The 72,089-nt window shown below is 32.8% G+C and overlaps 1 protein-coding gene and 1 non-coding gene across 3 annotated transcripts; one reads left to right on the forward strand and one right to left on the reverse strand.

The window, feature by feature from the left end:
• Positions 1-30,973: 30,973 nt before the first annotated feature.
• On the forward strand, positions 30,974-34,057 carry LOC105794580 (protein terminal ear1 homolog). Of its 2 annotated transcripts, none has more exons than XM_052628469.1 (5): positions 30,974-32,067; positions 32,681-32,918; positions 33,031-33,150; positions 33,246-33,387; positions 33,471-34,057. In XM_052628469.1, exons 1-5 carry the CDS (start codon positions 31,332-31,334, stop codon positions 33,840-33,842), a joined length of 1,608 nt encoding a protein of 535 aa, XP_052484429.1. In that variant the 5' UTR covers positions 30,974-31,331; the 3' UTR covers positions 33,843-34,057. The 2 variants fall into 2 exon arrangements, with proteins under 2 accessions (XP_052484429.1, XP_012479283.1); XM_012623829.2 differs by having other exon boundaries at positions 30,975-32,067; positions 32,243-32,918.
• A 34,405-nt stretch (positions 34,058-68,462) lies between these two features.
• LOC128040196 (small nucleolar RNA R71) lies at positions 68,463-68,569 on the reverse strand. Its single transcript, XR_008194854.1, has one exon. It is a non-coding gene; the product is annotated as a small nucleolar RNA R71 (small nucleolar RNA).
• Positions 68,570-72,089: the final 3,520 nt, after the last annotated feature.

Below are 72,089 nucleotides of genomic sequence, written 5' to 3' on the forward strand. Positions count from 1 at the left end.
AATTATACCCTGAATTGCACATACATCCCCCTTTTTGTACTTCGGTACCTTTGAATTGCACATACGTGCCCCTGTTTGTACTTTGGTACCCCTGAATAGCACATACGTGCCCCTGTTTACACTCCGATAACTTCAAAGCGAGTAAAATATGAGTTGTATTAAATTTTTGTTAAGTTAAAATATATGTTATGCTCTTACTAAGCTCTATAAGCTGATATATTTTTGTGTATTGTTTTGTAGATCATTATTGCTAATTTTTGGACGGATTGAATCTTCGATTCACACTATCCATCGATGTTGGTAGTTCTTGTTCTCCTTAGGGTTGTGGCATATATATGTGGCTATATAGGTTGTTATGGTACATTAGGACAAAAATACGTACTTTATTAAGATTGTAAATAGGTATCTTCTTAGTACAATTAGAAATGTATGGAATTGATCACTTGTGATTTGTTTTGGCTTGTGAATGAATGAAGTGCTATGCTAGAAATGGATCAAAGTTTACATGTTTTAGTTGTTGATGTTGGTCATAATTATGGTGTCTATGAATGGAACATTGGTTGGTTGTTTTTAGGATATTAGTAAGGTATGCCATGTTGTGTTGCTTGAGGTCTCAATTGTGATATCCTTTAAGATTATATTGAATTAGTTGTGTATGTTTTAAGTATGATAATGCATATGTTTAAGTAAGGTAGTTTGATTGTGGTTGAGGTGCTTATATGGCATATTGGTTGAACGGATTTTGGTCTTTTGAATTTTAATTTTAATGCATGTTTTGGTATGTTTTGATTGCCTTGGTTAAGGTTGCAAATGGCTTGTAGATACATGCTTGAAATGGGTGAAGGAAATGGCTTGATTTTGGCCAATTTCTTGTCCACACGGCTTAAGACACGAGTGTGTGTCTCAACCGTGTGTGACAAATGACCATGCGACACAGCCGTGTGTCCCTTGTAGGTTTTTAAGGCATTCAAGTCAAGTAGTTACACCGCCTAGCACACGGCCTGGCACATGGGTGCGTGAGGAAATTTCTAGAGTTACACAACTTAGCACATGGGCGTGTAGCTTGACCTTGTGACCCAAGTAAGAGAGTTACATGGGCACGGACATGGGCTGGGACACGGTTGTGTGTCCCTATTTCGATTGTTACACGTCCTGAGACATGCGTGTGTGTCTCAACCGTGTAAGTCACACGGCCTAGCCACATGGCCGTGTAATCCCTGCAATTTGAATTTTTCTAAATTGTTCCTCAATATTTCAAATGTTTTCGATTTAGTCTCGATTCATTTATAAAGTGATTCTAAGGCCTCGAAGGCTTGAATAAGGGACGATATGTTTGTATATTAATAGATTTATGCTATGTTTATTGAAATATTTGGAAATGAATGACTTTAAGTTACTATTATTCAGTAATGCTCCATAACCCTAAATTTAACGACAGATACGGGTTAGGGGCGTTACAATAACACTCAAACAGATCTAACCAATCCTAACAAACTCTATCAATCAAGCAATTAATAAGATTAGTACAATTGAAGCATGCGAAATAGAGGTAAAGTATAAATTGACTCTAATCTTTATACAAACAGTCAATTAGTAATGTTAAAGAAAGAAATAAAAAGAATAAAATAAAGGAAAGAAATGCTCATGGATTTATTGATGAAAGCGTGGCTCTAGAACAATCTCTGCTCCCAAAATTCCCACTTTGAAATAGGATCTTCCGATTACAAGAACATAAAATAAACTAAGGAGAAACTAAGAATAAGATAAAAACCTATGAATAATTTCTATCTCCACAAAATTATGTGTTTAAACTGATTACAATAGCCTTTATATAGGCTAAACTCAGAATATTAAAGTGCCTAAATTATCCTTGAAGTACTTAGAGTTTGACTAGGAAAAATACTCCTAATTGCCTTAAAAAACATAGTTGTCACATGTAAGGGTTTTTAGGCTTCACAGAAATGACGTTGCAACATCGAATTCGATGTCGCGACAAAGTAAGGGCGATGTCGCGACACCGATGGTAGTTTCGCTCCAAGACTTTATTTTTGCTTCTGTCTTCGTTGTTGCGATTTTGGTGTCTTGGTGTTAAGACATAGGCATCAATTTCAGCCTAAATATGCATCTTCAGCTCCTGATTTGTCCTACAAGACAATGTAACCTTATTTAGATATATAAAATGTAATAAAAACTACCAAAAAGCATAAACTACTACTTTAAGCATGAAAACCTAAATATTTACTAGCATGCTTTGATTTAACTATTAAATATGTTAAATTTATGTGTAAAAAAGGTGTAAATAATAGTGTAATTCGTGGCAAATCAGTATTACAACTCTGCATGTCAAGTTCTAAATGAGTAAGTCTATATGTGGTATCTGAACAATAAGTTGTAAGTATAAGCTTTTCTATGGGAGTTAATAATGATTAAGATGATATTAATTTGTATGTAAATAAGTTTTAATGGTGGTCCTATGTTCTGTAAGCAGTTTTTGTTGCTGGTTCGAAAAGGATGTTTGAGTCTAGAGCTTAGAATTGCAATAAATGAGTATTAGGTGAGCCTCTATCTTCACTTTTTTATATAAATTGTTCAAGTAGAAGTGTATATATATATATAAGATGATAGTATCTGTAAAAATTGGTAAGTGTATGAGTATAGTAAAGAGGAGATATGAGTTATAATGATATGTATAAAGTCTTGTTGAAAAAGAATGTTGAAGGGTAAGAATACAAGTAAAGCTTAATAAACAAAAAGCATGAGTTCAGTCTGGAATGTGAATAAATCTAGGTAAGTAATTGTTGAGCAAACGTTACTTTGTGAAGCCTCTGGTATGACAGTAATATTTCTAACTAGATTGACAGATCATGATATAAAATTAAGTGTAAGACCAAGAGGTTAAGACCTATGGCATCATATGATATGAGAACATTTATAGTGGAGCCTCCAGCAAGTTGAAGACTAGATGGATAGATCACGATACATAAATGTGTATAAGTCCATGTGGTTGAGATCCAGGCCAAGATATGTCTGTATATATGCTCATGGTGTAGCCTTTGACAATGTGTAAATCAAATTAGGAAGTCACGATACATGAAATTATGTACAAGTCCATGAGGGAGACACCCATGGCACATTCTAAGAAAGTCCACCGAGACAGTAAACATGTAAAATTGTATAATGCCTTTATGGCGCATTCTGTTTGGCCTTTGTGGCATACTCTGCTAAATTTGTTTGGTAAGGTATGTTATTCACCCTTCAGGTAAGTTCTAGGTAAATTCTAATTGTTCTGTGTTAGATACTACTACAATAAGGTTATGAAACATCTAAGGTTAATTTGGTTGAATTAGATAAAAGAAGTTTTGAAAAGAAGTGTATAGTTGTATATTAAAAAGGTGTACACCATGGTAATCTATTAGTTTTAAAAATAGGTGTATTTATGGTTATGAAAGACATAAGAAATTGTCAATTCAAGTTCGTCTGAGTTAAGTAATGGTTGAATCTAATTTATTTGGAATCTGTTATATCTTAGTTGTATAATGTCTTCTTCTGAAATCATATAGAATTTGAGTTATCTTTAACCTGAGTATCTAGGGTTCCAAAATAAAGTGATATAGAATTCACATGAATGATCTGTGTAGTACATTATTAATGAGAGTTTGTATGGTATCAAACCAATGTATGATTTGATTAGTAGTTTGATGGTATTCAGATTTGTGTAAGTATTCGCCAAATGTGTATGTATCCGCCAGTGATTAATATCTGTGAACAACTATTTTGGAATAAGCTTGTATGTTAAGAGATTATCTGTATGAATTGGGATTTGAAGGTATATGCACCAAATATTTGTTTCAATTGGTTCAAAACATACATAAAACCATGCCAAATAGTTCCAATAACTATATTCAGGTCTCCAACAAAACATTCGTTACATAAACATCATTTAAACTTCAACAATTCAATGCTAATTACCACATATTCACCAAGTCATTTCATACCAACTTTACCTATATCAATCCACTTTAACACTTGCAATTCCATATGTCATACATATCTCAAGCATATAAATCAAAGTATACTCATTCAGCTAGGCATCATAATTGCCAAATCATGCATTTTTAATCCATATACCAAGACCAACATTTAAATCACATTAACCAAGTTTAGTATCGTATTCAATTCATAAATACTTACATACATCAAGGATAAAATCAAGACAACTTATATACATGCCACAATCCTTGACTCAAGATGACCAAATAACTATCCAATTAAGGATAGTGTGACCTTTGAGACGATCCGACTTAACAAGTTCCGCAAGGTAACGATCTACAAGGAAAATAAAAAAACAACTAGGAAAGCATATAGAATGCTTAGTAAGTTTATGGGAATTAAACAAAACTTGCCTTATCTTAATATCAAATACAACATGCTACAATAATTAGGCATAGTTGGCTAGACATGGTAAAGCATAACTAATCTCTCATAATTCAATGTAGCAGATTAAACTAGTTTTCACATTTAAGGAGCTTGAATACAAGCATTTTTTTGATGTTTTAGTTAAGTTTTTGTATTTTATTTATATTAAATAAAATGTGCAAATTGAGTCTTTTATTGAATTTAGGGGCCGAATGAGGCCTAAGGGAGAGCTAACACACTTTGTGAGTGTGCAAGATACTTTTAGAAGGCATACTAAATCGATACTTGTTGCTATCTCATAACACAATATGTTCAATGTCACAACATAAATAGTAGAATGGAGAAAGTTCAAGATTGCCTTCGATGTCGTGACACAGACTGAAGGTGTCGCGACATACCCCTGAAGATAGCTAAAGAGGAGTATACCGATTGCTATGTCGCGACACAGGTATTGATGTGTCGCGACATCTACTCTGTGAAGGAAATTTAACACAAAGTAAGAATGTTTTGGTCTACGCAATTAAATTTAAAGCTCGGGAGCGTCAGCTAACCTAGGGTTAAGGACAACGGCCACCTAAAGGCTATAAATAGGTTCATTTGTCACTTGTTATGGACACCATTCCTTTAGCCTAGATTCTCTGTATAAGATTTAGTTTATTATTTTCTTTCATTCTTAGGTTTTAGATTTATTTTAGTTGTTCTTATTGATTTCAAGATATCTGAATTATGGAAGCATTCAAACTTTGTGAATTCGTGATTAATCTCAATACAATCAGGCTCTTTTATTTACTTTATCTTGTCGATTTAATTAGCATGCTTTCTCTTTACATCGGTTATATTGTCTATGAAAGTCATAAGAAACTAATCCCTTTATAGGGGATTAACAAGTGGAGGTATGATCTGTTAACTATTTTGTAGGGTTACTCTATGAATCAGCTGTTTGGGAAAGGAAGAATGTGAAACAAGCCCTAGTCCTGACAACCTCGGGAAGTCATCAAGGTGAGAATTAACCCAAAATTGGTATAACCCATCCGTGAACACCTTCACCCTAAGCTAGTCTAGACTGTGAGGTCGGAAGATAAGTAGTTCTTACTAACTCGTTATGTTAGCGAAGGATCGAAAGATCTTGCTAAGGTAGCGACTAGTTGATGGACAAAGAACACGAAACGATAGTTGATGGAGATTACTAAAGCGAGCTAATCACCCATAATCAAGATTTGATTTATTATCCCTTTTCTGTATCTTGAAGTCTATTTCTTTTATGTTACTTTTTCTTTATTATTATAAAAACCTAAAAATCTTTTGTTTTAAATTTTCGTACTATAACTAATTTAAAAGTACTAATTAGATCTTTTAGTGCTTAGGTTAGAATTGATCTGGCACTCGCCTTCTTTGGGTACGATCCTCGAAGTACTTACCTACTTTGTTGTAAATCTATATTACAACTCGTCCCGTATACTTGAGGAAACCGCCTTGTCTTTCTATATTTTATTACAGTATTCACATTCTAAACGTTAGTATATCCAGAGGCAGTCAAGTTGTTGGCGTCGTTGCCAAGGAGGCAACGTCACTAGGTTGATTTTAAATTTTGCATTTTAAAAGAATAATTAAGAAATTTGTAGGTTATGGTTACGATTTTCAATTAACACTTCTAACATTTGTTTTTTTTAATCCTAGACACCATCAACCAAATAATTAGTTAGCACAAAGTCATAGATAACTTTTATTATATGTGGTTGATGAAGACTTCGATTATGACGAAGATATTTACGAAGGAGTCTACGAAGATTGAGAGATCCAAGAGAATCAACGATTACTAATGGTTGAATTAAGTCAACTCCGAGGAGAAACCTCAGTTCTTCCCCAAGATGATAATGACCGTGATGATATATCATCAGAAAGGTACCAAGAGGTGCTAAGTCTAAAACAAAGCAGAGAGGAGAATGTCATCATAAACGCTTGCGAAGACGGAGAACTCCCAGACTATTATCCACTTCAGCAGATAGAAGAATATTCAGATGAATCAAACGAAACTTCAGAAAGAGAATATATGAAGCTAGTGAAGGAAATGGATAGTGAATCGAAGAATCAAATAGACATGGAACTCATCATCTGAAAAATCTCGGGTAATGCTGACAAAGCTAGACTACAAAAATAGTATAATATAGACCCACCAACAGAGACAATGATGTTAGGACTAAGTTAATAGAAGAATGTTTGCCGATTCAAAAAGTCACAAAAAAAAAGAAAACCAGCAATCTCGAAGGATAAGCCTGAAATGACCATCCTTTTCACATCTTTAGTTCTGAATCAAGCACCCTAGAAGTTTATAGATCCAGGAATTTGCTAGATGTTGAAAAAAGTGGAAAAAATATATATTGACAGAACTTACGATCATATAGCAAGTTTCAATCAAATTAAATAATCGATGTGTATAAGTATCGAGCTACGATCGTTACAGAGTGTTCAAGTCTTATGAGAGCCATCAAAGTGACCTATAAGTCCCAAAATATACTTAAACATTTTCCATATACAAATCATGATGAAACCTACTTAAACTTACATATGATTCAATAGTATATCAATCAAATTACCCCATTCAAACCATTACCGATGTGCCTCAAATGGCACCCCAAAACAATCAAAAAATCATGTATCAATTTAACCATTCAAGAATTTCAAAATAGTTATAAAAATCAATCCTACAAGTATGTACCAAATTTGCCAAACATTCAAGCCATTATAAGCATAATATTCGTTACTTCCCAACTACTTATTTTACCACACCTATTCTACATCATACTACCTATTCACCATTTACGCTTTTAAGCATATATGCCTAAACCAATCAACAAGATACCATTAATAAAGACCATTGCCATCATACACACATATATATACATATATATTCATGATTTTCATGATGCCAACAATATCTAAAATAGAACATTGTATAATCATATGACTCCCTTAGGTACATGTCATGACCAAACTAACACATCACCAACATTTTGAGTTCGGGATCGCTATTGGATGCTGATGTTGACACTCGAACACAATAACAACCTAACATGCGCACAGAAAACAAAATTGCACGCCGAGTATAACTCAGTGATCTTTCTATAATCCGATCATTATAACATAACCAATATCATTCAAATGTATGAATTAATGAACAATAATAATATGCAATTTATCATATCCATACTACCATTTCTCAAACTCATCATCCCAACCTAACACATTTCACTAATATGAAAACATAACAATTTGATTGCCTCCAGACGTGCTAACATCCAGAGTGTGAATACTGTAACTAAAGATATAAATTGAGGTGGTGTCCGCAAGTATACAGGTTAGGTTGTAATATAGTTACAACGAAGTAGGTATGTACTCCAAGGATTGTACCCAAGGGAGGCGATTACTAAATTAACTTTAACCCCAATTATTGAGAAATATTGGTATTCTCTGGTATTTATACAGATGATGTCATTCTCTATGGTTCCAACAGAAAAAAAATTGATTTTTTTAATCCTACTGGCTGATGTGACATGTTGGTGACACCAATCTCTTTAGCTTCACAGACTTTCACTATTCATTTCAAATCATTTACGTAAATAAAAAAAATAGATTATTTTTATAATTAATTAAAATTTTCGAGTTATTTTTATAAAAGATGACTTAACTTACAATTAACAAACACATGATAAATTGACTCAAAATTCACTTAAAATTTTAAATTTTCTTTAATTAATTAATTGGCATGTTGTAATTTATAGGAATATTTCTTCTTCTTTTGTTATAATGATGGTGGCATTGGCAATGGCATCCATAGATCAGTTATGGCAATCAGATTCCATTAAATTGAAATACGAGTTTTTATTTTTCCTTCATAATTATATACATTCACCTCATTCATTGTGTTCCAAGAATATAATAAGATGGAAATAACTATTTATATACTACACTTTTAATTTCGCAATCTCCATCTCCTTGGCCCACACCGCAAACATGGGGAGATGAGAAGCTTGTTTTACTATTCAACCAACAAGTCTTGATCATAGCATTCATTTTAAATGAAAATAATTTACCCCATGTAGTTCTGCTTTGCACACTGTGCTATATTTGTGTCATTGTATAATTATACTTTTGATATTTTTTTATATTTAATAAATTTTAATATATTATATATTTATATCTTATTTTTGTACTTTATTTTTTGTTGTAATATAATTATGATTAAATTCTATTTCTAATGTACTTCAACTTTCAAATCAAATTTATTTCCAAAGGTGACAAGATAGCCATAACGGGCTCTTTAATGCGCACACGAACTCCAAGGGTTTTAATTAGGGAGCAAAGGCAAGGTCGCCATTGCCGATGCCATTATTTAGCAAAGCACAACACAAGCATGGTGATTTTAAATGGACATGATAATTTATGTGTACGTATCACCTTATTATATATATATATATCAAATTGTTTATATATATTTTTAAAGGACTTTTTATATATTTTTGATTTATTAATAATTTATTTTAAATATTTAAAATATTTATGAATTCAATTTTTTCAAATAATGTCATATTTCACTTAATTTTATTGTAAAATGATATTGCTAGGTCAAGTTTTTTATTTTCTTTAAAATTTTTTGTTGTTAAGTCAAAATTTTATTAAATAATCAGAACAGCATAAAAACTAATAATAACTCCTAAAATGTCCAACTTTTATTTTCTTTCGAGGTTTTTTAACTGTGGACTCACATGAACTCAAGTGAAAGTCAAGAATTTAGGTTTGATTTAGCAATTTATATACCTCAATGGAAAAAGAAAAAGAGATCATTGTAGTGGATCACCATCATTTTGAACCTTACATATTTTCTTCATTAGTGGAGCCCCTGGTTCATGGCTCCACTAAATAGAATATCTGATGTGCCTCTGCAAGCCATTATATTAATATATTATTATATTATTCTGTGATGTTCATAAAGAAAAGAGTAGGCGCAAGAAATTAATAAACAGAGAAACATCCCTTTTGCTGCCTTTTTATGCCTTAAAAAAGGGGTCCCCTTACTTCCCTTTTACACACTACACCCTAGTGGCCCATGAACTCGTGTGGCAACAATGGGGAACATACGTGCTCCTTGCAAATCTACTTTCTAAATTACTTATTCTCAAACTACCCAAGTTCCACAATATTACAATTCTCATCACTACATTTCTGCTCATTTTACTATTTACTATAGGAGATTATTAACAGTAACATGGATGCAAGTAAATATTATACCTAATATTAAACGTTTTCTTAATATTATTTTTAAAATACCATCTCAATATTAAAAACGTTTACTCTTTATTTAAGAATCTGAACTAATTCAATTTTAAATTTAATACTAAATCAATATTAGTGACATATTTGAATATGAAAAGGGTTAAAAGAGAACAAAGATATTGTTTTGGGACAAGTGAAGGGGGAGACAATAGCGTGCAAAGTAGCAAAAGACAAAATTAAAAATTAAAAATACAAGGATTAAGGTAAGCATTGGAAATCTAAATGTGGACTTTGTTGGAATATGTATTTCATTTTCACTTATTTTAATTAAATGGCGCACGTGTGGTGGCAAAGATGAAGCCACCCGCTCGTGAATACAACTTGCTAGTTTAGAAAAGAAAATAATAATAATAATAATATGACTGCCAATTTTTCATTATTGCAGAGATTCAGATTTGATTGAAATGTCGGATGTTGAAAAAAAGATTACAAGCATTCACTTCAAATAATGATATCTCTTTTCTGATCTATGCCGTCATTTCGATTTTACAATCTTATTACGCGACTTTTTTCCGGTTTTTCATTTTCAAACGGTGGAAGTGTAATTTTTGGCTAAATTTTATTTAATAAAACCTTTTTTTTAAATAGTATTTGAGGTCGTTTTTTTAAGATTTTTAGAGAAATAAGTTAATTTTAGAGAGAGTAAAAAACGTGTCTACCAAAAAGTATTTACTGTTTATGTAGCAAGAAAACGCATCATGTAAGGCGCATTCTCGCAATGGCAAAATTCTAACAGTCACAAAACTCTAATAGCTATAAAACAACTAATTTATTTAATATATAAACCCTAGTTATTTTCTCCATTTTTCATTCAAATCTAATCATCTCAATTCTCTTTATTAGAAAAACTAAAGAAGATAAATAACATTCAAAGATTCATTTCATACTATCAACTGATTTACAAAGCTTAAGTATTTAAACACTTGTAATCCTTTAATAGAAACTCTAACAGGGTTGATAACTAATTATAGAATCAGTTCAACACTAACTGATTTTATTTACTTCTTCTGATATCCCCCTACAAATTCCTACTGAAAAAACTTATGCAATAACATTCAACTTGTCACAACATCAAGAGAAGGAATGTTCAGTTAATGGCTTAATAAGAACATCTACTACTTGATCCTGAGTCGGGACATAATTCACCTGCAATTAACCACTGAGTACCTTGTCACAAGCAAAATGAAGGTCCAAATCCACATGCTTGACAAATAATAACAAGGTAAAATTCATTTTACCAAGCTCTTAGAGCCTATTTAAGCCCATATAGAACTTTCTTCAGTTTACGAGCTGAAAGGTTTCCATTGGCATCACAAACCTCAAATCCAAGTGGTTGCTTCATATAGACATCCTCAGCTAAATCTCCACTCAAAAAGGCATTATTAACATCCATCTATCTTAATTTCCATTTTTACGATACTGCCAAGACAAGCATTGTTCTGACTATATTTTCTTTGTCTATAGGACTAAATGTTTCATGGTAGTCCATTCCAATAGCCTAGGAGACCCCTTAAGCCACCAAGCTAACCTTATTGCGAGAAATCAGCCCATCAAGATTCTTTTTAACCTTGAATAACCACTTGCAGCCTAAAAGTGGACGACCGAGAGGTGGTGTGACCTGGACGACCGAGAGGTGGTGTGACCAACTCCATGTGTTGTTGACTAAAGCTGACAACTTATCATATACAACAACGTTCTATGCAGAAATATTCATGGCTTCTTGATTATTATTCGGTTCAATAGCACTCACTGTAGCAGTATAAGCTTTTGGCTTATAAACACTAGCCTTACTCCTAGTCACCATGGGGTGAGCATTATGAGTAACAGGACCTGAAAGACTAGTAGATAAAACTAGAGTTGCGTTCTGACAACCAGAAACAACAACTTGATTATTAGAACCAACAGTTTGAGAACCACCAAAACCACCTAAATTTATACAGGAACTGATTGTAGAAGAAGATGCCATGAGTGATAGTGAAACGAAAGGAGCAATCAACCCATTAGTACGCTAGGACTCAGGAGCAAAAACACCGCAGAGTAATGACTGAACTTAGACTATCTCTTTGTACAGATAAAGATGGTAGTTTGGCAAAAGGAAAAATCGTTTCATCAAACCTCACATGTCATGAAATAAAAATACGATCAGCCTGATCAAGACATTTATAACCTTTATAATTCGGTGCATACCTAAGAAATGCGCAAGGAGTAGATCTGAACTATGATTTGTGTTGATTGTAGGGCCGAGTCAGTGGATAACATAATCAACCAAACATTCTAAGCCACTGATAGTCAAGTTGATGTCCAAACAAACGTTCCATCGAAGATGTCCTATCTAACACTTTTGTAGGGAGCAGGTTCATAAGATGCAATACATAGTAGAAAGCATTAGACCAAAAAGAAAGAGGGAGTGATGCTTGAGCAAAAAACACCAAACCAGTTTCCATGATCTGTCGATGGCATCTTTCTACTAGACCATTTTGCTCAAATGTGTATGGACATGATAAGCGATGTGCAATACCAAACTTCTGAAGATAAAGAGCAAAACTACGAAATTCACCCCTACCATCAGTCTGCAACTATTTGATTTGAACTCCTAATTACAACTCAACATGGGCTTTGAAATATAAAAATGCTTGCAAAACATCAAATTTATTTTTAAGAAAATAAATCCAGGTATGCCTAAAGAAAACATCCACAAAAGAAATATAATAAAAAAATTAGAGGAGAAACACGGAGCAAAACCACACAAGTTAGTTACCACAAGCTCAAGAAGAGCAGAATACACTAACATAGAAGAAGAAAAATGTAGTTTATGTCCTTTACCAAGCTCACAAGCATTATAGAGAGTAAACAAATTTTTTCTAAGAACACTAATATTGCAAAAATCTAAAACCTGGCAAACATCTCAAGATGGATGACCAAGTCGCTTATGCCAACGATTGAAAAAATCAGGCTTTTGAACTATGCCATCAACAGCAACCATTGCACTATTAAGTGAAAAATTAATGGTGGTTGGGACAAAATGATACAAACCATTTGACTCAATACCTTGAAGTATTATCCTATGAGTTTCCAGATCTTTCATATAGCAATAGGTGGGACAAAATTCAAAATTCACATTGTTATCTTGTGCAAATCTTGAAATAGATAAAATATGCTTATGTATATCGGTCACATATGATAGATTTTTAAGCAGTAGTTTATCAGAACCATTTGATAAAATAGAGTTACCAATATGCGAAATAGGAACTCAGTGATAATTACCTACAATTATTGTACCTGGTTTTGTGTACGAGTTGCATTTAGTGAATGTGATTAGGTTACTAGTCATAAGTGCTAAGCTCCACTATTCGGATACCATGCCTGGTTAGACACCATAGCAGGAGTGACCACAACTGAAGCTAAATTCACGTGCATGATAGGTGAAGAACCTACATGAACACACTGAGATTTAAAATTAGGGATTTCATCATATTTGGATGAATGTAGGGAAAGAGACCTAAACTAATAACACCCAGTTAAAAAAGGTCCAAACTGATAACACCTAAGTGAAGAAGGTCAAGATTGATCAAACCCTTGATGAACTGTGATTGATACAACAAATATGGGCCAAAATACAATTTTAAAACACCAGTGCAGATGGCCGAACAACACTAAATTAGGGGTTTTTTTATTATCATAAGTGGATTCATATTTATAATAACAACGATGAGCAAGATGTTTGATTTTTCCGTAAATTTGACACTGAGGTCAAACACTACCACGACCCCGTCTGCGAGAAAAACCAGTTCAATGATTGGACCTAAAATATTGTCGCGACGATTTTCCAACATACACAAGAAGAGGCAGAAGTAGAAGATGCCTTATCAGTTTCAGCAAGATTTGTCGAAAAACTAACCTGAGAAAGATGAGCTTGTTGTCGTGCTTCAGCATCAAGTAGAGCCATTGTAATTCCCCGTAGGTCAAACGAGACTCGACTTGTAATGATAATGGAGACCACATGATCGAACTCAGAAAGAAGGCTATTAAGAATTGTTGACTGATGCTCTTTTATCGACACATGGTGACCATATTCGCTAAGAAATCACATAGGTGTTTTATTTTAACCAAATACGCCGATATTGAAAAATTATTCTTCTTGAAATGATGAAGAAGAGATTTATACCTCATAGCCTTGGTTGTTTATTGAATGTCAAATATTCTTGTCAAAGCTTCCCAAAGATCATATGCAAATGAAGAATTACCAATTAGTTGGTTATGAAGCAAGGCACTTACTGTGGAGAGAAGCCACACTGAGAGAGTAAAATCTTGCTACTCATACTGAACATATGCTAGATTTTCAAGAAAGATACCATCTTTGCTAACGATTATGTGTGGTGGCACAATAATCATCCTATCAATAAATGATTGAAGCCAACGAGTCTTGATAACAAGAACAACATGTTGCTTCCATGCCAAAAAATTACCGTCATCAACCAAAATAACTACTTTCTTATATGAGAAAGCAAAAGGATTTAGAAACTCTGATACCATACTAGAAAAACTAATGAAGATAAGAACATTCAAAGATTCATTTCATGCTATCAACTGATTTACAAAGCTTAAGTATTTAAACACATGTAGTCCTTTAACAAAAACTTTAACAGAGTTGATAACTAATTATAGAATCAGTTGAACACTAACCGATTTTAGTTATTTCTGCTAATACTCTCAATTCATCCATTCTCTCGAGTTTTTAGTTCTAAATTTTTTATTAAATTTCTCTAAAATTCTTGTTGTTTTAATTTTTTTTATTCGTTTTAATTGATTTTTATAATGGAAAATACTCTTATTCGTATCGGTGACAACCACATCTTTTACGTTCAATTGCAAATGGTAATCTATCATTGAAGGCACCGCATGTAATTGAAAAATACCTGCAAGAGGCGGATTCTTGCATGTATCTCGAATGCTAAAGGGTGTAGATTAGATCCCACACTCATCAACGCATTGGTGGAAAGATAAAAACCTGAGACACACACATTCAATCTTTCATGTGATGAATGTACAATCACACTCAAGGACGTAGCTTTACAACTCGATTCACTAGTGGATGGGCCAATCGTTACGGGATAAGTGGTCGTTGGTGATTGGAGTTGCACTTGTGAGTAATTATTATGCAATGTGTCGAACAAGTTTTTGAGTACTCGGATAGAGATGAAATGGTTGGAAGATAATTTCATTTATCGCAACAACATCTTGAGTGCCCTTGAAAGAGAACAACATGCTCGAGAATTCATCCTGAGATTAGTCAGTGGTACTCTAATTCCCGATAAATCTCGAAATCTAGTACATTTAAGGTGGCTACTACAACTCGTTGACTTTAAAGAAGTGGGTCGACTTAGTTAGCAATTAGTAGCGTTGGCCACGTTGTACCGAGAGATGTGTTGGGCGACACAACCACAAAAAAATTAAAATCGGTGGTTGTATACTCCTTTTGCAGTCATGAGTATGGTATCGACTACCACTTTTACGTACCCAAGTCGACGCCCCTTATACTTTCTCACTCGTAACAAGGTAAAATTCATTTGATAATATAGTTATCATAATATTTTTCATTTTCTTATATTTTGAAATAACATATTATTTAAATAGTTGAAACAATTGCTCAAGTCATAGGGGACTAGTGAAGGAGCTCAAAGATAATAAAATTTATTATTTTGTACTATAGTTTGAATGGATATCATACGCTGATCTAAGAATTCAAGCATGCATCCTAGCTGAATTTTTTTCCAATCTGATTATTTGGAATGTGAAAGTGCCATTTAGAGTTTAAATGACGGTGGAATGCATGAATCTGATCGAGTGATGCGGCAGTTCGGGATTAGGCAAACTATTTCGCCATCACCCCAAGACATCGAACCATTGCACAAGGTCGACTTGCAAGGGAGAATCAACGAAGATTGGCTTAAATTTCACGGGCAATATATCAACATTTTGAAGCATAGGTTTCATACCTAGTTACGAACCATTTCTTACTGCGGAATTGGCAACCTCTCTGGACTACATGTCATGGTTTAGACATCACGACAAGTCATATATTTTGTCGGAGGAGGAAAAGACTAGGCAACATTGTACTAGGAGGCCAAGACGACCCTACATCAATCCTAAGCCAGGAGTGCATGCCTCAATGGAGTCATCATCACCTCTAACCCAACATGAGGCATCGAAGGTTTCACCACCTTCCGGTCAATATAGTTCATATTATTCCGGTGTTGCTTTCACTAACCTTGTTATTTTTACACACACACACCACAATATGCACCATCATACCTTACTTTAACACCTTCTTTAGGTATGTTTTTTACACCACCTTCATCCCCAACACTATATTACACACCAAAGCCAACAAGAACCTTAACATATCCACCACCTCCAACAATTCCAACATTTTATCTACAACCGGGTTATAAGATACCATACACTTATCCACTAAGAGGGTCGCAAAACCACCGGGTGTAATTGTTCTACTGAGGTGGCTCATTTTTGTAACAACCTCTTAGTGGAATGGAGGACATACGATGGTAACATAGGAGAACGCCGCACTCAACCATGAAAGAAAGAGATGAAGGTGGAGATGGAGCTTGAGGTGAAGACGAAGACGATGAAGATTAGGAGTCGAAACCCCAATTGTATGAAGTAATTTGTCTCGCAATTGACACTCACCAAGTTGTGGCACACATTTGAGCTGACGACATCAATGATTTTTTCGCAAAAGTTTTGTCATGTAAATCATCATTTAGCTAATTTTTAATTTGTATTGTATTAAAAAATTTTCATCCATAATGTATTTGATATCAATAATGTATACTCTTTATTTTGAAATCTACGAGAAAATGAAAAAAAAAATGCTTATATTGTATTTTATTATTTTTTACATCAATAATATATCAAGATTCACAATTTATCAAAAAAATACAAAGTAATAAAAAGATGAAAAAAAAATCTATCAAAAGAATGAATAAATGTGTTAATGAGGTTTTATCCTCAATGTTTCCCCCAAGTGTGGACATGTTGGCCTCCTATGTCTTGGGTTCCTACAATTACTCTATAACCTCAGTTGGTCTATCTTCTCCCACAGTCGTAGGTACATTGTCTTAAGTATAACACGGAACGATCCCCCGATAATACCTTGGTCAAGTCTATTAAACTCTGTAACCCAAAATGATATGTGTTGGACGCGGGTGACATATTGTAGACATAGAGTTCACTCTTTCTGTATTTTCTCTAATTTCTTTCATCACATCCTCACAACAAACATGACCACCCTTTATCTTTTCGATATATTTTCCCCATCGCTTTAGAAATAAGACTGTAAACTGGAAAGATATCTCTTTAACCACATGTTATTTACAAATAACACGTCCCCTTTAATACAAAATTTATGCATTTTGCTAGGTTAGTTGTCATATGCCTATACCATAAATCACTACCATACGATTGAATCCACTACTCTAAGGGTATGTTTTACAGGTACCCCGTACTGCAGTCGTTGATAATTGACAACATCTCCAACATTTCATGAAAATGATGTTGGATGAGCTCGTATCCTGTCGAATAAAATAAACAATATGTCCATGAATACAAATAATATTTCATGTTAAACAATGATATAGGAAATAGTAGCAACTACATACCCAAGTTAACAACTTATAACCGCTGAGCATCCAAAAAGTATTGACCTATGTAGTTAGACCCTATATGTCATAGACAATACCTATGGTGTGTACGGTCCCAAAGGCTTCCATGTCATTCAATTGCAGCCTGTATTTCAGGTCTCTTATAAAAATGACGCATATATCAAGTTACGACACAACATGTCTTCTCAAGGGAGTTAAGAAGAAATCCCAATCATCTAAAAATTCTCCCAGTGTTATTGCAAAAGAAATTGGCAGGATTTTACAATTACCATATTGTGCAATAGCCAACAAAAATCGATGTTTGTATCTCCCATACATGAACATGCCGTTAATTTGTACCAATGGCTTACAGTACTAAAATATTGTTCTAAATTACTTGAAAGTCCAGAAAAAATGATGGAAAGCTCTTTTCCTATGGACTAAGTGATCATGGAAATACACAGGCTCCATTTGCAGATCGGTTACGGAACCTAGTATTTATTGTGCTAGGACCTGACACCATTGCCACAAATTATTATATGATTTTTTCTACCCGTTATGCATCTTTTCAATAACCTTCTGTTTTCTAAGCCACACCTTATAGTATAATGGCGTATAATCGTACTGACTATGGATATTGACAATTAAAATCGACATAGAAATTTTGGGACTTGCTTACACCATAAGTAATATAATGTCAGAGATCATGTCGAAATCTAACTTAGGATGATCCTATGTCATACCTACAAGAACACGAGTTCTTCAAAATGAGAAAGTTAATATCATATATGAGGCCAGAATAAAATCTTGGATGACCATGTCATCGTACCTATGGCAACACAAGTATGTGAAGCGTTATATTTCTTAATGGTCTAGAACCCCTTTTTTTTCTTACATATTTCGTGATTTTCCATGAACATTTGATGTCACGCATTGTGTACTTAGCCTCGAATTTCTTTGATCGGGATTTTATAACATAAAATTTTACATTATTCTTTATGTTGTACTACTTCACTATAGCAACAAAAGCTCCATGCCAACTTGTAAATAGTCGACAACTAAGGATGAACTCACATGACTTAGTCTTCTATGAGACAGTTCTAGAAAATCTAGCCCACCTTCAACATCAAGGTCGACATTATGCATATGAGTCGAAGGTGCATATGGCTTGAAATCCGAATAGGTTCCTCCAACATTTTCTAGACCTTCTCTTTTAGAACCACCATCTTTTGGTTCAGTAGAAACCGACTTTGGTTCAAAATATAATGTAATTTTTGAACTATTTGGTACGAACATCCAGATTTGATCATTATTGTATTCAGATCCCTCTTCATTATCAACCCCAATTGTATATCCAGGGTTGGTTGTCCTTTCACCGGTGCAGGTTATAAGGACTACATCATTACTTCTTGTGTACCTTTCGTTACAACCAAAATCACTTGGGATTACCCATTATTGTAACATGATGGCATACCTGTATAAGTCTTTTCAACGTAGAACATCGCTATTCGTAGGTTGAAATCAAAAGCACTAACAAAATATCGTGGTGGGGTGTCAAGGTTACGATTACCAACAAACCTTGACTGTTGGATAGACTGTGCACCAAAGATGAAATCGAGAGCTGAAATCAATGAATGCCTTTTCATTGATGATTTTAGGATTTTATAATGGGAGCTTTGCAACAATACTATGAATCCACCGCACAACTGTGTTGTTGGACTTTCAACTTTATGTTCCATTCTGACATTAATTGAAATTATTGTCAAACTCAGACCACCTTCATCAACATCAACAAACTTGACAAATAAATCTAGTATAGATGATCCACTAGAGTAATGCGTCTCAAGCACCGCCTCGATCTTCATGTTGCCTTTAAGCTCAAATATTTCATATCTAACAGGGTCCACTGACACTAGGTATCTATATTTCTAGCTCTAAATTCTCGTTTAGCTTGAACTCCCCACTTTCCACCTATTTTGGACCAAATCTTCGACAACTGTAAGGTCCAATTAAAAGCCAATTTCATTTTTTAGGCTGATGCAAAAATGACCCCAATTTCGGTACTGTAAATTTCACCGTCATAATAAATAAAGACTTCAATTCATCGACTCATCTTCAACTAAATAACCGTTTCACATGTATAAAACGAAAATATTATGTAGAAAAGAAGAGTACTGATTATCCAATAACAACAACAACCATGAAATTTACTTAATCTAATTTGGTGTGTTGGGTCGATTTTGGAAATTCAACTATTTAACATAAACAATCTTATCCTTATACAAATCTTCTTATACTGATAATCTGCTCAATTTTATGATTATGAAATGTCTTGAACGAAATGGGTGCTCGTTTTATACCAAATACTACCCCACGGATATCAAACATAACTTCAAATGTTTCGAAAAGATTAGATAAGACAAGTCTAAGTGACTTTTTTAGAAACACGTCTTGTTAGAAACGTTTAGGTTAAAAAAAACAAAAGATATAGCACGCAAGCTTTTAGTGAATATTTTTGCCACCTATGCTGAAAACGTGTCTTGTGGGGTACGTTTCTCCTTCCCATTTTTAATCCATGCCCTAACCCATGAAAACTTTCTAAAAAACAAGAATCATGTCCTCAATTTTCAAATGTCCCGAGAATTCTGGGATAATTTCAGATTTAAATACTACATCTTTTGTTTTTTTTTTAATTCTTACCCACCTAGTTGACTATATAAATAGGGGTTTGTGGTACCTACTCTATAAACTCTCTCGGCCACTACCCCTCAACCCTAATAAATTCTCTCTTAAATTGTTTTTTTTTTGTTGAGTGTTGAAATTTTTTGACAAAACAATTTATTTATGTTTGAGGGAAACAGTGTGCTAGCTTTAAGGTGTGCTTGAGTTTACGATGATGCGGTGGTGCTCAGAGACTTATACATTTCATTTTCCATGTCAGGATGGAACCATTGCCTTAGAAGGCCAATGCATTGCAACTTAGGCTTGAACTTCGCGGTGCTTATACGGTCACATGTTGAAGTATAACTAGAGCTCCCACTTTACAGATGCTAATGTGTGGTCACGAGTTGGAGTATAACTCAATGGCGTAGTTGACGGTAGTTATGCAGTCACGGGTTCAAGTTCCACCTCACTAGATGAGAATGGTTTGTAAACCCGATACATAAGTTTGACATCATAATCATAGGGAATAGCTAAGGGGTTTTCCAATACAATGACCTTAATCTTTTTCTCCATCTCCACCAAACGCAGTATCATTAACCTCTATCTTCTCTGATAATTGTGATAGAGTTGGGGGCAAAAAGAAATTCAAGGGAGGAGTGACTTTTTCGTGGAGAAAATGTGAAGGTCCTTTTAGGTACACAGCAGTTGCTGTGATAAAAGAACTCATTAATAACTACAACCATTGTCGCTCCGACTCGAGTTTTACCTTCTCTCCACCACCACAGTCACTCCCCCCCTGACAGGTCCTCTTGCATCCAACTTTGTCACAGGTTTTGGATAGAGAGGTTGAGGATAATGCTTTTGGTGGAGATGGAGAAAAAGATTCATTTGATTATACTAGAAAGCCCCTCAGCTTTTCCCTATAGTTATCGTCTCAAACTTATGTATTGGGTTTACAAACTATCCTCTTTTGATGAGGCGAAACTTGAACCCATGACTGCATAACCATTGTCATCTGAGCTCCCAAGTTATACTCCAACTTGTGACCTTACATTAACATCCGTCAAGTAGGAGCCCTAATTAAACTTCAACCCATTACTGTATAAGCACTGTGAACTCGAAGCTTGAGTTGTAATGTGATGGGTTTATAAGGAAATGGTTTCATCCCGACATGATAGATGAAATGTATGGGTCTCCGAGTGCTATCGCATCATCATCAACTCAAATATATACCTTTAAGCTTTCATAATTTTTGTCTTAAACACAAACACAAATAAATCTTTCTCAACAAATTTCCAATCCTAAACCCTACACAAGATAAAACCCTAAACCCTTAAAAAAGGTCGAGGAGAGAAAAAGTGAAAACGCGTCCAGCAAGACATGTTTTCAACTAACACAGTAGGAAAGCATGTACTACAGGATGCGATTTCAGCCATATAAGCAGAAAATGTGTCTAGTGGGACACATTTTCACTCTCTCCAAAATTAACATATTTCTTTAAATATCCTAGAAAACAACCTAAAACCTTAATTTAAAAAAATCAACTTTTTTCTCAAATTTAGCTTGTGATTTTCATTGATGATAATAAGTTATCACCTTTCTTGAAAATATTTTTGTATATGAATTATTTTTTTGTTATACAAAATAATGAAAATAGAAAAGAATTTTCTTTTATCTTTAAGCTATATTTCACCTTGAAATTTATTTTCACATCGTATTAAAAGAGATCGTATTTTTATATTTGAAGAAAAATTTGAAAAGAATTACATTCTTAAAAAATTTATTCTTTTAATTTGCAAAATATACAAATCATTCTCAAACTAATTAAACTATTTAAAAGTAATCATTCTTTATCTTAACAAATGTCTTCTAAATATAGGAATATAATTCATTTGAATTCAAAGATGAGAAAATAACTTTTTCATATAGTTAGGAAGTTTTTTTCTTTTTAAATAGTTCGGACTTAATTACTCTTCTTATTTTTATTTATATACCATACTTTTCTAATTATAAAATCATAAAATTGTAATCCTACATTTATTTTAATTATTAATGAATCAATTTTATTTATATGCTAATTTAAATAGACATCAAATGTTTAAAGAAGAATTTGTAATTTTGTATTGTTTAAATAAATCTTTTAAATATTACAATAGCATTGTTAAGACTTCAATAAACTTAGTGTACATCTATGTATATATAAAAGAAAAGGCAAGGAAATACACCACTAGAGTGATAATATATGCTTGGTGAAGTTGTAGTGTCATGAAAATCCTCTAATTAATTGCAAGATCCATGACAAAATTGAGATTTATTGTTCCTAATAAAGCTTTGGAAGAAATTGAATTGCTTAGGAAACTTTTTAGAGAATATGTGTCGTGGATATAATACCATTAAACTTTTGCCATCGAACGGAGTTATCAATTTTTTTCCATTAACCATGTGAAGTTAAAGGAAAATATTGTGCATATAATTCATTGAAGGGAATGTAGTTAAAGCTTTTTCAAAAATGTTACAATGATAACCCTACCTAGTTTATTAGGGATTTCAATATCTAGATTTGAAAGAGAAAATTAAGTTTTATAGCAAACTTTAATAGCATTTAGAAATTGTTATTTTGGCCTATTCTTATGATGAAAAACAAAAATGTTAGTTCTTGAGAAATAATGATGAGTTGTGCTCATAATGTTTTTCATATTCGAGTTTTAATTAGGGTATAATTAGAATACTCTTAATGAAAGATTGCCTATACAAATGAGAAATATGAAAATTTTTAAAAGATGATTTACGTAAAGAACTCATGAAAATGTGAGTTGTTCAAGGAAAAATAAATTATACCATGAGAACAACAAAAGATTAACTCAAAGCTATGTGAATATTATTGTCTTTGTTTAAACTAAAAGCTAAATAGTTCAAAACATCCCATTCACTTATTAGCTAAGTAAATTTGATAATACTTCACTAAGTTACCTCTCCTAATTGAGTGTTTTTCCAATACTTTCTTTCGTGTAGGGATGGTTGGAAATTAATTTTACAAACATGTTTAATTATTACTTTTCAAGCCAAAAACTAAGCTTAATATATTTATTTTATAGTTAAATTGTTATTGAATTTTGTACTCCTAATCCATGATATATTTGTTTCAAATATGTTTATATTATTCTCTTTTTAGTTGTTTATAATCATTACATGTTTATACACATTGTTGGGATTAGTTTGCAAGATTTTAGGATAGCTTCAAGAGGTTTGTAGGTGTTTTCAAACTATTTTTCTATAATTTTTTTCAAACTATTTTTATGATAGCTTCATGCACATAAAATTTGCTTATAATGAATTTATTTATCTTATTTTAGGTTCCGTTTGTTTTAACGTAAAAATTTTTATGGAAATGTTTTCAATGTAGAATAGGATGGTCAACATAAAATGTTTTCCAGTCAATGTAAAATTACCCCTTACTCTTGTAAAATGTCTTAAAAAATTTTTTTTTCGTAAGATATTTTCCAAACTAATAAGGCTCTATTCATTGTAAAACCCCCTACTCAACCCAAACATTGGTTCAAAGCACCGAGATGTTACATTCTCTACTACATTCTTCATCTATCAAATATTTCTTATAAACTTTCATAATTTTAGAATTTAGTCCCTTTTTATCGTAAAAGTTCAATATTCACTAATTAATCATATTAAATCAATTTTCTTTCTTGTTACACTTTAATCACATAATTTATCTCAATATTTTGTTTCAGATATCAAATTTCTATGTATTTGACTTCTATTATTTCACCCACATACTTTCTCAAGTTTAATAATTTAGTCCTTGTCATAATAAAATTTTCATATTTTTCCACAATTTCACTTTTACAATACTTTATGCATATTTCATCATCTCATAACACATTCATTAAACTTTTATCATAATTTATTTATTCACATATTAAATTGTTTCACACTTAAACTTTTGTGCAAATTTTCAATTTAGTCCCTATTGCCATGTAATTTGTTTTTCACCATATAAGGACTTTAATCAAATAATTCATTATAATATCTTATTTCACATAACAAACTTTCATGCATATAACTTCTCTTGCTTCAATTATAAATTTTACAAAGTTTACAATTTAATCCTTAGCATCGTGAAAATTCATTATTTACTATAATTTCACCTTAATATCACTTTGTAATCAATACATTACTTATCATAAATCTTAAATGTATATGTTTTTTCATTGAAAAATTTTTATGAAATATTTTCAGGAAAATTGCCAAACAATAGAAAATACCTCTTGCTTCTATTATAAATTTTACAAAGTTTACAATTTAATCCTTAGCATCGTGAAAATTCATTATTTACTATAATTTCACCTTAATATCACTTTGTAGTCAATTCATTACTTATCATAAATCTTAAATGTATATGTTTTTTCATTGAAAAAAATTTATGAAATATTTTCAAGAAAATTGCCAAACAATAGAAAATACTTTACATAGATTCATTCAAACACCAAAAATATTAGCTTTTCCGAAAAGTAAGTCATTTTCTAGAAATCATTTTAGGAAGCCATTTTAAATGAAATAAACAGAGCCTTAGTTCAACATATTGGTTTGGTTAAGTCATGTTTTCATGCAAAATTTTGACATAGATAAGCTTTTCATGAAAAATTTTTCTTCAATTAAGTGATATCTTTCTTGATTTTTTGAACATCCTTTCTAATTGGAATAACTTTAAACTTTGATACCAAACTTTTAAAGCTTTTTAAAATTTATTTCAATTGGTATTAATTTAAATTTGCATATGTTAATTATTTATTAAATACTTATTGACTTGCATGTATTCTTGTTGGCTTCCTCTTCATTTGCTTAAATTCTTTTGACTTGTTATCAATTTCCCGTGCATTTCATTTCTATTATTTTCTTGGGATTGTTTTTTATGACAAATAACGAAGTCATAAAAATCTTTTAATAGATTTGCAGTATACCTTTATTTCTAATGTGTTTATATACAAATCTAAGTCATGCAATGTATGTTTCATGAGATATATTGCTTATTGCATAATGTTGTAATTAGATTTCATTCCAAAATTGTTTTATTGGTATATTCATTTTGTTGAAATTCATCTTCTTACTTATGTGTATGTACATTAGATTGCGCATGTTTTAAATGGACTATAACTTTGCATATCAATGTGTTATCACTTTGCTCTTTATTCTCTTTATAATGCTTTTGTAACACCACTTGTTCAACCCGATCCTCAAGTTTGAGCTACATGATGCTACATTCGTTGCTGGAACAACTACAACAAATTTCAATACATTTTAATCATTTCAACATGCTTACTAGTATAAGACACATTTCAATATGATGTAAAATCATTTTCGGGTCTTATACGAGCATAAAAAAGCTCTTTTACTAACCCAAGGTTGGTTAAGGACTTAATTAAAAAAGTTTCCAAAATCTATGAGTTGACGTTGTGACATCAAAGTTTTCATGTCGTGACATCATTAGTCAATGAGTTACGTCACGACTTCAGAAATTTTGACACTGCGACGTCACTCACTATCAATCTATGTCGTGATGTTGGGGACTTGTGGTCGTAACGTCGCCCCTGTTTTGGCAAAATCACATTAACACATATTCAATGCTTCCAACCAAACACAATTCATTACACTCATGCATATACTTATTTCATCAATATTATATCATGCAAAATCAAGCTTGTAACACCTTTGATAACAACTACTTAAATGGAATAAAACTAATGTTCAAAACATAAACATATTCAAGCCTTTTACCAATTTAACTTGTCAAATTACTTTACTATGCAAACTTTGACATGTATAACTTATGCAAGCTTGAAATCATCAAACCAAATGGCACCAAACATGACCAAAACCATGCATCAATTTGGCCATATATCAAGCTTAAAATGCAAACACAACCTTAACTAAAAATACAATATTAACATTCACATTAAGATGATCATTACATGACACAATGACCCTGTATACATGCCACAACTTTAGGAACCAAAATGAATATAATTCTACCGTCTCAGTGATAGTGTGTGATCCACACTGATCCAACTCTGTTAGTTCCACAAGTTAGAGATCTACAAGTAGGAGAAACAACTAAAGTAAGCATTTAGATGCTTAGAAACTTCAAATGGGCACTACAACACTCACCTTGTTTGTAGGTGAGCATGTTACAACCAAAAGTTAGACATACATTTAGCTAGCACATGGCACTCTAAGTCACAACAAAGTGTACACAAGAATCATAGTATTTATATGCATTAAATATGATAGAAGTAACTCAAACATGTCCAATTTGTACCATTTCACATAGGTTCTTCACTAATTCATCTACTTTCATTAAGATCATTACCATTTCATAATATATCATCAATTTACAAGATCAAGCCATTTCTATTTGAATCTTATATCATAATAACATATCAAATTGGTTCAATTTCCTTTTTCTGATTTTAGGATCCATTATTTTCAATGTTTCACCCAATGGAACCCTAGTAAAATGAACTCGAATACATAGGTGAACCACACCACACCAAATAGCTCATAGGAGCTTGAACTATAGCACACCAGGGCACCAAAGTGCGAATCTCGTAAGCATCAAATGTATAACCATTTTCAGTTACATCCCTCCACTACACCAAAGTCTCCGAAGAGTCAAATAATACTCGATGACCTGCAACAAATGCTGGATCTTGATATGACCTATTATAATCTCCATATCATCACATATCCCATACAAGCGTGCATATGACCCTATTGGCATGTCAATTGTATCCTAACCCTTTAATAAGTTCACATAGGCATCAATTATTCATATTTGCATTATCATACCCTATAATCATTCATATTCACATGTTCACACCCTGTAATTATCCACATTTACATATCATAGCCTGTAATCGATCACATTTGCATTTGCACTTCCTATATTAATTCACATTTTCATATTCATACCCTATACCATTTCATAACAATCATCAATATTATTTCAATTCAATTCAATTCCATTTTATTTTCTAGCCATGTATACCAACTTAATCAACATTTAAAGTCATATTCAAGCATAGTTACAATGAAATAGACACAACCATACATATAACACAAAGAAGAGTAGTAAGTTTCATATGAACTTACCTTTTCAAAACACAAAACAGATGGATTCTTCAGGGACTAATCCATAATTTTTGCCTTTCCCCTATTAGCTCCACTTTGATCCAATTCTTGATTTATACAAATATTTTATATACCAAATCAATACCCTACATTATCACACAATTTTATGAGATGCATGATTCTAAATAAATTCATTTTTTATTTCCCAAATATTTTACATTTTATTCAATTTAGTCCCTGAACTCGGGATATGCATAACTTTTGATTCTTAGCTTCGGATTAAAATTTGATTTCAAATACTCTCATTAGGGACCTTATACTTTCTATTTCTAGCATAATTTCATGAAAAATTTTACATTTATTCAATTTGGTCCCTAATGTTACAAAACAAACAAACAAGCTTAACTAACTTTACAATTTAGTCATTTTCACAATCTAAACTCAATATCTATCAATTTCAAGATTAATTAATCAATTAATCAACATGGAAACTTGCTAAAATTTTAACAATTGATCAAATTGGTACATGGGCTAGCTAAATCAAGCTCCCATAATCCAAAATCTATAAAAATTACATGAAAAAGGGTTTGTTTACCTTGAATTTTGCTTGTTCGAATGTTATGAAAGCTTTGAAGTTTTCTTTGGTTTTCAACTATGGTGGATGTTTAAAAGATAGAGAAGAAGAAGATGATTCTTAACTTCGGATTAAAAATTGATTTCAAATACTCTCATTAGGGACCTTATAATTTATATTTCTAGCATAATTTCATGACAAATTTTATATTTATTCAATTGGGTCCCTAATGTTACAAAATTAACAAACAAGCTTAACTAACTTTACAATTTAGTTCTTTTCACAATCTAAACTCAATATCTATCAATTTCAAGGTTAATTAATCAACATGAAAACTTGCTAAAATTTTAACAATTGATCAAATTGGTACATGGGCTAGCTAAATCAAGCTCCCATAATCCAAAATCTATAAAAATTCCATGAAAAAGGGGTTGTTTACCTTGAATTTTGCTTGTTCAAATGTTATGAAAGCTTTGAAGTTTTCTTTGGTTTTCAACTATGGTGGATGGTTAAAAGATGGAGAAGAAGATGATAAATTATTTCACTTTTATAATTTAGTCCCTGAGCTTTAATTAAGTATTTTATCGGCTAAATTATTCGACTGTTCCTCAATATATTTTTATATTAACTCCATAAATATTCCTATTTTATATTTACGGACTCAGTTTATGAAAATGAGGTTCTGAAACTATATTTTTCGGTACCACTGAAAATCGGATCATTACAACTTTGATTGTTTTTTATAAAACTTTAAGTGGGAGAAGAAAAGAAAACTCACATATGCTTTAATATATATATTTTAACATGCAAATGTTAATATTTTGTATTCATTTCATTTATATAATATTTATTAAATATTGATTTCTCGATTGCATATGCCTTGAATTGATTTTATTAAGGGAATCCATGTTTTGAAAATGTCTAAATGATTTGTAGGTATTTCAAAATGCAAATTTCTCTTAAATTTTGTTATATAAAAAAAAGATTTTTAGCATTCATTTATAAAGCTTTTGATATAATAACATTTAAGATTTTTTTTCATATTATTCCTCAAGTCTTTTATGTTGGAAAACAAAAGAAATATCTTGGTAAATATTTTAAGTGTTACAAATACTCAAAACATGTTCTCAAAATGATCGTTTTTACCAAATGTTTTGAGTTGATTCTAAGTTGTTTTAAAATGTTTTAAAACATTATAAGGTAATAAAAAATATTACAATATATTCATGGAGTAAATGTTACATGCTCACTTATAGATGAAATGATTCATTAAGGCGTTGTTGGATATATTGATTCTAATTTCATTGGTAGTTGGAGTTGTATCATGGAAGAGTACAAAACGAACTATCACAACTACTTTTACTATTAAGGCAATATTTATTACATGAGCAATCCAATTGAGAATTTTTATTTTAGGATTTAGAATTATTGGTTATGTATTAAGATTTATGAAATTATTTTGTGATAACTTAATTGTTGTTTGCTTCTCTAAAGGCAACAAGTGCTCTAGTAAGCAAAAACACTTTAAGATAACTTATTGTTAGAGAAAGGGTGTGTGTGAAATAGAAAGTGTTCATATAACACTCACCTCATGGTTATAGACCCTTATTCAAAAAAGAAAGAGAGAAAATGGTTATACACTCATTAACTAAGAATTTGGCCTAAAATGCATAATGTGTATGTGTCCACTACTAGTCCAATTAATAGTTTTAATTGGACACATGAAAGCTTGTTCTTGTCTACTTGTGCTCATTATATGTGACAAAAATATTGTGGTGTTTTGACATTAGAGTTAGGACCTTATGGAACATGAATATAAGTGTATATAGTTCATCTTCTTCCTCATTATGATTTGACTAGATAAATACTATTATTGTGATGCATAGAAGGAATTATATTTGTAATGATATAAAACCACCATGATTTTTAGTAGTTACTTTTTTAATTAAGTATAGTTTGATCATTATAGTAATTAAAGTGCCTACATCAAAAAAAGACTTATTTGACCATTTGGCAAAGTGAGAGAATGTTGGAATTTGTGGCCTTTATGGCTACATAAAATATTATTGAGGGGATTTTCAATCTCTTGGGGAGACGTGGTACCCATCCTACCAATTCAACCCATATATGCTATAGGACATGGGTTCAAATCTCACCAAACACAAAATGTGAATTTGCATGATGGGTAAAGGTGCTTCCCTTTCATAAACTCGACACAAAATTTTGATGAAGGCAAGAGACAAAGTTTAGGGTTAAAATTGAGCATAAACAGCCTAAGCCCAATACTAAACATGCTAAGAGGGACTCACAACTTCTTATTAATAGGTTAAAAATCCCTTCAACAACTATGTTGACCAAAGTCATGTACTATATACTTAGACATTAATAGGTACATTGACTAAAATCATATATCTTTAAAGTACATATATTGAATTTTAGTAGGTACATTAACCAAATTATGCATCTTTAATGACTAATATATGATTATGGTTAATCTCTTTGGATTAAGCAGTATCACATAAAAATAATTAATGTACTTGTACATTTATATACCAAAGGAGGAAGAATAGGCATCTACATTAACAAGGTGATGTTTTATGAAAGAACAATGTGTAAATGTTAAGGGTTCAATTTTTAAAATTAAGACTAAATTGACACAATATATAAGCGTTAAGGGTTTAAATTGTTATTATGCTAATTTTAAAACTACACATCAACTTCTCAGTAATCATTTATCAACGATGATTGAAAAAAATCAAATAATTATTTTATAACTTTTGATAATTGAATGATGAAAAAGAAATTTCCTAATAATTGGATATCTCAATTCAATTAATTATCGGAAGAATAATACATAGATGCGGATGTAAAAGAATAAATGAGGGTGCACTGCACTGTGCTCAAAATAAAAGCAGAGGAGGAGAAGCGATTAGTCTGTCCGAGTCTGACTCTCTGATTAGTCAAAAATACTAAAGATGAAAAGAAAAAAAGTAATACTCACATGCAGCAATGCTTATTATTACTCAACCCGCACCACACATTTCATTTGTTTGGCCACGTGTACGGTCCAAATTCTTAATCAACCCCGGAATCACTACAAGGATCATGATCAAAATCCAAAAACAAAAACCCAGAAAGTAAGGGGCTTTATTCACTCTAAAAAAACTCATCATCTTTCCCATGAGGTGGCAATTCGGGAGACGACGACACTTTTGGCAACCTTTTCTTGTTTCCTGGAAACCGAGTATATAGCGAAAAGGAAAGGGAGAAAAACCCCAAAACCCTCCCAATCCATTCTCTCCTTTTCGTTTTTACTTACACTTCGACTACCAACTTTAATGAGTTTTTCTTGGACATGGAAAACGACAACAATACAAACAAAGAAAATGTTTTCTTGGGCTTTTAATTTCCCAAGCTGAACTCAGATAAAAGAGAACAGCTTTCTCATAAATATACTTTCTCGGCTCCTTTTTATCTAGTTGAAGAAAAGCTTTTTTTTTTTTCCTTTGAGTGGTGGACTACCGGTTCTCCGCCCTGAAACAGCCATGGGGGAAACCGGTACAGTCCGGTTCCCTGGAAACCTTGACCCGGCAGCACAAGAATTTTGGCCCGCCCAAAACGTAGTTTGCCAACCCCAATTTCCTCTCTACAGACCTCCCCAACTTTACTACCCATACGCTGCGTCTCCAACGGTACCGTTTTGCAGCGGCGGCGTACCGCAGTTCCATGCTGCCCTGCCTCTACATGCACCTGTAGCTGTACCTGCACCAACTCCTTTCGTCACTACAGCGTCCATGGTGGTTGCACCGCAGCTGCCACTTCCACCTCCGACGGCGGCGGCGGCGTCGAGGGCTTTGGTTTTGACGTTGGTTCCATGTGATGTGAGCGAGTCAAAGGTGAGGAAAGAATTGGAAGTGTTCGGGGAAGTACGCGGGGTCCAGATGGAAAGAGTCCGAGAAGGGATCGTGACCGTCCATTTCTACGACCTGAGATATGCGGAGAAAGCGTTGAAAGAAATACGCGAGCAGCACATGCAAGAGCAAGCAAGGGTTCGAGACCAGTACACTGCGGCTGCTACCGGGTGCGAACCAGGTGTGTCCAACGCGTGTGTTCCACTCCCTTCTGCGCGTGGACTCATAGCCGGGAGGCCTGTCTGGGCCCACTTCACTATTCCGGCAAGCAATGCTGTCCCTGAGGGGAATAATCAAGGAACTGTTGTGGTGTTCAATTTGGACACCGCCGTTTCAATTTCTCAACTCCAAGAAATTTTCCAAGCTTATGGTAAGTTTCGGTTCATTTCTTGTCTTTTATGTTCGCTTGCTTTGTTTGGGTTTTTGTTGTTCAATCTATTTTGTTTTGCTCCTTGGGAACCGGGGGGGGGGGTTGATACTTTGATTAGCAGTCAAAGATATTTTCATGCTTTGTTCAAAATTTTGCAACCTGGTTTGTTGTTTAGGCCCAGTGAAGGAACTGAGAGAAACACCATTGAAGAAACACCAAAAGTTTGTGGAGTTTTATGACGTAAGGGATGCAGCTAAGGCTTTGAGAGAAATGAATGGAAAAGAAATTAATGGGAAGCAAGTTGTAATTGAATTTAGTCGACCCGGAGGATATAGCAGGAAGTTCTTCAATAGTGATAACAACGTTAACAAAATTAACGCTTTTACAGCTTTCACTGATAAATATAATCCCCATACGAGAAATCCCAAGTACTCATCTTCTCCCCCACCTCCCCCGCCGCTGCCTCGTAAATTCTCTGCTAGGTTTTCTTCCAACGATATACCTCGTTCTTTTCTTCCTCGAAACCAATCGCCTACTGTGAAACCTTTGAATTCTAGTAAAGGAAACCCTAATATGAATAATGACAGCAAGTGTTCCGTTGTTGAAACGGCAGTGGTTAAAGACAAGGTCGGGAGCGGCGGAGGTCCAAAAAAGACTGTAAAGAAGAACCAAAGCAACTCATCAACGGTAGCTAAGCACAACCAGCAGCTGTGTCGGGGCAGGCCATGGAAAGGTAGACAGTCGAAGAAATTTGATCCTCGTTTCCTTATAAGCGAAGATGCCATGGTGGGATCTGATTCTAAAGATTCCAGGACCACTGTCATGATCAAGAACATACCCAACAAGTATAGGTTGGTCTTTTTCACTAACTACCACTTAAAAGTAGCTAATAAAATGATTGCATTTTCGGTTTCTTGTTGGAAATTCGGGGAAGTTTTCATCTTTTAATTTTGCATGTTGCAGTAAAAAATTGTTGTTGAACATGTTGGACAATCACTGCATTCACTGTAACGAGCAAATAGCTGAGGACGACGATCAGCCTTTATCTTCCTACGATTTCGTCTACCTCCCCATCGATTTTAAGTAATTTTCTTTCCTTTTCTTCCTTTTTTTTTATTATCTCAATTTGTAAGAGCATTGCATAATTCATTAACATTTTTTTGGTTTAAACAAAACAGCAACAAGTGTAATGTAGGGTATGGATTTGTGAACATGACATCTCCGCAAGCAACATGGAGGCTTTACAAGGCATTTCATCATCAACATTGGGAAGTTTTCAACTCCAGAAAAATCTGTGAAGTAACTTATGCGAGAGTTCAGGTTTTTTTTTTCTTCGTTTTCTTTCTTCTAATATTTTCATTTGTTGGATCAAATTAAAAGTATAAGATTGATTGTTGGTTTAGGGATTGGAGGCGTTGAAAGAACATTTTAGGAACTCAAAATTCCCATGCGAAATGGAACACTATCTACCAGTTGTATTTTCGCCACCTCGAGACGGAAAACAACTGACTGAGCCACTTCCTATGGTTGGTCAAAAGCAGCAATCCCCCAACAGTGGTCCCTCAGCCAAAGACAATGAAGAAGACGAAGATGATTATGATCACTACGATCATAGCGGTGATGAGAGTTGTAACGAAAATCCGCTTGCTGATGATGATAATACTGCAAATTCTGCTCAAGAAGAAAATAATGTCAACAGTATCAATCATTTAAAATACTGGGATTCCGATGATACGGTTGACCAGCACGAAGAATTCCCTCAGCAATCACTGTAGCCTAAGGCCAAGGAAAAAGAAAAAACAAGAAAAAAGGATTGTAGCTGTTGTAAGCATGAACAGTAGTGAAAAGGTTAAAACGCTGAAGCAAATATTATCTGTCTGTGATTTTTCTTACGACTATTACATTTGTTTTGGGACTTGCTACTTCCAACTACATGGACACATTGTCATGAAGAAGTGAATGAATTCAAAGTAATCTTAGTTTACTGCAACCAAGGAAGGCAGTGTGGATTCATAGCTGTTAAAACTGGCCGCACCAGCCAATGCCCAATGGTTTGTTGAGCACCGAGCCCTCTCTTTCATATAGCTGACCAACCCCCAACGCCAGCCTGAACCTTGCTGTCATTCTCTTTTTATCTTTCAGGCTATCATCTGGGGCTATCCATTATCTCCATTTACTTCCGTCCCTTTTGAACCTCTTACCTGTAGCTTTCTTGATGGATCTTAATTACCATGATAAAGCTATTAAGTCTATATATTGTAGATTCAGAAAATTCACAAATCGGATTTTGGGTCTAATTAAATTCTTCTTTAACGTGTACATGATAAGAAAAAAAACGGAAGCATCTGTTTATAATAGTTTATTAAGGAGGAGGGAAGAAAGAGACCAATGGATAAAGAGAAGGTTTCTTGATTCTTCTTCTTCTACCGTCTTTATTTGTTGGGAAGGAAAGGATTTCTTTTCTTCTTCCTTCTGGTTAACAGATAGAGATTAGCTCGTTTATCTAAGCGAATGTAGAAATGTATTATTAATATGCAAATAAATCATGTGGCGTTGGCTTCGGTTGTGGCTGGCAGAAAACAAAGAGGCTTTGCCTTTGACGTAAACCTCTTTCCTCCCTTACTATTCTTTCCCATAATTATTCTCCTTTCACCAATCGTATATTTTATAACACGATAATTTAATTTGGTTTATCGTTCTTCATTACTAAAATTACCTTTTTATGATATGCTAATTTCAATTACAAAGTTTTAGACATATCTTATATTTAAGGCTAACAAATTTGATTTTTTAGTATAATAATTTATTTGATCCTTCAAATTTACAAAATGTTATTCTAGTTTTTCATTTAATTGCCTTTTTGTTTTTAAACTTGTATTGTTTTTGTTAAATCACCCTCAAACTAATGGAAAACTTCTTTTTTTAACTTCATTGATGTGGGATGTCACATAAGCAATTAATTAATTTTTAAATTTTAAAATTTAAAAAATATAAAATTACTTTTAAAATTTAAAATCACTAAAATTATTTAAAAGAAATATTTTAAAATTTAATTTAATGCTGACTTATCATCCACATGTATAACAAATGTTAACTTTTCCATCTTGATAAAAAAATACAAATTGAAAAAATAAAAAATTAAATGGTTCAGTAAAATTGAAAAGCGAAAATATTTTCCTTTAAGTTTCGGTTTTAATTCCTGTGGATAAGAGAGTTTTGTTTGGTTTGGAATCCAAGTCTACTCAATTCTAGAGTCAAAATTAAAAAATTTAAATATAAAGTTACAATTTACATGCTTGTAACGTATGCCATTTATGACTACACTAGTGGCTTATTTAATTATTAATAATATTTGAGATTACTTAAAATTTGATATCTTAATAAGATTTTATAATATAATTTGATTAACATTAATATGGTTGTCAATATAAGAAAACGTGAATTCAAACACATTAATACGTTTTATTTTCCTATTTAAAATTAATAAAAAATTATAAATACTTCTAAACATTATATATAAAAACCTTTTATCATCCATAAAATTGTTGTTATATAATATACAAAACTAAAGACAGTGTTTAATTATGCCCATGTTCTATATTAAAATGTTCATATCATATCCTATTTTAATTATTTTTCTATTATGTTTATGTCGAGTATTTTATTGGGCTCCGAACTAGCATATTCATATACACTGCTCTAAAATATACTTTTTTTCTTCCCTGAAAATACAATATCGTTAACATAAACGACTACCCTAATTCTAAGTATTAAATGTGTCGTTGTAGTTAAATTTTGTTACTTGAGATTGTTTTATTAGTTTAATGGATGAATTTAGCATTATTCAGTTTAAATGTGATTGACTTTTAAATGAAAACTAACAAATTAAAACCTTCCTTCAATCTTATTTATTAAAGGATGAGTTTGGATTAGTGATATATTTACCTGTGGTTAGTGCAAAAATAATAATGACGGTGAGATTAGATACTATAACGATACTGTAGCTTGAGAAAAAAAGCAAGCTAAACGCACTGTCCATCCAAACTCACCCTAAGTGTTTTACTGAAAATTGGTGTCACCCTCAATCGGGTTACCAACTCGATTAGAAAATTAGAAAAATACTCTTTCACAATTAAAAAATAAGTTATACTATTTGAAAGTATTTTAGTATTTTCATTTTAAGAAAAACCAATTAAAATATGCATATAATTAGATTTGAACCCATGCCATTTTAATTAGTAAAACCTTGAATTCACCCCTTAATCAAAACTTCATTTTAATATATTTTATACATTTTTATTTTAATATGCATAAGTTATTGTCTCCATTAGATGTATATGTCTATACTGACTATTTAATAAGTGTTTTACTGAGTTGGTGTCACTCTCAACCGAGTCACCAATTCGATTAAGAAATTATGAAAAATGTCATTCCGTAATTAAAATAAGTTATACTATTTGAAGGTATTTTAGTCTTTTCATTTTAGCAAAAACCAATCAAAACATGCATATAATGGAATTTGAACTCGCACCATTTTGATTAATAAAACCTTAAATTTATCGCTCAACCAAAACTTCATTTTGATGTATTTTATACAATTTTATTTTATTATGCATAAGTTATTATCTCCATTAGTTGTGTGTGTGTATATTAATAATGTTATTAATTGAGTTAATGTCACAAGTCAATTTGACACGAACTCATAATTGTTGACAAAACCATGATAAATAATTACAGTGCATGTAATATTGTTTATCTAATATATTTATGTGTTTAAATTTTGTTATATTCACGATTTAATCTTTTTTAATATGATACATTAATTAGTTTCAAACCATACATTTCATTATTTATTTTATGTTATTTTTAAACACATATTTGCATTCTAAGTCCGTGGTTTCCACATGCACATGTGTGTGATAGGATTGCTAATATTAATAATGTTATTAATTGAGTTGGTGTCATAAGTCAACGATACTAATTCACAATTGATGACAACACCGTGATAAATAATATTAGTATATTTAGTATTATTAATCTTATGTATTTATATTATTAATTTCATGTGTTATTATTATTAATTAGTTTCAAACCATACATTTTATTATTTATTGTATGTTTTTTAAATACATATCGTAGTTTAAATCCGTGATTTTCACATGCATACACGTGTAATAAAATTTATAGTGTATATAAAAATTTATATCAATTTCATTCAAAACAAAAAATTTTAAAAAATGAAAATTTTTAAACGTTAAAATTTAATGATAGATTATTTAAAAACATTGACAAATTTTTTTATTTTTATGCTCATTTTACGATTTATGTTCCAGGTTCTTGACTAGCTCTCCTAACAATATTATATCTAAAATTTTAACCTGCAACCAACCAAATTATACTGTTTTCCTCCATTGAAGAAGCAAAGCAAATTATTTTACAATCTGTAATATAATATATAAAAAGAAATCAAGTTCAAACTTCAACATTTCTTTTTCAAACTTGAAATTCAATCATAGACTTTTCTACAATTGACATCATCCCTCAGCAGAGGCTAGACATAGGCAGTAGGCATTGAACCCAAAAATGAAAAGAAAGACAAACACTGGTCCCACTATCTCCATGTGAACCATTGATGGTCCATGGCATTGAGACTTCCCCAGAATTTCATTGTGTCTTGGAGCCCCATATCTCTGCCAAACTCTGAGCCAACCAGCTTTGCTGATGAACCTTTAAGAGGGGGGTTCGACAAGTGGACCATCTGATGCTTGCCCACGTCCCTTCGGTTTGGTATGGGTTTTGTTTTTTAGGTTTAGGGTTAAATTTTGGCAAACACGGTTCGGTTTCAACCTCGTATTGTTGGTGTCAAACAATGCTGACAGTTGTTTTTAAACTGTGTTTGACCTGTTCCATGCAAAGACAAATATCTAGTCTTGTGATCAGATCAGACATAAAGCCAAACCCAAGTAAATCAAATGTATGTCCATGTTACAGGAGCCTGACCAGTTGTGTTGTTTTCAATTTCAGGAACCCGGCCTGACTCTCTTTCACTTGTCTACGTAAGGCATTAACTTCCTTTGTAATTGGAAGCTAGACCCCTCCTCTTTCCTAACACCTATAGTGTAACGTTATTTTCTTCACCTTGATATATTGTTGGAAAATTTGTGACCTATAGTTTAATTTCACTCGTAAATCAACGATATGTAAACAATTCATAGACATAATTTGTTAGGAATGGCAGTGAAAGGTATAAATTTGCTAGTTCAAGATCAGACCCAAAAGGACAAGAACAGGCTGGTTCAAAACACTGTGGTGGTCCAACAAGTCACTCAGAATACCCTTTTTTAGTATTTTAGATTTGAAATAAATTCAACCTTCGACTATAACTAAAATTTCAGATTGATTTTTTAAAGTTTTTTTTAGAACTAGTATATAAATTATCAATTTTCTTTCATTTTATTCAAAGAGTGAATATAAGACATGGCACATTTTAGAAACACCGATATTGTTTTTTTAGAAATGTGCCTTGTCTTATATTCTTATTGGCTGATATTGTTTTGAAAAATAGATACTAACTTTATAGTTTAAGTAAAACTTCTGGTAAAAAAAAAATAGAACTTTTAACAATCAATATGAGAATTGAGGTATAGTTTAACAGCTAATTTACTAATAATAAATTTAATTTTTTATCAGAAACAATTATATGAATATTTAGTTCTGAAGACTTTCAAAGTTGGAACTTTTTATTTTGGATTTTGGGAAAAAAATAAACTTTTAAATTTGTTTATTGATAATACCATACTAACATAATATTTCAAACGAATCAAACCTTATGGTAGCTAGTACTCTAACTATATATATGTCATTCGTTCCCGGACCTAAAAAAAAAAAAAAAAAACCTAGGTTACAAAGAATTTTTTTGGTAAATTACATTGTTAGCCCCTCAATTGTTAGCAAATTTCTCTTCTAATCACTCAATTGAAAAAACTTATAATTTTGTTACTAATTTTATCAAAATCCACTTTTTAGGTATATTATCCTTTAAGGACTAGTTTGGCATTGTTGTTGTAACAACCTGTTTTCAGTAGTGTCGGAAATAGTGGTTTCGGGACCACGATTTCGATAAGTGATTCATTATTTTATTATTTATTTAATGTTTATAGGGTTATATGAGAGTTGTATTAAATTTTTGTTAAGAAATTTTAAAGCTTAAATAGTTAATTAAGTAAAAAAGATTAAATTGAAAAAAGTGAAAAAGTTGATTTCCATTAGTTAATGGGGTGAAATAGCTTTGAAAAGGTAAATTAATGGACTTGGATGGTAATTACACCATATTCTAAGTTAGTGGATGTTTATGGATAGGTTTTAGTGTATTTATAATAGTTTTTAAAGGTTAATTTTGTAATTTAATAATTAAATGATATGTAAAACAAAACAAAAAGTAAAAATTTGTGTCATCTTCCCCAATTTGCTATACAAAACCGACTCTACCATAGTTGAGAAGCAAAAGTTTCGGCCAAGCTTTGCTTTGGATGCATGGTATGTGTTTGATGCTCGTTTTTAATGATTTATACATTTTTGAGCTCGTATTAGCTTAATTTAGTTGGCTCGGGGGGTTAATTTATAAAAAAATTAAAGATTGAGGGACTTTCCATGAATGTGTTTGAATGTATTTTGGGTTTAATTAATAGATTATTAAACTTGATTATTAAATAAACTTGTTTTGTTAAGTGATTTTTGATAAATTTAAGGTTAAGGACTAATTTATTAAAAGAGTAAAAACATTGGTTTAAATGTGAAATTGTGTTAAATATAGGCTGTTAGGGAACCCTATGAAAATTGGTTTGCGTGGGATTTTCTTAATTGTGGTTAAATTGTAAGTTACTGGTTTTGGAACTAAATTGTATAAAAGGAAAAATATCAAGGGTAAAATTGTAAATTAATGAAGGGTATAATTGTATAAAATTTCTTATTAGGATGCTGGAATTGTAATAATTGAGTTGAATTATTATTTAGATTAAGAAACGAGCCAATGGAACTAGATCGAGGCAAATCTAAGGTGATGGGTTAGTTGTTGGATTTGTTTTTACAATAATTTTATCGAAGTAAGTTTGTATTATATATATATTGTTATATTAAATTCTTTGGCATTTGTTTTACTTTATTAGTTAAGGTGTTTGTGATTATATAGTGTTGGTTGATGGAAATTATTATTGAAATTGAGTTATACTGGAGATATTGTATTGGGTCTTGGACCCAACAAGCTTCGTGCCAGTGTATTGTGTCAAGCCTTGAGCCTAGCAGGTTTCATGCCGGTGCACTGAATTAGGCCTTGAGCCTAGCGAGCTTCGAGCCGGTGAATTGAATTAGGTCTTGAGCCTATAAGGCTTCGTGCCGATGAACTATATTAGGTAACTTGTATTGAAAATATTATTACAAGTATTCGATGTAATTCTAATAAGTTCAACGGGTAAGTAAAGGCTAATGTAAAGGAATGTATACAAAATGATGATTATTAATGTAACACCCCAAAATTGGGCCTAGAAAATTTAAGGATAAAATGGAAATTTGAGCTCTTATGTGCTAGAAATTTCATAAGCATGGTAATCGAAAATGTTTTCGTCTATTAGAAAATTAAAATGAGTTTTAAATACCTTTAATTTTGAAAATAGGATTGATTTGTAAAAGAGTAAAAAACTAAAGTTTTTAAGAGGCAATTAGACCAGATTTTAAAATTCAACCTAAAAACCTCCATTTATAGTTTTATTTTCATGTTAGTTCTTCTACATAACTTGTTCTTGCCATCCCTTTGTTTTTCCAACTCTTTCATTCAAAATTTTTTGCCAAACCTAAATTCCTTAAATTCGTATCACTTTCCAAATCATTAAATCTTCATAAAATCTAAGAAAAACACCCAAAAACACCATAGATTCCTCCATTGTCAAGATTATGAGTTTTTCGGGCTTTCAATAAATCGCTCGATTTTTTGTCAACTAAGGTAATGATTCAATTCCTAATTAGTTTTAAATGATATCTGGTCTTTTAAACGGTATTTTTAGCCATTAAATCGCATGTTTTAAATAAAAGCCAAAAATTGGGTCTTTAACGATGGATTTCGGGATCTTGGGTAAAAAAGTGGTTTCAAAGTGTTTTTCAACTTGTTTTAACATGATTAGAAGGTTGCTAAACTTACTTTAAAGTTTCGTTAAGGATTTCTAAGGTTTTAATGAGTTTTCATTAAAAATGCCTATTGTACGTCGAAAAATTTTGATACCATGAATTGAATAGTTTTGCGAAGTTTAAAAGTTGAGAATCAGATGTAGGTAAATAATTAGATGAATGGAATTCATTTCAGGCAAAAATATTAAGTATAGATCGAGATATTTGAATTTTAAGTTTTCTATGTTAAAGGTTTCAGTCAAAAGAGAACCTAGCTTAGGCTTGCGATTTTGGATTGTTTGATGTGAGTCTTTGGCTGAATGTTGATTGTGTTGTATGTGATTTACTTTTTTGAAGCATTGGAATCGATAGGACCTTCTACGAGTAAAGATAAATGTAAGGAAAAACTAGTTTGAGCTTTTGGCTTTTCAGCAAAAGCATAATTGGTGAGTGTTTGGAATAATTGCTTGTGGACATGATTCAATGCTTTATTTAGGAATTTAGTTGTAGCCTAAACCCTTACTCTAAATTCTAAGTGTAAGATTTCTCGTGCTCATGAATAAATTATGTATTATGTGCTTGTGTTATAGTGAAAATGTGAATTGAGATGATGTGCCATTACACGTGTTATGTGTTCATGATTACCATTGTGGAAGTGTATATGTAGGCACATCATACATGCTAAGTGACAGTGATTTTAATGTGCTAATGAATCGTATATGCAGTGAGAGTGAGCTGAAAATTGGTAAATAATATGTGTGTTTAATAACATATATTTTGGCATTGTGATTCTTGAGATCGTTGGATATAGTTGGCATGCCATAGGATTGTGAGTACTCATTTATATGTTATATGATTTGGGCGTTGAGGCCTTGGGACATGTTTGGAGAGATAAGGGAATGTGAGTTAAGCTCCATTCAACGAGACATGTTTGGTGTATTGGAAAGTGTTAGCTTTATGATTCACTTTTAGGACATGTTTAACTCTATGAGTCTATCTGATGTATTGGAGATCTGTGTATCCGATGAGTGGTGGTAGTGCCCACTTTTATGTTTCATAGCTCAAGTGCCAAATTATTTATAAATATGTTTGTGTGTATTGTGATGTATGCATGGATATGTATGTATTGTCTCTGTAAATAAACTATTGATTATGCATGAAAAGTAAAATATGTCAACTAAGTTGAGGCTGCTATAATTATGCTAATTAAATGTTTCACTAATGCTTGATGAACTATTTGCATGGTAGTTGTTCTAGGCATTCATTGATCTTATTAAGCTCACCTACTCACTTCTTAAACCATTGCAGATTAGTCGTGTCCCAGTATGAGCGGTGTGGTTTCTGAGGGGTGATCCAAGCAAGTTCATTTCTATTTTTCCGTATGTGTTATGTCATTGTTTACGTTTTGGGAATAAGGTAATGTGGTAGACTTTCATTGGTATTTGTCATGATGTTTTTGGATGCTTCCATAGACTATTCACTCTTAGGATTATGTGATTTGTTTCTGTGAAAAATATAATGTCGGTAATGACAATATATATCGCAAATAAAAGTAGAAATAGAAAAATAAAGAACACACAGATTTTAAGTGGAAACCCTTTCGGGAAAAAAACCACGGGCAGAGGAGAAGAAAATTCACTATGTCAAAAAAATTAATTACAAAAGGAGTAGACTATGCCTATTTATAGGCTTGTAAACCTTATTCTAATAGGAGTGAAACTCCTTATTCAAATAATATCAAATAGATGGAGTTTAATAAGGTTTAAAAAACCTTATTCTAAAATAAAATAAAAGAAGTATAATTCTATAGGGATTTTACTTTTATTTTATTTTACCACAGTATTTTATTTAAATAAGGATTTGGGTCACTTAATTCTAACAATCTCCACCTTGACACGAATTCTTAATGAACAAGTTCTTCACCGCGAACTCTCGACGAACAAGTTTCTCCACCTCTTCCATAAAACCCCTTAAGGGTTTATTTTCAACAATGAACACCAACCATGTCTAAGCAATGCTCAAACATGGTTATAGGAAGTGACTTGTCATCATATCTGCAGGATTTTCATGAGTACTAATTTTGCTCACAACAATATCACCACGAGCAATAATATCACGAACAAAATGATACCGAACATCAATGTGTTTTGTTCTCTCATGAAACATTTGATTTTTTGTAAGGAAGATGACACTCTGACTGTCACAAAATACTGTATTGATTTGAAGGTCTTCATTGAGTTCACTAAAGAGTCCCTTCAACCATATAGCTTCTTTACAAGCCTCAGTAATCGCCATGTACTCAGCTTCAGTGGTAGACAAAGCGACTGTAGTTTGCAAAGTGGCTTTCCAACTGATTGCACAACCTCCGATTGTAAAGACATAACTGGTGAGAGATCTTCTATCGAGGTCCCCAGCAAAATCAACATCAAAATACCCAATGACTCCATCTCTAGTTCTTCGAAACTGTAAGCAAACATCGTTAGTACCTCGTAAGTATCTTAAAACCCACTAAACTGCTTTCCAATGTTCTTTACCAGGATTCGCCATGTATCTGCTAACTGCACTAATTGCATATGATAAATCTGGACGTGAACAAACCATGGCATACATAAGAGATCCCACTGCACTAGAGTATGAAACATGTGACATGTACTCAATCTCATCATCTGATTGTGGAGACAAAGCCGATGAAAATCTAAAATGGGCTGCTAAAGGAGTACTAACAGGCTTAGCATTCTGCATATTGAATCTGGAAAGAACTTTCTCAATGTACCCTTTCTGACTTAGATACAATTTACTTGCTTTTCTATCCCTGAGAATCTCCATACCAAGTATCTTCTTTGCTGGTCCCAAGTCTTTCATCTCAAATTCTTAACTTAGTTGGGCTTTGACTTTTCTTATCTCTCCTTTATCTTTCGCTGCTATCAACATGTCATCAACATAAAGGAGTAGATACACAAATGAACCATTACTATTTTTCTTAAAGTAAACACAATTGTCAAAGCTACTTCTTTTAAAATCATGAGAAGTCATAAAGGAATCAAACCTCTTATACCACTGTCTTGGTGACTGTTTCAAACCGTAAAGGGACTTTTTCAGCAAGCAAACATAGTCCTCTTTTTTTGAAACTGTAAAACCCTCTAGTTGTTGCATGTAAATATCCTCCTCAAGTTCTCCATGCAAAAATACAGTTTTTACATCTAACTGCTCAAGCTCCAAATCATGCATGGCCACAATACCAAGCAAAGCTCGAATCGAACTATGCTTCACAACTGGAGAGAACACATCTGTGAAGTCCACTCCTGGAATTTGACTGTAACCCTTTACAACAAGCCTTGCTTTATATCTGGGTTCTTCAACTCTTAGAGTCCCTTCTTTCTTTTTAAACACCCATTTACAACGAACAACCTTTTACCTTTAGGAAGTTTCACAAGATCCCATGTTTGATTTTTGTGTAGTGATTCCATCTCCTCTTGCATAGCAAACATCCACTTTTCTGAGTCTTCACAACTAACCACCTTAGAATAATTAGATGGCTCTTGGTTTGCATGTATATCTTCAGCCACATTTAAAGCATAAGCAACTAGATTAGCCTCGATATACTTCTTTGGAGGTTTAATTTCTCTTCTAGTTTTGTTTTTGGCGATAGAGTATTGTGGTGAAGAAGCAACTCTATTTTGAATTTTTGTACTAGCTTTAGTAGTCGACTCTGTTGTAGATTCTAGATCAATCTGATGCTCCACCTGCTTTTGATTTTCTTTATTGGAAGAGTCTTTAAGAGATAAGTTAGGTATCATAGCAGTTTCATCAAAAACAACATCTCTTCTAATCACAACTTTTCTATTTTCAAGACACCATAACTTATACCCTTTTACACCAGCTTTATAACCAAGAAAAACACATTTAATAGATCTCGGTTCCAATTTTCCATTATCAACATGAGCATATGTAGGACAACCAAAGATCTTTAAATCAGAATAGTCAGCAGGATTACCAGACCATACCTCTTGCGGAGTCTTTTTCTCAATGGGGACGGATGGAGATCGGTTGATCAAAAAACATGCAGTAGATGCTGCTTCTGCCCAAAATGACTTTGATAAGTTGGCATTTGACAACATACATCGAACCTTCTCCATGATCGTTCTGTTCATTCGTTCTGCAACACCGTTTTACTGTGGAGTATGACGAACTGTCAAGTGTCTCATGATCCCTTCTGACTTGCACAGTTTATTAAATTCATTAGAACAGAACTCTAAGCCATTGTCTTTGCAGAGATATTTTATTTGCTTTCCCGTCTGGTTTTCAATCATGGTTTTCCAAGACTTAAATGCGGAAAACACATCACTTTTCTGCTTCAGGAAGAACGCCCACACTTTTCTGGAAAAATCATTAATAAAAGTTAGCATATAATTAGCTCCACCTCTCGAAGGCACTCTGGATGGCCCCCATAGATGATAATGAATATACTCTAACGTTCCCTTCGTGTTACGGATTCCTCTAGTGAATCGAACTCTCTTTTGCCTCCCAAAAATGCAGTGCTCACAGAACTTCAGTTTGCAAATTCCTTGCCCATCAAGAAGTCCTCTTTTGCTCAATTCTGCCATGCCATTCTCACTCATATGCCTTAGGCGCATATGCCAAAGTTTAGTAATATCATTATTTGACAAGGAAGAGGATGACACAACTACATCACCAGTCACAGTAGAACCCTGCAAAACATATAACTTGGCAGTCTTTCTTTATCCTTTCATCACAATGAGGGAACCTTTGGAAATCTTCAAAACCCCACTTTCAGCTGTGTATTTGTACCCTTTTGAATCAAGAGTACTTAATGAAATTAAATTTCTCTTTAATTCTGGAACATGTCGTACGTCACTGAGTGTTCTGACAACTCCATCAAACATTTTAACTCTAATTGTTCCAACACCTGCAATTCTACATGAAGCATTATTTCCCATCAACACAATACCTTCAGACACTGTTTCGTAAGTTGTAAACCAATCTCGATTGGGAGTCATGTGGAAGGTGCAACCCGAATCAAGGATTCACTCCTCGCTCACTTTGGAATTGTTGACAGAAGCGACTAGAAGTTCACCATCGTTGTAATCTTCTACAACATCAGCTTTACCAGAAATTTCTAGTTATTTTCCATTTTGATTCGCAGTCTCCCTTTTGATCTTGTTCTGTAGCTTATAGCACTCAGATTTAATGTGCCTTTTCTTCTTGCAAAAGTTATAAGTTTTACCTCTATTTGAAGACTTCGATCTACCCTTAGATTTACTGCGAGGATTCCGTTCTTGTGTCATTCCACGATCATCATCAGCATTTCGATCTTGTCTCCCATGAACAATAAGACCCTCTCTCTGAGAGTCGGTTTTAACTACAAGATGCTTCATCTTATCATACGAGGTTAAAGAATCATAAACCTCATCAACTGTGAGAGACTCGCGACTATATAAAATCGTATCTCTAAAGGTTGAATAAGACTGGGGCAACGAATAAAGTAGAATCAACCCTAGATCTTCCTTATCATACTGAACCTCCATGGCCTCCAAGTTTGAGAGAATTTCTTTGAACACTGTTAAGTGTTCGTGTACAGATGCACCTTCCTCCAAACGATGCAAAATTTCGTTAGACAAATGCAGATGTAACTGTGTTAACGCCTTTCGATCCTTGCGCTTCTTCTCTTCTTCCGTCAAAGTTGAAGGCATCTTATCTACCCCTATTAGGGCTTCCTCTAAGTCCATCTGTGCAAGAACTGCTTGCATCTTTATCTGCCACAACGCAAATCTGGTGTTACAATCCAACAACAGAATTTCGTACTTCAAAGATGTCATTACCGTGATTGAGATGAACAACTCGGAAGCTGTGATACCAGTTTTTGAAAAATATAATGTCGGTAATGACAATATATATCCCAAATAAAAATAGAAATAGAAAAATAAAGAACACATCGATTTTACGTGGAAATCCTTTCGGGAAAAAAACCACGGGCAGAGGAGAAGAAAATTTACTATGTCGAAAAAATTAATTACAAGAGGAGTAGACTATGCCTATTTATAGGCTTGTAAACCTTATTCTAATAGGAGTGAAACTCCTTATGCAAATAATATCAAATAGATGGAGTTTAATAAGGTTTAAAAAACCTTATTCTAAAATAAAATAAAAGAAGTATAATTCTATAGGGATTTTACTTTTATTTTATTTTACCACAGTATTTTATTTAAATAAGGATTTGGGTCACTTAATTCTAACAGTTTCGTATTAGGCTGATTACTACTTGGACCTAATTTTTATGTTGAAAACCCTATTATGGACGATTTGATGTTTATTTGATATAGTAATGGATGCATGTTGAGTAGATTTTGTGTTGGAACAGTCGTTAGGCTTATATGTGCTGTGTTTTTGAGGTTTGGAGCAGAGGTATTGATATTTGTGTATTAAAAAATATACCTCTGTGATTTTGAAATGTACAGGAAGTCAGAATCATAAATTGGTATCGATACCATATCACGAGTACCGATACTCGGGGTAAAATTATCGGTACCTTACAATTATCGATACTTTTCGTAAGGTACTAATAATTTTGGGTGTTTTATTTTTGGGAAAAAACATAATGCTATTTTGGTATCGATTTTTCATTCGGTATCGATACAATCGATACTGAATGAAGGAAATATCGATACTTATGTGCCAGAATCGATAGCTACGTACTTGATTGGAAAATTTTGCTAAGTGACCCTTATGTATGTACAAATGTTATTATATGATGCTTAAGGCATGTTTAGCAAGACTTAATGGTAATTAGGAGCATGTTTCACTTAAAACTCGAGCAAATACTAAAATGGATGATGTTTCTTCTATAATAAGCTTTTAATTGTTGTGAATGACATGGGACGGTGGTGTAGCATCCTGATATCCGGGCTCGGCGACCGGGCGAGTATAAGGTGTTATAGTTAATGATTTTATGATATGGTAAATTTGGAAATTGCAAGTGGATGGATAAGTAATAATCAATTATGTAACCAAGATGAACAAATGCAATTCAATTCATGAGATATGCCATATTTCTTTGGTGTTATATGCTTAAATTTTCTACTAATGATGTAGAATGTTGTGAATAGGAAAGTCAATTTAATGACCATGATTGAGTAATTAAATGTTGAGGAATGGTAAGTTCAAGTTTCTCTTATATGAGGTTACTAATAATTAGCTGCTTAAGTAATTGTTTACTTCTGTTTTGTACATCATCAGAAGCTCGATCGTTTGGAACCTTGTCAAAGTCTTATCACACTTTCCAACAATCACTTTGGTAGTTTTGGTTATTTTGAATTATGGTTATGAATGTCATGTATAGGGTTTGATGTCAATGAAGCCTTTTGATATGTTTTGGTTATGTGAATATATGGTTTAGTTTGGCTTGTTTAAGGGGCCTAAATTTGGAGCACACGGCCTGGGACACAGGGTGTCACATGGCCTTGTGCCACACACGGACACCTCACACGATTGTGTGTCATTTACATTTTAAGTGCAGGTTTCACACGGTCTGAGACACGACTTATGACACGACTTACAACACGGCCCTGTGTCTCAAAACACTTTGTCACATGGTCTAGAACACGACCTATGACACGGCTTTGTGACCCAACATCGAATATACACATAGTCTAGTACACGACCTGCGACACGGTCGTGTGACCCTATTTTAAATACACACACAGGCTAAGACATGGTTGTGTCTCCCTACTTCGAATGCACACAATGTCTAGGCTATGTCACACAGTTGTGTGCCGTGTGCCCCCTATTTCCTAATTTTTTTCATATTTTTCCCTAATTTTCTAATTTCTTTCAAAATGATCCCCGATTGCTTTTAAATTATTTTTAAGGCCCCGAAGTCTTGATTTAAGGCTTAAATGTGTATATTTGCTATGATTGTAATGAGATATTGAAAATTATTCATAAATTGAAATATTTGTTCTATATTGAGGTTTAAAGTTCTGTTTTGTACACTAACACTCCTTAACCCTAATCCTACGACATAGATGGGTTAGGGGTGTTATAGTTGTTGTGGGTGAGAAGTGCTTTGTACCTAGGTAAATCTCTGTAAGATTTTGTTATGTTTTGTGAGTGGTAATTGTTGGGAAATATTCGGTTCAAAAATGGTTTTCTTACACATAAAAAGAATAAAATTTTAAAATTCAGCCGATTTGTGATATTTATAATAATAAACATTTCCTGAAATATACCTTTGCTTTGAGCAAGATGGATCCCTGTCATTCTTGACTTTCAACTAAATGACCTTCTCCACTATTCTCATATTACGAACTGCTTCGAGTGTGGGCTCAAATAATTATGATTCAAACACAGAACTAGAAATAATTTTCTTACTTTCAGTAGGAAAGTAAATTTCTTTCTCTCATAGAAACTGATAGAATTGTTATTCCTAGAAGATAGAATGTATACTTAGAAATAAATTCTGACTATTTTCGGGCAGAATAACAATACCTCAAAATTTGTGTGTAACTTATTGTGTTTTTAGCCCTACCGGTGCCATTAATCTATAGAGAGAGGAAGTGAAACCATAGTCAAATTAGTAGAATGCATTTAATGCCTTTTTACTAAAAAACAATCACTTAGTTGAACTAGGAGAGAGAGGGCTTAATAGGGTGTGCTTCCCCTCATATGTATTTGGATAGGGATATGAGTCTCTTTTATATTGGGTTCAATTATAAGTGCTCTATGGACATTTAACCCAACACTTTATAATTCAATTCAACCCAACACATGCTTTTCTATTTTCTAAAATAAACATTATAAATTAATTTAATTAAATTAATTTTCTAATTAAATAAATTTCTCAACCCAATTTTAATTACATTAAAATTATGACAACTTTACCGTAAAAGAATCTATGAGAAAATATATTTAATTTTTGCATTCAACGGATTTCATAATGACCAATTAATTTAATTCCATTTTAAAACTTCAATTAATTAATTAATTAATAATGCAAAATCTATAAATTGATTCTTAGATCATTTGCACACTTAGTGAGAAAATCAAATTCATTTCCGAATATTTCTCATTTCCTAACTTTATCATTTCTATTCATTTGGTTCAACATGTAATTAATTTTTGGTTTCAATGAGCTAGTGTAGACATCGATTGGACATATGTTATTAGCGCTCAGATGATTTATAATTAAGTTCCAACTTTTCGCCTATTAATTATAAACTCATTTAGTCATGAAGTCATTCCACTACAGTATTGTGACTGAGCTCTCCCTAATGACATACCATTACGAAAGCTACTCAATCAATGCTCGTCCAATGACCTTATCAAAAGTGTGCTATCCTCATAGGATATCCTTAATCTCTTTAGGATAAATATGCTCTCCCAATATAATCCTATTTTATCGCATGATAACCATTACATCTTCCTTCATGAAAAGTCAATTACTATCAAACAGTAATTAAGTCATTCATCACAAAGACGAACGACTCGTGACCAAGTTTATTTTTCATTTATCATGTAATGCCAATGAGAGGATATCATTTACCTATACCTTGGGTTATGAATTCCATTATTGTGAATGATGCTACATACTACAAAAGTCGTATACCCAACGTACTAGCTTTTGATTTCTTATCTATTTGAACTCAGACTTTACTTACATCAAAGTATATGAGTCACACATACATAGTCTATCACCCACTCAGGATTTAGGTATGCCATACTATGAACATCACAAGTGAATAAATCTATAAACGGATTCAAGATCTATTTTGCTTGGTTCCAGTTCAATGTACTTCAATGTAGTCAGTCACATTTATGTCTCTATCTTTTGGGAGTCATTCGTTTCGATGCCCAAGACAAAGCATCTCCCCAATCGGACTTGATAGACGTCATATTAGTCTTTCAATCGGTTTGCTCATTTTCGATTAGACTAAGGACATTTTTAGGTTCGTTTACTAATATAAGTTATCTTTTCATATTATGATTCGACCGCGTAATACCGTTTAGTATTAGTTAAACATTAAACAACTAGTGAGCTAATATTTGCTTCTATTTTTCTTTACATGCAAAAACCACATGAGGATAATATACAAAGTGTATTAATTTAATTTGTGAATAATTATATTAATCAATTTGTTCAAAAAAATTACAAGTGTACAAACGAAAATACTACAGTTATGGCACCAGATCCAATAATATTGACATGTACCTAAGTAACTAGAGGTCATATAAGGTATTTTGATTAATATGGATTGTAGTTATTTAAGTTGGGACCTATTTAGCCACTTTATAACCTTTGACAATGATATTTGATCAAGTAAGCATAAGTTTTGATATTGCCAAATAATGAATCATGTATATTTATGTGTGTTACATTGGTTTAGTTATCATTAGGATTTGATAAGGTGTTTTGGATGCCAAATTGATGATCGACAATTGAATGTTAAGATGGTTTTACACATATACAACTAAGTAATTAAAGTGAAATATTAAGTCTTGATGTGATGATATATTGGTATAACTTGAAGTATGTTTTAATCACTTAGTGACTTTTGGTGATAACATTTAGCTATGTAAATATAAGTTTTGGTTTTTCTGCATGGTTGATTAAATATGTCATTATATGAGGTATTAGTTGGGATGATCTCAGGTTTTAATGATAAGTGTTTGAATGTCAAGTTAATGTTTTAACATAGATTGGTAAAATGGTTCATATAAGTATGATTTGGCATCCTTATTGCTTGTAGTTAAAAAAAAAATACATTTTTGACATTTTTACCATTTGGTATTGAGACAATGAGGCCATTGTCTCAAAACATCAAGAATAAATTGATCATTCCATGCATTTTTAAGTGATGGTCTTGAGACATCAACTACTAAGTCTCTAGAAATGTGTCCTTTTGTCTCAAGAAAAGTAAACATCGAAACCAAAGGACGAAAGCAGGAGAACTACGTTTTGAAACTAGTCTCGAGAAATAAGGCTTAATATCTTGAGACATAAATCCCAATGTCTCAAGACATCCAAACATTGAATGTAAGGGTCTGAATAGAGGAAACATGTCTCGAGACATGGTCTTCAATGTCGAGACATGGTTTATACATAATTGTTCGAATTTTTTTTGTTACATTCAATGCTTAATTCTTGGATCATGTGAATTTTCAATGAATAATTTAGATAAAATTGACTGAATGTTGTATCTTCAATACTTTGACGAATGATTTAGGTTGCATTAGTAATAAAAGACTACTAGCATTCCTTGAATCTTGAATGAAACTGCCTTCTACAGATTCTTATATATATATATAGTTATAAATAAGTGACACTCCAAAGTGAGTGTATTGTGGAATGTTAAAAAGGGAACACTCCAATACAAGTGTTAGAAAAATAAATCTAGCAATAGGTCCTCGTTGCATGAGTGTGTGTTGGCGCAATTACGTACTCCCTAGGGGTTTGTTGCACCCCATCATTACTTCTCAGGAACAAGGGTACAGTAATGCAATGATATCCCTTATTTAGTAAAAAAAAAACTCATTCATATATATAAATACTTAGTATTGTACAATAAGTGTCCGATTTAATAAAAAGGCTCAAACGCGTAAAATAAAAAATTTAAGGGTTAAATATAAAAGCACCTAAATGTTGTTGTCTTTTTAATTGGGAGGATTTATGATGCAATAAGACCAAAAGTTAGATAGTGGGTGGCATTTGACAAGATTAAACTATATCTATATGTTATACATAATTATTATTAAAAGGTTAAAATAGTAATAAGGTAAATATTAACATTATAATAAAAATAAGTCATGAAAAGATGAATATGCTCATCTTTGCTAGCCGAATATTGAAAAAAGAACCATCCATGGCTTCTTAAGTTTTGGCACTTTTTTAGCTTGGTGAAGGTATGTTTTGGTTTCGGTTTTTGATGATTTTTACATTTTTGTGATCGTTGCTTCGTGTTCTATCTAGCCCATGCTTTAATTTTAGAATTTGATGGTGATTTTGATATATGCCATTGATGAATACTTGAGCTTAATAATAGTTGAAGATGAAATATGAAAGATATGTGATAGATTATAATGTTTGATTTTGAATTTTTGATGAATTTGATTATTTCGGGTTAATTTGTAAGGAAATATTAAATTGAGGGATTAAAAGGTGAAATAAATGACATGCAAGGATCTATGTGAGTCTTGGGAATATTCGCCAAACTATAGTGTGGTTAATTTGGAATATTTTGTGTTTTGTACAATTTGGACTAAATTGAAAAAATGTTAAATATTAGGGGTAAAATGGTAAATTTCCTTTTTATTTGTTGTTGGATAAAATTGAATGAAATTATGTTTGAATGAGTTCAATTTGAATGTGTTTAGACCAAGAATTAAAGAAATCGGACTTGGATCGGGGGAAGACTAAAGTCGTTGACTAATCGTTCCATTTTGACTATCGTTGTCAGAGGTAACTTTATAAGCAAATAGATGTTGTAAATTTTAAGTAAATATTAATTATATATGCTGAAATGAAATATGCAAAAAATATATATAAATATATGTGATAGCCGAATGTTTATATGTTTGAGAAGCAGAGATAAATGTGAATGCAATTTGTTGATATTTAGCAGTGAGTGTGCGAGTATGAAGTAGCTACAGCTATCTGATTAGCACAAAGTGTGCGAACTAAATGATGAGGTTGAATATCGAGCACTAAGTGTGCGAAACTAAATAATGATGTTAAATAACGGGCACTAAGTGTGAGAAACCGAGATCAATTTAGTTAAGTGAGAGAAGATCACCAATGGTGCAATTTTATTAATGCTTCGATAAATTATTTAGTACAAATTGTATTGATCCGATGAATGATAAATGTGACATATATGTATATGTTGGTATAAGTATGTAATATTTAATTAATATATGCTTTCAAAGTTAGTGATTATGTCAATTGGGATACAAAAGTATATGATGTAAATGAAAGTATGTATGCATGTGAAAAGCCTATATGTATTCGGCCAAAAGGTAAGTGCATGAAAGGTCAAAATTATGTTTTATATGCGTTATATATGAATGAGTACATTCAGCAAAGAATGGGTATATGATTTGAAAGTGAAAAATAATAACTATGTTATTATTTACAAGTATATTCGGCCAAGTTGAAATTGGTTCATAGTTACATAATTGATATTTAAATTTTGCAAGCTCGAATATGTACATATGAATATGATTACATTATTCGGTTTTGTTATTGAATTATTAACGTCATTAAATTTTTTAATTGCTTATGACTTACTAAGGTGTGATAGCTTATTGTGTATGTGTGTTTTCCTCGGTTTTATAGATTTTGGAAGCTAATTACAGGCTCGGGGATCATCAGCGAAATCAATCACACTATCGTTCGATTATCGGTATCTATAAAAGTTAAATTTTTAAACATATGGCATGTATAGGCTAGTACTTGTTTTGGTTGAATTCTGAAATTATATATATATGTATATATAGCCATTCGAATATGGCTTGTTGATGATATTAATTATGATGTGAATAGGCCAAGTATTTAGGTTATTTTGAAAGTAAGTTTTAAGATATATCTTAGGTGATATGTGTATATAATTTTCTTTATGAATGACTTAAAATATTGTTTGATTTGGTGTGTATTTGACATGATACTTAGATTCAATTTTGGGACTATGTTTCATGGTTTATTAGGAGGTTATAATGTTTTAATGGCTTGAAAATAATTGAATGAATTATTAGAATTTGTTTGGTTGTGTATTAGATAAATTGTTATTAATAAAGTTTCTTTGGTTATTTGTAAGATGAAATGGTATAAATATATATATACAATACACTTAAGGACATGCGAAATTTATATGTGGTTTGTGATGCAGTGTGTATATGACCAAATTAATGTGGTTTATTTTTGGTCAAGTGATTGATTAAGTGATGATGGAAGTGGAAATAATCTTGGATAATATATATATATATATATATATATATATGTATACTTTAAGATTTGTTCACTTGGATAAATTGGATATATGATTTGTGAAGATGATTTGATTATGGAGTATTGGTAATGAGAATGATAGTGATTTTCGGACATGTAATAGCTTAAATTGTAAATACAAATGTTGGGTTAATTTTATTGTGATTCGCAATAATGTTTTAATAGGTTGTTAATTGATTAGTTATATATATGATTTTACAATATGTAATAATCATAAATTGATTTGGTATTTGTACATATGAATTAAGATTATTTGAATTGATTTCATGATTATATTATAACATTTTGTATTGGTTATGCAATTAGTTAATAAGTGATTCAAATAAAGGTTTATATTCGGCTTGTAATAAGTTTTAGAAATAATTTAGACCTATGACGTCATTGGTTCTTATTTGAAATGATAATCTGTTTGAACTTTGTTATAACTGGTAATGCCCCGTAACCCTATCCTCGTTGCATGAGTGTGTGTTGGCGCAATTACGTACTCCCTAGGGGTTTGTTGCACCCCATCATTACTTCTCAGGAACAAGGGTACAATAATGCAATGATATCCCTTATTTCGTAAAAAAAAACTCATTCATATATATAAATACTTAGTATTGTACAATAAGTGTCCGATTTAATAAAAGGGCTTAAACGCGTAATATAAAAAATTTAAGGGTTAAATATAAAAGCACCTAAATGTTGTTGTCTTTTTAATTGGGAGGATTTATGATGCAATAAGACCAAAAGTTAGATAGTGGGTGGCATTTGACAAGATTAAACTATATCTATATGTTATACATAATAATTATTAAAAGGTTAAAATAGTAATAAGGTAAATATTAACATTATAATAAAAATAAGTCATGAAAAGATTAATATGCTCATCTTTGCTAGCCGAATATTGAAAAAAGAACCATCCATGGCTTCTTAAGTTTTGGCACTTTTTTAGCTTGGTTAAGGTATGTTTTGGTTTCGGTTTTTGATGATTTTTACATTTTTGTGATCGTTGCTTCGTGTTCTATCTAGCCCATGCTTTAATTTTAGAATTTGAAGGTGATTTTGAGATATGCCATTGATGAATACTTGAGCTTAATAATAGTTGAAGATGAAATATGAAAGATATGTGATAGATTATAATGTTTGATTTTGAATTTTTGATGAATTTGATTATTTCGGGTTAATTTGTAAGGAAATATTAAATTGAGGGATTAAAAGGTGAAATAAATGACATGCAAGGATCTATGTGAGTCTTGGGAATATTCGGCCAAACTATAGTGTGGTTAATTTGGAATATTTTGTGTTTTGTACAATTTGGACTAAATTGTAAAAATGTTAAATATTAGGGGTAAAATGGTAAATTTCCTTTTTATTTGTTGTTGGATAAAATTGAATGAAATTATGTGCTATACCATTACTTCGAGACACTGCATATCACTGGTGGAATACACTGGTTTCATTTGTTCCAAAAGAACGGGTCACTTGGGAATTCTTTCAGATAGAGTTTTGTAAGAAATACATCTGCCAGAGATTTATCGATCAGAGACGCAAGGAATTCCTCGGACTTAAACAGGGTCGTATGACCGTAATAGAATATGAGCGGGAGTTCGTGAGACTTAGCCAATATGTTCGAGAGTGTGTTTCATCTGAAGCAATAATGTGTAAACGATTCGTCGAGGGCTTAAATGAAGACAGTAAACTACTGGTTGGAATTCTTGATTTGACCAAGTTTGTGGTTTTAGTTGAAAGAGCTTGTAAAGTGGAAGAACTCAGCAAAGAAAAGAAGAAAGCAGATTCCGAAGCTAGAGACAAGAGAAAAAGATCTATCAGTAAACCGTATCAGTCTTCATCAAAAAGATTTAGAGATGCACCCAGTCGTTCAAATGCTTCAGTTGGGTATGCAAATAGAGGACGCGTGAAACAATATTCTAACTCCAAGCCACAAATTACACAAGAATCAAGTGTTGGCAGCGTCAGAAATAATAAACTTGAGTGTCGACAGTGTGGAAGACGACATGTAGGTGAATGTTGGGGCAAGTATAGCAATAGGGTTTATTACAGATGTGGATCGCGGGATCATTTCATTCGAGATTGTCCGGAATCAGTTGAGGAAAATAATGTTCAGAGTGTGAGGACGAGTAGACCACCCAGAAACATGGGAGCTAGGAGTGGTACCCAGAAAGGGGCTACGGACACAGCAGTTCGGTCTGAGGCTTGCGCACCTGCTAGAGCATATGCTATTCGCGCACGTCAGGAGGCTTCATCTCCAGATGTTATTACTGGTATATTCACTCTCTATGATACTAGTGTAATTGCATTAACTGATCCTGGTTTGACTCATTCATATGTGTGTGAAACTTTTGTATCCAATAAGACTCTACCTGTTGAGTCTACTGAGTTTGTGATTAGAGTATCAAACCCCTTAGGCCGGTGTGTTCTGGTTGACAAAGTTTGTAAGAATTGTCCGTTGATGATTCAAAACTCGTATTTCCCAGCTAATTTGATGTTGTTACCATTCGACGAGTTCGATATAATTCTGGGTATGGATTGGTTGACCTTGCACGATGCTATTGTAAACTGCAAAAGAAAGACTATTGATTTACGGTGCCAGAATGATGAGATCATTCGTATTGAATCTAGCAATCTAAATGGTTTACCGGTAGTAATATCCTCGATGTTAGTTCAGAAGTACGTGAGAAAGGGTTGCGAAGCTTACTTTGCATATGTACTGGATAGTAAAGTGAATGAAAAGAAGATTGAATCTGTACCAGTTGTGTGTGAGTATTCGAATGTGTTTCCCGAAGAATTGCCAGGTTTGCCACTTATTCGAGAGGTAGAGTTTGGTATTTAGTTAGTACGGGGGACGACTCCGATTTCGATAGCTCCGTACCATATGGCACCGACTGAATTAAAAGAGTTGAAATCACAGTTGCAAGAGTTGACAGATAGAGGTTTCACGCATGACCGAGTTTCTCTCCTTGGGGAGCACCAGTGTTGTTTGTGAAAAGGAAAGACGGAACGATGAGAATGTGCATTGATTACCGGCAGCTCAATAAGGTGACTATAAAGAATAGATATCCGTTGCCACGTATTGATGACTTGTTTGATCAGTTAAAAGGGACTTTAGTGTTCTCGAAGATAGATCTGAGATTGGGTTACTATCAGTTGCGAGTTAAAGACTTTGATGTGCCAAAGACAGCTTTCCAAATGAGGTACGGACATTACGAGTTCCTGGTTATGCCTTTCGGACTTACTAATGCACCTGCTGTTTTCATGGATTTGATGAATCGGATCTTTAGACAGTATCTGGATCAGTTTGTAGTAGTATTCATAGATGACATTTTGATCTACTCTCGTGATGAAACCGAGCATGCCGAACATTTGAGACTTGTGTTACAAACTTTGCGAGATAAACAGTTGTATGCAAAGTTCAGTAAATATGAGTTCTGGTTATGTGAAGTTAGTTTTTTGGGCCATGTCATATTAGCATCGGGTATTCGGGTTGATCCAAGTAAGATTTCAGCTATACTTGATTGGAAACCTCCGAGAAATATCTCTGAAGTTCGAAGCTTTCTGGGGCTCGCTGGTTACTATAAACGGTTTGTGAAAGGATTCTCTATGATTGCAACCCCAAAAACGAAGCTATGGCAGAAAGATGTTAAGTTCGAGTGGTCAAAGAAGTGCCAGAAAAGTTTCGACCAGTTGAAAGCCTTGTTGACCGAAGCTCCTGTATTAGTTCAGCCAGAATCAAGTAAAGAGTTCGTTATTTATAGCGATGCATCTTTAAATGGTTTGGGACGTGTTTTGATGCAGGAAGGCAAAGTTGTAGCCTATGCCTCGAGACAGTTAAAGCCACACAAAAAGAACTATCCGCCGCACGATCTAGAGTTGGCCGCTATTGTGTTTGTGTTGAAAATATGGCGCCACTATCTGTTTGGTGAAAAATGTCATGTTTATTCCGATCACAAAAGCCTAAAGTATTTAATGACCCAGAAAGATATGAATTTGAGACAGCGCCGATGGTTAGAATTGCTAAAAGATTACGAGCTTGTGATCGATTATCATCCGGGAAAGGCTAATGTTGTTGCCGATGCTCTAAGCCGAAAATCACTATTTACTTTGCATGCAATGAAGGTGCATATAGCTATGTCAAATGATGGCGCAATAGTAGTTGAATTAAAAGCAAGATCATTATTTATCACACAAATTTTCAAGGTTGAGAAAGCCAATAATGATTTGAAAGCAAAGAGGGCTCAATGTGATTCGAATGTTGACTTGGAATTTCAAATTGATGCTGAGGGATGTCTACGGTTTAGAAACCGAATATGTGTTCCAAGAGATACAGAGTTAATTCAGATGATTTTAAACAAAGCTCATAACGGTCGGTTATCTATTCATCTGGGTAGCACAAAGATGTACAATGATCTGAAACAGTTCTACTGGTGGCACGGTATGAAAAGAGACATTTCTGAATTTGTTCTGAAATGTTTAGTTTGTCAGCAAGTAAAAGCCGAGCATCAAGTACCTTCTGGATTACTTTAACCGATCATGGTATCAGAGTGGAAATGGTACAGAGTCACGATGAATTTTGTGTCTGGTTTACCGCTAAAATCGAGTAAGAAAGATGCGATCTGGGTTATCGTGGATAGATTGACTAAATCAGCTCACTTTATCCCGGTCCGTACAGATTATTCGCTCGATAAACTTGCTGAATTGTATGTTTCTCAAATTGTAAGGTTGCATGGTGTGCTTATTTCTATTGTTTCAGATAGAGATTCGAGGTTTACATCGCGGTTTTAGAAGAAACTGCAAGATGCATTAGTTACCAAATTACATTTTAGCACCGGTTTCCATCCTCAGACAGATGTTCAGTCAGAGCGAATTATTCAAATACTTGAGGATTTGTTGAGATGTTGCATTCTCGATTTCGAAGGTTCGTGGGAACGATACCTGCCTTTGATTGAATTCGCGTATAATAATAGTTTCAAATCGAGTATCAAAATGGCACCTTATGAGGCTTTGTATGGTCGTAAATGTCGAACACTTTTGTATTGGACTGATCTCGGTGAAAATAAGTTACATGGGGTCGATTTGATCAAAGAGACTGAACAGAAAGTGAAAGTGATTCGTGATAGTCTAAAAGCTGCGTCAGATCGTCAGAAATCGTACACAGATTTAAAATGTAAAGATATTGAGTTTCAGATCGAAGATAAAGTGATTTTGAAGGTCTCGTCATGGAAGAATGTACTCAGATTTGGTCGTAAAGGCAAATTGAGTCCGAGATTTATTGTGCCGTATGAAATTATAGAGTGTATAGGACCGGTTGCTTATAGATTGTTGTTGCCACCCGAGCTGGACAAGATTCACAATGTATTCCATGTTTCGATGCTCCATAGATACTAATCCGATCTTTCACATGTGGTTAGTCCGACAGAGATTGAGATTAAGCCCGATATGACATATGATGAAGGACCGATTCGCATTCTGGCTCGTGAGGTTAAAGAATTACGAAATAAGAAAATCTCGTTAGTTAAAGTACTGTGGCATAAACATGGAGTTGAGGAAGAAACTTGAGAACCTGTGGATGCAATGAAAGAGCGTTATCCAAACCTATTCACCGGTAAGATTTTCGGGGACGAACAATCCCTAAGGGGGGAAGTTGTAACAACCCAATTTCGACCCTAATCAGACGTAGTGGTTTCGGGACCACAAATCTAAGTCTGAAAAATATTTTAATATTATTTTCTGTGTTTATTATGTGTGAATTTGATTGTGTGAAATTTTCGTGTTTTAATTTCATCGTGTAAGTGTCCGATTTAATAAAATGGCTTAAACGCGTAAAATAAAAAATTTAAGGGTTAAATCTAAAAGCACCTAAATGTTGTTGCATTTTTAATTGGGAGGATTTATGATGTAATAAGACCAAAAGTTAGATAGTGGGTGGCATTTGACAAGATTAACCTATATATATATGTTATACATAATTATTATTAAAAGGTTAAAATGGTAATAAGGTAAATATTAACATTATAATAAAAATAAGTCATGAAAAGATGAATATGCTCATCTTTGTTAGCCAAATATTGAAAAAATAAGAACCATCCATGGCTTCTTAAGTTTCGGCACTTTTTTAGCTTGGTTAAGGTATGTTTTGGTTTCGGTTTTTGATGATTTTTACATTTTTGTGATCGTTGCTTCGTGTTCTATCTAGCCCATGCTTTAATTTTAGAATTTGATGGTGATTTTGAGATATGCCATTGATGAATACTTGAGCTTAATAATAGTTGAAGATGAAATATGAAAGATATGTGATAGATTATAATGTTTGATTTTGAATTTTGATGAATTTGATTATTTTGGGTTAATTTGTAAGGAAATATTAAATTGAGGGATTAAAAGGTGAAATAAATGACATGCAAGGATCTATGTGAGTCTTGGGAATATTCGGCCAAACTATAGTGTGGTTAATTTGGAATATTTTGTGTTTTGTACAATTTGGACTAAATTGTAAAAATGTTAAATATTAGGGGCAAAATGGTAAATTTCCTTTTTATTTGTTGTTGGACAAAATTGAATGAAATTATGTTTGAATGAGTTCAATTTGAATGTGTTTAGATCAAGAATTAAAGAAATCGGACTTGGATCGGGGGAAGACTAAAGTCGTTGACTAATCGTTCCATTTCGACTATCGTTGTCTGAGGTAAGTTTATAAGCAAAAAGACGTTGTAAATTTTAAATAAATATTAATTATATATGCTGAAATGAAATATGCAAAAAATATATATAAATATATGTGATAGCCGAATGTGTATATGTTTGAGAAGCAGAGATAAATGTGAATGCAATTTGTTGATATTTAGCACTGAGTGTGCGAGTATGAAGTAGCTACGGCTATCTGATTAGCACTAAGTATGCGAACTAAATGATGAGGTTGAATATCGAGCACTAAGTGTGCGAAACTAAATAATGATGTTAAATAACGGGCACTAAGTGTGTGAAACCGAGATCATTTTAGTTAAGTGAGAGAAGAGCACCAATGGTGCAATTTTATTAATGCTTCGATAAATTATTTAGTACAAATTGTATTGATCCGATGAATGATAAATGTGACATATATGTATATGTTGGTATAAGTATGTAATATTTAATTAATATATGCTTTCAAAGTTAGTGATTATGTCAATTGGGATACAAAAGTATATGATGTAAATGAAAGTATGTATGCGTGTGAAAAGCCTATATATATTCAGCCAAAAGGTAAGTGTCTGAAAGGTCAAAATTATGTTTTATATGCAGTTATATATGAATGAGTACATTCGGCAAAGAATGGGTATATGATTTGAAAGTGAAAAATAATAACTATGTTATTATTTACAGGTATATTCGGCCAAGTTGAAATTGGTTCATAGTTACATAATTGATATTTAAATTTTGCAAGCTCGAATATGTACATATGAATATGATTGCATTATTCGGTTTTGTTATTGAATTATTAACGTCATTAAATTGTTTAATTGCTTATGACTTACTAAGGTGTGATAGCTTATTGTGTATATGTGTTTTCCTGGTTTTATAGATTTTGGAAGCTAATTACAGGCTCGGGGATCATCAGCGAAATCAATCACACTATCGTTCGATTATCGGTATCTATAAAAGTTAAATTTTTAAACATATGGCATGTATAGGCTAGTACTTGTTTTGGTTGAATTCTGAAATTATATATATATATATATGTATATATAGCCATTCGAATATGGCTTGTTGATGATATTAATTATGATGTGAATAGGCCAAGTATTTAGGTTATTTTGAAAGTAAGTTTTAAGATATATCTTAGGTGATATGTGTATATAATTTTCTTTATGCATAACTTAAAAATGTTGTTTAATTTGGTGTGTATTCGGCATGATACTTAGATTCAATTTTGGGACTATGTTTCATGGTTTATTAGGAGGTTATAATGTTTTAATGGCTTGAAAATAATTGAATGAATTATTAGAATTTGTTTGGTTGTACATTAGATAGATTGTTATTAATGAAGTTTCTTTGGTTATTTGTAAGATGAAATGGTATAGATGTATATATACAATACACTTAAGGACATGAAGAATTTATATGTGGTTTGTGATGTCAGTGTGTATATGACCAAATTAATGTGGTTTATTTTTGGTCAAGTGATTGATTAAGTGATGATGGAAGTGGAAATAATCTTGGATAATATATATATATATATATATAGATATGTATAGTTTAAGATTTGTTCACTTGGATAAATTGGATATATGATTTGTGAAGATGATTTGATTATGGAGTATTAGTAATGATAATGATAGTGATTTTCGGACATGTAATAGCTTAAATTGTAAATATAAATGTTGGGTTAATTTTATTGTGATTCGCAATAATATTTGAATAGGTTGTTAATTGATTAGTTATATATATGATTTTACAATGTGTAATAATCATAAGTTGATTTGGTATTTGTACATATGAATTAAGATGATTTGAATTGATTTCATTATTATATTATAACATGTTGTTTTGGTTGTGCAATTAGTTAATAAGTGATTCAAATAAAGGTTTATATTCGGCTTGTAATAAGTTTTAGTAATAATTTAGACCTATGACGTCATTGGTTCTGATTTGAAATGATAATCTGTATGAACTTTGTTATAACTGGTAATGCCCCGTAACCCTATTTCGGCGACGATTACGGGTTAGGGGTGTACAATTTAATGCTTATGTATTGTCGATGCAATATTCTTTCATCTGAATGTGACTCATTCATTAGGATTTTAGGTGATTCAAGTCGCTAAAATGTTCATTTTCCTTACGTAGTAATGTTTTGCTGCCTTGCTGGCTTTTATTTTACTTGATGACAAGTAAAAATTCAAGTTTGGGGGTGTGATTGTAGTATATAGAACATATGTTTTCTCCCTACTTATTGTTTAAATTGTTCCCATTTAGTTACCTTAGCATACATTTTAGCATGTTCAGTTTAGTAAATTGCATTTTATAACTCAGTGACCTAGCCTATTTTATCTTTAATTTTTCTATCTTTCTACGCTAATGTCGCTGCATGAGTCAATTCCAGATTGTGTCCAGAATTGTTGCCGTAGTTGATAGATATCCACAATGTCATTGCATGAGTTAATTCCAGATTGCATCCAGAATTATCGTTGCAGTTGACAGCTATTTGATAAGAACCAACCATGAGTGAGCTGTCTAGTCCGGTGTAACTACCCTGTACGAACAAGGACAGAAGAATCCTGAGGGAAGGACACCGGTACTGTTTAGGAAAACATAAAAGGTTAACGTGAGAAGAATGAAAAAAAAAGAATTTTTGCTGGATCTCCATTTTCTTACCCTATTTTGAAGCTTGTGGCCATGACAGATTGAGTCTCCTTTGGGTGAGCCAACGTGAAGACTGATGTAGATAAACTCCTGACGAGGAGATCTAAGTGCAGAACAAGGGGAAATGGATAGATTCAATCGAGTAGCCTAGGAACAGTATTCTCCGTTTGATTATTTCTCATTTCTTGAAAACGCTGGTGATTACTCCATATTTTATACTGTATGGAAGTACAATGAATGTTTTGTTAAATGTTATCTTATTAAATCTTATTTTTTTTGTTTAATATTGGGGGTTTGAATGTTCTAAACACGAAAGTACTATTGCAGTCACTAACTCTGGAAGGTGCAGTGATAGTTTAAGCTAATAAGCATTTCAGCAGAAGTTGAGTAAGGACTAATGGAATTTAATCCACTTGTTCTTAATAGTGCTATATTGCCATCATTGGAAGGTGAGGCTAATGTGCATGGCTAAGTCCCAGATTAAACAAAAGAGTGGCATTTGGTAAGATATACATTAATTTTATTGCATCAACAGTCACCTATCTTTTATACCGTGTCAGTACTTAGTATACTGCTAAAGATTCATGTTGGGGATCCCAGTTTATCCATAGCATACTTTATCTTATTTTTTTTTAATTATTGCTTCGACAACTATACTCACAATTTACCTCATTTCTATCTAGTTATTGCACCGACATTAATAGACAAAAGACAACCATCCTTGTGGGATCGATATCCGACTGACTCACATCTGTCTATTATACTTGCATCGATAGTGTATGCTTGAACATTATTGCTATGACTTTTATAGCCGATCAGTACTCCAAGGATCATACCCAAGAAAGGAATTATCTATACATTTATGAAAAGAAGTAACATGTAGAAAATAATGACAAAGGAAAACCTAATCTTTAAACTCTACCAAATCTAAGCATGAGTGATTAGCTCGCTTCAGTGATCATAACTAATTCTTATTTTGGGTTTCTACTCAATCAACTAGTCATTACCGTAGTAGGATCTCTCGATCTTCCACTAAACTAATGAGTTGATAAGAACTACTTATCTCCCGACCTCACTGTCCAGACCGGATTGGGGTAAGGGATTCATGGATAGACAATATTAATTTTGGGTTAATTCTCACCTAAATGACTTCCTAGGGTTGTCAGGCCTAGGGTTTAAGTTCTTCCTATCCCGAAAAGTTGGTCCACTAAGAAAACCCTACATAGTAATTAATTAATCACAGTTTCTCTCACTAATCCCCTTTAAGAGGATTAGTTCCTTATGGATTTCATAAACAGATTAAACTTGATAAAATAAGTAGACATTAAGAACAAATTAATAATAAGAGTTAAAGAGAAATCTTGATTGTATTCAATAGATGAAACATAGAATCCACAAAGAGTTTGGTCGAATCCACAAATCAAGTTTGCTGATGAACATGAATGAAAATAACTGAAAAGAAAACATAAGTCTAAAAAGAACTGAAAATTGAAACTAAATTACAAAGAAAATTTTAACCTTTGAAATCCGTCCTAAGCAAGTGTCTAAAAATTCTATTTATAGAGTTAGGGTTGGCCTTCATCCTTAGCCCTAGGTCAGTTGACGTTTTTATGTAAAATACATTGTACGGATCAAAATGCCCTCGGCCCAAAATTCTTTTTTATGCAGCATTGGTGTCGCAATATTCAGTGCTCGTGTTACGACATCGAAGGTAGTTTGCTTCAACTTTAGGGGTATGTTACGATATTCATTGGCTATGCCATGACACTAAAGGCAGTCTTGGAATTCTTGTATTTTGCTCCTTATGTTGTGACATTGGACTCCCGTGTTGTAACATGACGACCAACCTTGAGCTCTTATGCCTTTGAATGGTGTCTTGCACACTCACTAAGTACGTCAGCCTTCCTTTAGGCCTCATTCAGCCCCTAAGGTCATAGAAGAACTAAAACTACACTTTTTTTTGGATTAAAACTAAATTGGAAAAACTACTTAAAACATAACATAATTGCTCGTATTCGAGTTCCTTAAGTATGAAAACTAGTTTAATCTGCTACAACAAATTATGACAAATTGCTCCTAAATGCTATTTGTAGCCATCCCCATCTAGTATAAATAGGGCCCCCCATTGCCTTTGAAACTCATCCAATTCAGTCATCCATTCTTCATTCTTTCCTCTCCATTTACTTTTATCTTTCCTCTCATTTCCATTCTTTGTTTCTTCCCTCTTAAAAAAGAACTTTGAACGGCCCTCAGAGCAACCTTATTCGGCTATATTCAGAGTATATTGGCTTAGTGGTGACGACAAGAAAGAAGAACAAAAGAAGGAACAAGTAGTTTGTGCCTCGGGGATCTTCCAAAATCAGTTAAAGTTTCTTCTTCTGTTTTGATATTTTATTTTTGTTCAATTCATAAACCTGATTACAACTAAGTGTTTTGTTTTCAATAAGAACATGATTTCTTAATTCTGTTGGTGTTAGAATAATATGATTTCCATGGTTAAGTTATTTTTTGTTAAAGGTGTTTGTGTTTTCAATCGATTTACTCATGCAAGTAAAATCACGACTATGTTTCTTATGCATTTATGGATGTAAAGAAGTGATTGAATTAATTAATTAATCTAAACAAGTTTTAATTAATTGACAAAATACTTGTATGGTGTAAGTTTAATCATTTAGGATTAAATTTGTAATAATACCAAAACTATTATTACCTTACATAACCTCGTAAAATGTTTTATTTATGAGATTATATGTTTATTAAACATAGAAATATGCTAGATAAAATTAGGAATTAAATATATTTAACATCTTTACCCCATTTAATGAAGGTTAGTAAATGATTGATTTGCCACGGAATCTCTGTAACATCTTTTAACAAAGTGTTGAAATAACTATGAGCTAGGAAAGAAAATTATTCTAACACAAGCATGCTAATTGTGATAACTCTTCAAAACTTGCATATTTTTCTATGTTTATTTTAATTTACATGCTTAGATAATTTGTAATTTGTAGTTAATTAAATTAGTTAATCTACTCTTATTTGTTTGCTCCACATTTTAAACTATATTAGTTTTCCACGACCAATTTGTTTAAGTTTTAATTTTTCACAAAGAATTGCTTAATAGTCCTTGCAGAGAAAATACTCTATACTTATCACATTATTACTTTTCAACGATTGTGTACACTTACACATTTTTTTCGTTCCAAGTTTTTGGCGCTGTTGTTGGGGACTATTTTTAAAGACATTATTTGTGAAATTAATACTTTTGGAAGTTGGTTTAAATTTTCTATTAAATTTTAATTTAGTTATTTTGTGTTTTATTTTAGGTGTTTATGAGTATTGACCATGTCATTGACTTACACCTAATAGATCCTGAAATCGAAAGAACATTTGGACAAAGGAGAAGACAAGCAGCCTAAAGGCAGATTGAAAAAAATGAATATTGAGAATCAAAATCAAGATCAAGGAAATAGAGCTTGAAATGCTCAAGATTCGGTCCTCGTTGCTGATGATAGGGATCAAGCCTTAAGGCAGTATGACGTGCCACTTTTTAATGAACTTAATCTGGTTATTGTTAGACCCGAGGTCGAGGCACCACAATTCAAGTTGAAGCCTGCTATGTTCTAGATGCTTCAGAGAGTGAACCAATTCAGTGAGATGGCCACCGAGGATCTTTTCCTTCACCATTGATTGTTTAGGAAGGTGAGTGACTCATTCAAGCTAGTCGAAGTTACCAAAGATGCATTAAGGCTAAATTTGTTCCCATACTCACTAAGGGACAGAGCAAAAGCTTGGCTAAATTCATTGTCACCTGGTTCAATTTATACACGACAACAATTGGAAGAACGCCTTATAATGAAGTACTTTCCACCTAGCAATAATGATAAGTTGTGAAACAAGATCACTACCTTCCAACAAATGGACAATGAATCCTTGTATGAGGCATGTAAGAGCTTTAAAGAATTATTATGAAAATTCCCTTATCACAGAATTTCCTATTACATCCAAATGGAGACATTGTACAATGGTCTCAACGCACATACGATGATAGTAGTAGATGTTTTTGCAAATGGTGTTATTCTTCTAAGGCGTATAATGAATCTTATGAGATTATTGAGAGAATTGCTAGTAATAATTACTTGTGGCAGACCAACCGAATAGCTTCAGGTTGACGAGTAGCAGGAGTACATGAAGTGGACGTCCTCACTTCACTTGCAGCTTAGGTATCTTCGATATCTTGAACGGTTAAGAGTTTACTACTAATGGGTTTAATAATATTGCAGCCCAGCCACCAAGTCTACTGTGGAAATGGGCAATTGTTTAAAAATTTCCCATTAAACCCACAATCCATTTATTACATGGGAAGTCAAAACTAGAACAGCGGTGGGTAGGGATCACATTCCAACTTTTATAACCCAACATAGTGAAACCACTCGAACTGTTCCTGGAGTAATAAAAGAGTTGGACCTAATAACACATATATGTAACCCAGACCAAACCAATCGCCAACATTTAACCTAGTAAGTTTAAAAACCACCACAAATCGAACCTTCCAATAGTTTGGAAAACTTGTTGAAGGTGTACATGGGGAAGAATGACGCGACTTTGAGAAATTTAGAGAATCAAGTGGGTCAACTAGCCACTGAACTTTGAAATAGACCACAAGGTGCTTTGCCCGGTGACATGGAGAACCCAAGAAAGTCGGGCAAGGAGCATTGCAAAGCAGTCACTCTACAAAGTGTAAGAACATTAGAGCCCAATACTGTCAAGGTCAAAGATGAGCCCACTAATATTCAAGAAAAAGAAGAGGTTCAACCAAATGTTGAAACTTCTATTTTCTAGAAGCTAAATTCTAAAAACTCTAATGAGATAAACCCTAAACTTGTCAATTTTGATAATCTAACATTTGTGTCAGATGCAGAAACATTACCTCGAAAGAGCTGTCCAACACAGTTTAAGAATCCTCTACCATCCTACCCTCAAAGACTTTAGAAACAAAAGTAGGAGGTCCAATTCAAGAAGTTTTTAGACGTACTCAAGCAGCTTCACATCAATATTTTGTTGTTAGAAGATCTTGAACAGATGATAAATTACGTAAAATTTATAAAGGACATCCTGTCCAAAAGGAGAAGACTTAGAAAGTTTGAGACTATAGCATTGATGAAGGAGTGTAGTACATTCTTGCAAGACAAGTTGCCCCTAAAAATGAAGGATCTAGGGAGCTTTACCATACCATGCAACGTAAGAGATTTTTATTATGAAAGGGATTTATGTGATTTAGGATAAAGTATCAACTTGATGCCAATGTTTGTGTTTAGGCAATTGAGGATTGGTGAGGTCAGACCAACGACAGTTACACTCTAATTGGCAGATTGGTAATTCGCACATCCTAAAGGAAAAATTGAGGACATATTGGTACATGTCGATAAATTTATCTTTTCTACTGACTTTATTGTTTTGGATTTTGAGACAGATAAAGAAGTTCCTATCATTCTAGGGAGACCATTCTTATCAACCGGTAGAATGTTGATCAATGTGCAAAAATGTGAACTTAGCATGATGGTTCATGATGACATAGTAACTTTTAATATCTTCAATACTATTAAATCCTTTGATGATATTAAAGAATGCTCTATTGTTTCCAAGATGGAATTGCTAGTCTCCCCAGAGTTAGAACGCATGTTATTATATGATCCGACGAATGATGAGGAAGGCGATGAATGTTCGATTTTGTTAGAAGCATATTAGAAGGAAGTCATTTCTAAAGCTTAGTTTGATTAATTAGAGTTGTCATTAACATGCATATCAATATTCAGTGTCAATGCCTGTTTTACATACCTTTCATTTACCGAAAACAATGGCAAGCTCACATAGTTTCATGCAGTCATTATCAATCATGGGATAAAACATGCATTTCGACCAGTGTTTCAAAATCTAGCATGCTATACATGCATTCAATTCACAATTTCATCACCCAAATAGAACATTTACTAAACATATTTTTTAATTAATTACGTACCTTGCTTGACACCTCACTTATTTGCATTGCATTTAGGCTATTCGGCCAAACCAAAATTAGCAAGCAAATTTCAACATTTAAATATATTTTATATAATATCCAAGCTAATTAAACATAGGGGAGACCTACACCTCTTAAGCGTAATTCTAAAGCACTAACTTAAAATCACAGTTCCTAAGGCTTAGATCCAACTAGAACTCATTTAGATTTGTACATACCAAGAATAAACACGAGTTAGGACCAGCCTAAAATAACCCTATAGGGTTCGACCACAGTAGGGATTTACAATGGCTAACTAATTTTGATTTCCAAGAGTGACAGTTACTCTATTGCGGTAAAACAAGGGATGTGATCCACCCTTTTACGCTACTGTTGACTCGAAGCGTTTGGATAAGGTCCTTCAATCAAAAGAATACACATGAATTAGTAATAAATAATTGAATATAGAGCCAACACCACATGACCTCTAACAAAAATAGAGAAATCTAAATATCGACATTAGATCTAACATTAATCAGTACTTACCCTTCACTCAGTTTCTAGATCTATAATGTATGGTGATCACAGAGTCGAAAAACCCCAAGAAAAAAGCAAGGAGGGTTTGACCAACGAAAATGTAAAAATTAGTAGTGAAACAATGAAGAAAAATGATAGAAAGGAGGCTTAGAGGGGTAGCGAAATAACTTATGACAACAACCAAGGCTCTATGTGCGACAATGGGAGGAGGGAAGAAAAACAACAATGGGTTGGCATGGTTACTGATATTGGTAGCAGCGAAAATCAAATCAAGAGGAGAGAAATCAATGGTGGAAATGGCAGCCATCAACAGCTAGAGAAAGGAAAAGGAGATAGACACAAAAATAAGAAAAAAAAACTAGATTTAGGGGTGGCAACTATGGAGGATAATAGTGGCGGCGACATAATTGAGGAAGAGAAAGGACAAAAAGAAAAGAAAACAGAGAAAAGAGAGGGAAGAGGAGTAGGGGACAACAAAGGGAAAATAACAGAGAAAAAAAGAAAAGAAATTCAACAAAAATTATTTTAAAATTTAAAAAAATTGATAGCCTTAGATAAGCATATAATTTTGTTTTTGAATATCAAGTTAATCACATTTTCTAATGTTTGAGTTAGACTAAAATCTGACAACTTGCTAGGGTGAACGTCACATGCTTAAAAGAAAATAAGAATTTGTGGGCAAGGGGAATTATACTTGAGTCTTAAGGATAATTTCATAACTCTTAAACATTAAGCCAATTATTCAATCTTGCTATAATTTTACAATTTTATGAATAAGAAATTTGGGATGTGACATACTTAAAGCCCCAAGTATCGATACCAAACCACCAATATGGCTAAAAATATTTTAAGCACCTTAAAACACTTTGGTATTGACTCAAAAACATGTAGATAAGTTAAAACAAATTTGAAACATGTTTTTGGGTACTTTGCAAGTCTTTGAAATGCTTTGAAAATATTTGATAAAATTTTTAACTA

Source organism: Gossypium raimondii, chromosome 3, assembly GCF_025698545.1.
Source record: "Gossypium raimondii isolate GPD5lz chromosome 3, ASM2569854v1, whole genome shotgun sequence".
Classification (NCBI taxonomy): domain Eukaryota; kingdom Viridiplantae; phylum Streptophyta; class Magnoliopsida; order Malvales; family Malvaceae; genus Gossypium; species Gossypium raimondii.

Excerpts from the sequence above, each read along its gene's own strand:
- LOC105794580 (XM_012623829.2), top strand. The coding sequence starts at position 31,332 with ATGGGGGAAACCGGTACAGTCCGGTTCCCTGGAAACCTTGACCCGGCA. Across the intron at positions 33,151-33,245 it reads TACCTCCCCATCGATTTTAA|CAACAAGTGTAATGTAGGGT; the intron begins GTAATTTTCTTT and ends TAAACAAAACAG. Across the intron at positions 33,388-33,470 it reads TAACTTATGCGAGAGTTCAG|GGATTGGAGGCGTTGAAAGA; the intron begins GTTTTTTTTTTC and ends TTGTTGGTTTAG.